Genomic DNA, 72089 nt, shown 5'->3' with positions numbered 1-72089 from the left:
TTGAAGGATGGATATTATCAAAGAAACTTCCGGTATCCGGCAGCGCTAGAGCATGCGGTTCTATGGCCAGACTGCTATTCAGGGGTTCTACAAAGTAATCTGTGAGATAATCATTGGAAGCCCAGGCAGGAGGAAGGATTAATGTTATATCTTTATGTTTGAGACACAGAGTTAAAATGTCAATAATTCTGATGCTGAAAGAACCGCAGAGTATAATAATTTGAGCCGATGACATTAAAACCGTTTCTGACATCATTTTCATATTTTCAGATAGTTCTTGTAATAAACTAATTTTTACAGTAAAGGAAATACAAATTCCATAACTTGTCAGATACGCTCTCAGAGCCTGACTCTCTGTCTCTCCGGTGTCATCATCAACCGCGAGTATTCCCACCCAGGTCCATCCGAAATGGTTTAAAATCTTCAAAATAATTTTATTATAGACAAGATAATTTTGAACAGAGCGGAAGAAATGCGGATAAACACGTCTATCACTCAGCGCATAGTCTGTCGCTCCATAACTGATCTACAAAATGGAAAAGAAAAGTGTAAACATTCTGCTGTAAACGTTTCTAATAACAGCTTGGAGTCAGACATGGTTGTGATCTCACCATGAAACCGAATGCTAATGTCAGACAATACATGGAAGACCATTCAGGTTTCTCACCTGTGCGTATCCATACACCCCTAGTAACTGTGCTATGGGAATGGTAGTAGCAGAATGGTGATCGCCAATAAATCCAGCCACGTTGTTAGAATTCGCACAAGAGTAATTAGGGATGGTCATGCCGCGGCCAGACAAAATCTGAAGAATGCTTTTCACAGCTTTTCTTTCATCTAAACAGGAGTCATATATATGATAACCCAGGGTAATATTTGGTAAAATGTTTGGGTCGTTGTTCAATGTTTCAATGGCGAAAAGAAAGACCAGTAAATTGATGTAATCCAGGGGACTTGGGCTGTAAAGGTAGAAGAATGAGATTAAAGCAGAAGAACATAGTCAGAGGTCTGCCAGATAAAAACACTTATTAAGACTTTGTAGGAATACCATGTTACCATCAACTGGCAAAGGTTCTAGATTTAAACGAATGGCAAAACTGCTCATGGGTCAGTAGAGAGTACTAGCGTGAGTGCCGTAATTACCCTCACATATTTATTTAATGTAGGGCATGTCTTGCGGAAGATAAATCAAGGACCTTTGTGAAATATTTTTGTCTCAAGCCCATTCCTAGTCCTGTCTGAGATGGTTGCAAATGTCTGAATACAGTGGACAGTGGTGGTCATGGCTGAGTCTGGTCCCACCCAGTACAACATGTGGCCCCTCTTCACAGATTGAAAATGTCTATTTTTTTTTTTAAAGACAAATCTACATAAAAAAGACATTGAAAATTCATCTTATACACTTCTTCTGAAGAGAAAAATCTTATGAAATATAGGAATCCTTGGGCGGTACATAGTATAGTCCCTCTATTTCTGTCTGTTCCCTCCTCAAACTCTCAATCTCTTTTTCTTTTGTGCATCCTAATGTGTTTTAATTTTCTTGCCAATTCTACATAGTGTCAGTCCTAATGTTTCAAGAGTTGGTTTAATAAAATAAAAAATAATGAACATTTCGGTTAACCTTTGTAGCCATTATCATGCATTTATCATGTTCTCAAAAGGGGATGTCAGCTCCTTAGTGTAAAACACAATGACCTCTGTTTTACAGATACGTATTTTCTCCAATATCCTCATAATATTTTTTTAAATCTATATGGGTAGATTTACAAAAAGATATTAACTCTCCCAATCAAGTCAATAGCATAAAATTCATAATATTGCAAGAAAAAAAACACATCTTACACTGTGTAACGTTAATTTCACAAAACAGCCTAATAAAAAGTAATAAAAAATGTCATAAATATGTATATATTTACCTCAAAATAGCACTCAAAAATGTAATGTATGAAAACAGCTGGAGAGCAACTGGATTAACTGCTTAACATAGTCACTTCCCTTAGTTGTTTTGGGCTCTCTATAAAATGAATTTGTTCTGCAGATATTATTTTTATGGTTAGTTGTGGGAACTTACGTGACACAGATTATTTGGGGAGAAAAATGATCCTGTCCAGAAAAAAAAAAATTCCTCATTTGATTATTCACCGTGAGAACTCCTCCAATTATAATGTCCCCATCTTTAAAATACTCATAGTCTTCAAATGGTTTGATGACTTGCAGATGACAGGCCGGTGCTGGGCTCTGGATCTCAGATCTGCAGGGCGTCACACACAGGAGCAACAAACAAACGAGACGTTTCAATGGAAGAGACCCAGCGATCAGCATCATGTAGCCCAGTAACCTGCCGAGTGCCAGAGAGTGTCTGCCGGGTTTGGTGGAATCGAGCACCGTGTGGGTCAGTGGCATCTGCTGCATCTGATATCATTGTAATGAACCTGAACATCTCGGCTCTTTTTATACAGTGCGGTCTCATTCATTGCAATGGAGTCTCAATATAGATGCAGGACTTTGTGTTTTGGGATCGCAATTCTATGTTGGTTTTAAATTATAAGAAAACCGCAGAGCGCCGGTAATTGTCTGCATGAACAGAAATATACAAACACAGACTTTAATCAAATGTCTTTAGAGTATTAGTTAGTTTTAGAAGGAAGTTTCACTCATCGGCAGTTTTATGTCCTTTAATAATATTTATCGGTTTCTCAGATGTAAATGTTATTCAGCACTTTTAATTTATCATTGATTTTTCTGCATATGTCATGTTTTTTTAAATTTAATTCACAGAGGTGATTGGATAGGATTTTATTCTATTTGAATTTCAAATTATATGATTTAATACAGAAATGCACAATTTGTGTTAATGTCCCTTTTGTATTCTAGTTGTATTCATATTATCCAGCTCTGACATCCACCATTAGCATAGTTTTTTTTTTTATAAAATGTCCGTCACTTCCTTTAATCCCCAGGAAGTAATAACCCACTTCCTGGACTCTCCCTGCATTATATCAGAAGACTGAGCACAAGCCTATAGCGCTAGAGGTTGTTTCCTTTGTGAAGCTGTTTCTAGAAATATCTTTGGGCAAAACATCAAACAGCCATCACATACAGCACTTCAGACGTCTTTCAATTAAGACTCAAGTTTGCAATGTAAGCAAATTGATAACTTGAGTTGCTATAAGAATTTAGCAGTTAGGATCGTGTTCTGGGTCTTCTGCAGACTGTGCTATGGGAATGGTAGCACCTGATTGGTGATCACTAATAAATCCATCCACCTTATTATCATTCACACAAGAGTAATTAGGGACGTTGCGGCCAGACACAATCAGTTCTTGGAAACACCTCATATTTTCATTTATTTTGGCACTTACAGGGTTAAATATGAATGACTCGCATTGCTGTTTCTGGGGGAGTTGCGCCCCAATAGCGTCCAGAAAAAGAGAAACTGCTCAACAAAAGTATATATTTTTTTGAAAGATGACATCCCAAAGTATTTTACTTGGGGCATTTTAACACTTTTTATTTAACCATTTTAGTGCCAGTCCGTCCTAAACATTGCAGTAACATTTATTTTTTTCATTTTTAACAAACCCATTCTATCCAAACACAGTATTTCAGTATGTTTTACCCTGGTTACATAAAAACTTCTGAAACAACTTTTGATTTGTCTTCAGAAACACCTCTCGTGTACAGGAATACCCCATATACATTATTATTATTATTATACTTTATTTATAAAGCGCCAACAGATTCTGCAGCGCTGTACAAGGTAAAAATTTTACAGATAACGACAAGTACAAAATGACAATCATTTGACATACACATACAAGAGGAATGGAGGGCCCTGTTCCTGTAGGAATTTACGTTCTAGATGGATAAGGGGTGAGAAACAGGAGGTGAGGACTGCGTGGTAGTGAATGATGTTATTGTGGGGCGAGATAAGGTTTGTAAGTGGGTGAGAGAGAGGTTTTGATGTTCATGTCAGTGGTAGGCATCCCTGAAGAGAAAAGTTTTTAGGGAGCGTTTGAAGGAGGGTAGAGTTGGTAGCACGGGGACGAGAGTTCCAGAGGGTTGGTGCTGCGCAAGAGAAGTCCTGTAGGTGGGCATGGGAGGAGGCGATGAGTGAAGATGCAAGGAGCAGGTCATTGTTGGATTTTAGCGGGCGGGCTGGTGTATATTTGCTGATGAGGGAGGATAGGTAGAGGGGAGCGGTGTTAGTGAGAGCTTTGTAGGATTGAGTGAGTATTTTGAATTTAATTCTGCTATAGATGGGGAGCCAGTGGTGGGACTCGCAGAGAGGTGCGGCAGATGCACAGCGTCGGGTGAGTTAGAATAGCCTGGCAGATGAGAGATTACGATGAAGTGGATTAGTTGTTTGTGGTGCTGACAGTCAGGAAATGAGGAATTTTGGAAATGTTACGCAGATGGAAGTGGCAAGATTTAGAGAGTGATTTGATGTGAGGGATGAAAGATAGGTTAGAGTCTAGGGTCCCTCCGAGGCAGCGGACGTGTGGTGATGGCACCGTCAACAGTGATAGAAAGGTCAGATAGGGGAATAGAGTTAGAGGGAGGGATTAGAAGGAGCTCAGTCTTAGACATATTTATTTTGAGGTGGTGAGAGGCCATCTAGGAAGAGATGCCAGATAGGCAGCTGCTGATCTGAGAGAGGACAGATGCAGATAGATTGGGGGTGGAGAGATAGATTTGTGTGTCATCAGCATAGAGGTGGTATTTGAATCCATAGCTGTCGATGAGTTTTCCAAGTGAGGAAGTATAGATGGAGAACAGTAGAGGACCCAGGACAGAGCCCTGAGGTACTCCAACAGACACAGGCATAGAGGAGGAGGAGTCGCCAGCAAAAGACACCGAGGAGGACCTGTTGGAAAGATATGAGTTAATCCAGGAGAGAGCAGTGTCACGGACACCAAGAAAGCTGAGAGTTTGTAGTTGGAGGGGGTGGTCGACTGTGTTAAAAACAGCAGAGAGGTCAAGTAAGATTAAGCTAGAGTAGTAGCCATTGTTTCTAGCAAATAGAAGGTAACTCGTGATTTTGGTGAGAACAGTTTTGATTGAGTGCTGTGGGCAGAAACCGGATTGCAGGGGGTCGAGCAGAGAGTTTGAGGACAGAAAGTGGATAAGATGTCCAAGTCAATGGAGCCCAGCTAAAGTAAAAGCATTTCAGATACCCAAGGGGTAAATTGGAGTGGCCGGGTTCAAAGATAGGGTGTAGGCACAGACTGACCAAAATGGGGGGAAAAGTGCACTTCCCAAATGTGGCCTTTTCGCTCCCAAACATCAGGCAAACCCATACATGGGTGGTATCACTGTTCTCGGGAAATGTTGCTGAACACATATCGAGAGGTGTTGTTTGATAATAACGTATACCTGCAGCTATAAATTTATACCTATAGTGTAATTTGTGTGAAAAAATACAAACAAATTAATACCACAAACTTTGGCAAAGGCTGGTGGTAGAATCTCATGCATGGAGTTACAGTACTGGCATTTGAAATACCTTGAGGTGTCTATTTTTCAAAAATATATGGTGTGATTGGGTAAATTGCATTGGCCGCCTTCAAAGATACCTAAAATAGAACATGAGGGAAGAATTACTAGATTTGGAAACAAACTGGTTTTGAAATAGCAAAATCCTACTTTTACTTTTTGCCCAATAACTTGTCGAAAAAAGCAAAAATAAAAACCATGAAAACATTAGGTATTTCTAAACGCAGGACAAATAGTATAATCTAAACATGAGACATTAGGCCTGTCACTTTAAATCACCCCTGTAACTATGGAAACCGAAAGGAATACTGTTACCCAGCTTTACATCTCTCCACACCAGCAGCAAACGGGTTAAATATTACCCTAATCACAGGGGAGCATAAAGCGAGCTAAGAGAATCTTCCCGTCGGATACAATCTGCCCTGTGCAGGAGCATACTCTTCCAAAATGATTGGAAAGTGGTGAATCTCTTCCTTTCATAACCTTATTTCCTGCTCACAAGCTCCTCCCCTGTCACTAGTTTCCTGTTCATACCCACTGACCAGAACCCCTTGCTCTGCATATGTTAATGATATTCCATGTACAGTCCTAAGTGTTAACTTCTTAAGGACCAGAGCTGATACACTACAGGGCCGGAGAGATTTTTATGTTTTTGCTATTTTTTTCTCAAACCGTTATTTCCCTTTTTCTTATTATTATTTGTATAAGTTAAATACAATGTAAAAACATTGGTACATAAATTCTATATGCAGCTAGTATAAATGGGAAATGGGAAAGTAAACCCTAAAATATAGTTGGTAATTTGCCCTGAGGGTCCTTAGGGTCACAAAGAGGTTAATAAACTTTCCTCCAAACATTCCTTCCAACTCTACCTTTAGTAAATAAACCCAATTGAGCTTTTTATTGTAGTTTTTTTGCATGAACCCATGGGTCGAAAATGTCACCTTCCCCTCCTCTTTCTCTCTCACCATGTCCTTCTCTCTTATCCCCTCCTTCTCTTCCCCTATTTCCATCCATAGTGGAGTTCGCTTGTTCATGTCCCTCTTGCGTCACTTCTTCAGCCTTCACTCCACTTGCACTCCTACTATCGCAGGGTCTTGTCAACAGCCCTTGACCATCTCTGGTCTCTTGAAGCAGTGGGTAACTGTCTACTTGTAAGCCAAGGTAACTAACATCAAAGATATTAAACAATTGTACTAACGGTGCATATTCTGCTCACCTGTGCGTACCCATACATGCTTAGGATTTGTGCCATGGGTATGGTGGTGTCAGAAAGTTCATCCCCAATAAAACCAGCCAGGGTTCCTCGTTTAGTACAGGAGTAATTAGGGACGGTCTTTCCTGGTCCGGATAAAATCTGAAGGACACTTTTTTTCACTGGAACATGAATCAAATAAATGATATCCTAGAATGATATTTGGTAAGATTCCCGGATCACTGTTGACCTCCTCAATGGCAAACATAAAGGTCAAAAGATTTTTATAGAAATGTGGAATAGGCCTGTGGAAATAGTACAATACTGTAGGTGAGTTCTGTCCAGAGATCTGTGGCAGAAGCTCCTTCCCTCTTCCTGCTACCAACGCCTCTGGCTTTACAACCCAGCACCCTTCTTGCATTTTCTGATGCTTTATTGTATTGTCTGCTCTCTTGTGGTGTTTCTGACAGAACAGTGTGCATAATGCTATAATCTACTATATGCTGCTTCCAGATATTTAATAATCCTCTCCTTTAGCACGGTTTCCCTTAACTTGGCATCTACCGATTTAAGACTTACTGGCCTGTAGTTAGCTGAATCTTCGCTGCTATGTTTTTTGTGAAGTGGTATTGCAGTTAGTAACTTCCAGTCTTCTGGAACTACTCATGCCGCTAGTGACTAGTTAAACATGACTGCCGGCATCATGTTAGGGCATCGAGCCATATGGATTTGTCTGTTTTTATACCTTTCTTGGTAAAAATTGAACACAACATAACATGATGTCATTCATTTTAAGCGCGGATAATAACTATATGGAGCAGGTTTATTTTTGAAGAGAGTTGAAAATCTGTAAGCTTCATGCAAGTTGACAAAAATGTTTATCTCATGGTTACCAAGTTACCCCAATAAACCCCAATAAGCAATATTATTAAATACATTTTAATACATGGTAGGGATGCTAAGGACGATGTTAACTAGTGAAGAGTCAGCAAGTGTCTGTTCTTCTTCCCCACACGTAATGGTGAAATGTAAAATAAGGAAGTGTAGGGTCTTCTCCAGCTTCGTTGTACGATGTCCTTGAATCCTCATTTTCAACCCATGGACAGGGTAAATCCCCAACAATTACATTAAAACAAAAGAAAAATGAGCCATTAATAGAAAAAAAATTAAGGGCTAAACCTATACAAATTTAAATGAATTTCTTACATTTTCTTTGCCATAGAATTCTATTTGTTAACATATTTTATTATTATTATTATTAATAATAATGTTGCACCCATTACAATATGATATAGGAGATCCTCTAATAATAATAAAATAAAAAACATACATTTTAGAAATGTGGATTATTATTATTATTTTTATCTATATCCCCATATTAAAGATTCTTCTATAATGGGTTTATACATCCTTTAAAACTGGTAATATTTTATATATTCAAATCTATGTTTATCAATAATATTATAAAGTGATTTGATTTTATTATAATATTAAATTCATTAAACTTAGCCATTTCTTTTGCACAGTAGAAACGACATCGCAGTCACACACTTGTTCCCAGCGGGAGATGATGTCAGTTCTGTAAATGTGTTCTCCGTGGATTTGCTTAGAAATCAGATTGTTTGTCATTGAAAAGTTTCTCGGAGTTTTTTTTGGCTTCACACACAGATCTCTGAATAAACGCGTCTCGGCCAGATATGTAATTACAGGGGCGACCCGGGAATTACAGTCAGAGGAAATCAGATGATGAAATAACCAGGAACTTTCTTACAGCAGAGAAAAGAACAAAGTCTCAGCCGTTCCCTCTGGAAATTGACGCTGAGCTTTGCTGTTAACCATCTGCTCGTCACAAACAAAGTGCAGCTCTTTACATGTAATGAATAAAGCCGTTCACATAACACTATGATACAGGATACCTGCAAATTAATAATAGTAATGATAATAATATTACTATTCTATTTTATTATTGTAAATAAAGCCATTCACATAACACTATGATACAGGACACCTCCAGATGAATAATAGTAATAATAATAATAATAATAATAATAATATATCACTATTATATTTTATTATTATAAATAAAATTGTACATATGATACAGGATACCCTCAGATAAATAATAATGCTATATTACTATTATATTTTATTATTGTAAATAAAGCCGTTCACATAACACTATGATACAGGATACCTCCAGATGAATAATAGTAATAATCATAATAATAATAATAATATATTACTATTATATTTTATTATTATAAATAAAATTGTACATATGAAACACGATACCCTCAGATAAATATTAATACTATATTACTATTATATTTTGTAATTATAAAGTTGTACATATAACACAATGATACAGGATACTGTCAAATTAATAAAAATAGCACTTTTATTATTATGAATATTATGAATTATTCTTCACTATTATAAATTAAATTGTACCTATCAGACTATGATATAGGATACCGTCAATTAAATAATATTTATCATAAAAAATACTGTTGTCCATATTACAGTATTATATATGATAAATTATTATTATTATTATGATTATTATTAAATTTATGACCACCTTTCATTTCAAGTTATTTTTTTATGTTTCCCTATATATCTCAATATCTGCTATAATGGATTCAAGAGGTGTTTGAATATTGGCAATATTTTAAACATTCAGTTCCATGTTATTTCCTTAGTAAGCAAATTAAATTATCAGCAATATTATAAAGTACAATGTCAATAATATTATAAAGTGATTTGATTTCATTATAATATTAAATTCATTAAACTTGGCCATTTCTTTTGCACAGTAGAAACGACATCGCAGTCACACACTTGTTCCCAGCGGGAGATGATGTCAGTTCTGTAAATGTGTTCTCCGTGGATTTGCTTAGAAATCAGATTGTTTGTCATTGAAAAGTTTCTCGGACTTTTTTTTGGCTTCACACACAGATCTCTGAATAAACGCGTCTCGGCCAGATATGTAATTACAGGGGCGACCCGGGAATTACAGTCAGAGGAAATCAGATGATGAAATAACCAGGAACTTTCTTACAGCAGAGAAAAGAACAAAGTCTCAGCCGTTCCCTCTGGAAATTGGTGCTGAGCTTTGCTGTTAACCATCTGCTCGTCACAAACAAAGTGCAGCTCTTTACATGTAATGAATAAAGTTCCTATTCAACTATGATACAGGATACCTCTAAATTAATAATAGTAATGATAATATTACTATTATATTTTATTATTGTAAATAAAGCCATTCACATAACACTATGATACAGGATACCCGCAAATAAATAATAAAAATAACAATAATAATTATTAGACATTTTTCCAGCCTTGGAAACATTTGGACGCCAGCCTCATATATTGTATCTCATGGTCGAGCTCTTGTACCCACACCCCTTATACATACCTGAGTTCCACTATTTGTTACTGCAAAAAACATTTAGATTACAAATTAATATTTGACAAATTAATACCACTCAATCATCCTAACACTCCATCACCCAATGAATATCAGATAAACAAACAAATACTGAGTTGAATACGAGTTGGCCTGTCACTGCGTGTGTAAAAGGTTAACGGGAATGACTATGAAACCAAAGGGGAGTAGCCCCCTGTGTAATGAGATCAGGAGTAGGTTTCAAAGACTCTGAAGAACCAACATTTAAGTTTCCTTTACCTTTACTTTTCATCTCATTGATTTCTGGGCCTAGGATGTTTTTTCCTCTAAAGCTTCAAATAACCAAATAAACACCAGGACAGGCTCTGCCACACCGACACACAAACACACACACAAGCATAGGCTGTACCACACCGACACCCAAACACACACAACAGGACAGGCTCTGCCACACCGACACCCAACCACACACACACCAGGACAGGCTCTGCCACACCGATACCCGCATCAGGACGGGTTAAACTACACAAAGCATAAACACTTTCCACACTGGTTTGTTGTAAGTGTGTTTCCCCCTCGTGTAGTGACCCCCCAGCCAGCCCTCCCTTTAGTTTAAATGTATTCCCCCCACATTGATGACCCTTTGGTACTGGTTTATGTACCCATGTATATTTCCCCCAGCTACACCCCTGTATATATCGATTTATATACAATGCCCCAACCATCCTGTTGTGTACTTATACCCCTCTTTTGTATTTAATTGCTGTTCGAAGGCAGCCCTCCCCTTGAAACACGGGTCCCCTTCCACCTATCACTCCAACTATTTTTTTTTTTCAAATACTTGAATACATTTTGCCAGCTTCCTTCCCCTGCAGGCGTCTCTCCTCCAACATGACGACCTCCCTGTCACGACATGCTGTTCCGCGTGACCCTGCCCCCTTGAGCGTCACAATGCGTCTACAAAGGGGCTGGACAAACAGGATGGCAGGATGCGGGTCTGTGGACCATAACAACCGATGCAGCAGCGAGTTTTAAAGTGGCCGTAAGACTGCCTCCGCCGGCTGCTTAATGATTTTAGCGGCCAGCGGAGGTGGTCTTACATAGTTACATAGTGATATAGGCTGAAAAAAGACCTGCGTCCATCAAGTTCAGCCTTTCCTATATCTGTTAATTTGTTGCTGTTGATCCAAAAGAAGGCAACCCCCCCAGTTTCGCTCTTTCCAATTTTGCACTAACCAGGGAAAAAAATCCTTCTTGACCCCAAAATGGCAGTCAGATTTCTCCTTGGATCAATAAGCTGTTTCCCCATAATTAAAGATTATATCCCTGTTACGACTGTTTCAAAACTCACAGCTGCATTGGCTGCTATAGTATCTCAGTGTGCCGGCCCACTGGGAAATCTCTCAGTTTCCCGGTGGGCCAGTCCGGCCCTGGTTATGTTAGTAAAGCTGACCCTTTTATGTTTTAAACTAAAGAGTCAGCTTACATTAATTTCAATATATATATATTACAAATATATTTTTTTCTATGAATCATGAATTAAATTTATACAGTGAGCTACAGTTTTAATAACCTAAACCCACTACAGCTGCCGAATTTACCGTATTTGCTCGATTATAAGACGATGGAGGATGTTAAATAAAGTTGAAAAAAAAACCCCGATGTTTTAATTTAAACCCTGGGCGGCCGCAGACCCCTAAGGCTGGCCCTGGTGGGGGCTTCCCGGCCCCTTAGAGCAGGGCCGGCCTTTGGGGTGTGCGACCGCACAGGGCGCCACACTGCAGGGGGCGGGAAGCGGTCCGCACCGGGTGCCGCTCATCAGGGGGTGCCAACTTGCGGCACCCGGCACCCCTCCAGAGACGAACAGTAATGTCCGCCGCTGGAGGAGAAGGCTCGCAAGGGAGCGGTATCGGAGGTCTTTAACAGACCTCCGGTTCCCCTTAGTGATTTTAAGCCGGGTTCAACCCGGCTTAAAATCACTCAAGGGAGCCGGAGGTCTGTTAAAGACCTCCGATACCGCTCCCTTGTGATCCGCGCGGCAACAGCTGCTGTGCGCTGGGGTTTGTTGTCAGATCCCGGCGCACAACACTGAAGCCGCGCCCACCGCTGTCCGTGCCCTCTGAACCGGAAGAAGACAGAGAAGACAGAAGAACTGAAGAAGAGGAGGAAAAGGAGCTGTAAGGAGAAAAGAGGAAAGGTAGGAAAACATTCAGTGAGAGTGGATTGGTATATGTGTGGATTGGTGTATTTATATGTGTGGATTGGTGTATATATATGTGTGGATTGGTGTATATATATGTGTGGATTGGTGTATATATATGTGTGGATTGGTGTATTCATATGTGTGGATTGGTGTATATATGTGTGGATTGGTGTGTATATGTGTGGATTGGTATATATATGTGTGGATTGGTATATACGTGTGGATTGGTAAGTGTGTGAGAGTGATGGGTGTTATGCTGTACCATTTCCAATGTCTTTTTCATGATCTAATTATGCTCTAAAAGTACATCATAACTCCCATCACTCTATACTGTTCCATACAGTGGCAGAGCTGGGAGGCAGAGGCCTTGCACCCCCACCGCAGGACTCCTGAAAGGTAAGTGAACTTCAAAGAGGGAGAGGGTAGATAGGGAGAAGGGAGTGAGACAGGGGAAAGGGGGTAGATAGGGGAGAAGGGAGTGAGAAGGGGTAGATGGGGCAGAAGGGAGTGAGAAGGGGTAGATAGGGCAATCATACTCCTATCATGCCAAGTCTGTGAGTACATCCTGGAATCTGGGTATGTCTGGGCATGATAGGAATGTGATTGCTGTTAACAATTATATATATATATATATATATACATATAATATTGTTTTTTAATTGTTTTGTCCTATTTTGGTTTGTTACTTACTTTAAATAAAAGTGTTAGATTTTTTTATGGTGTGGGGAGGTCATATTCGGTTTCGGACAGGTAAATGCTGCATTTTCGGTTTCAGTCCAGAATTCGTTTCGGTGCATCCCTACTACTAAGCCAGACAATGAAGTGGTAGGCCTACACCACATCAATGTTTGGCGTAGTATATAGTGATTGGGGTTATGCTGCACTATTGTCAATGTCTGGCTCAATGTATAGTTATAGGGATTACGCTGTACCACCATCAATGTTTGCCTCAGTATATAGTGATAGCAGTTATGCTGTATCACCGTCAATGTGTGCCTCAGTATATAGTGATAGGTGTTATGCTGTACCACCATCATTGTCTGCCTCAGTATATAGTGGTAGGTGTTATGCTGTACCACCGTCAATTTCTGCCTCAGTATATAGTGATAAGTATTATTCTGTACCACCGTCAATGTCTGCCTCAGTATATAATGATAACAGTGAGAAGAGGGGGGGTCAGTGAGAAGGGGCAGAGGTGGTAGATAGTCATACAGGGGGATAGATAGTGTGAAAGGGGAGTTTTGTTACAAGTTTTTTTCCTTTCTTTTTTGGGATGGGGGGGCACCAGAGGAGTAGTCCGCACAGGGCGCCAGAACACCTAAGGCCGGCTCTGCCTTAGAGTGGCGGACCCGGTTGCAGTTGCGGCGGGCTTAAGGGGCTCTGCGTTAATGCGCCCATATAGGCCCAGTCAGTCCGGTCCTGACTGGGCCTATTTTAAGGTGGGGGCCTGGAGCTGCAGCTCCATCTGCCCCTAAGTCAATCCTGCCCTGCCACAGGCGCGGTCACAGTTGCTGCTTGCTCCGGCAACAAGGTAAGTAGGGTGAGGGAGGGGGATGCAGTGAGAAGGGGGAGAGGGGATAGATAGAGGCGGTACATATTGAGAAGTGGGGAAGGGGGTTACATAGTGAAAAGGGGGAACATAGTGAGAAGGGGCAGATAAGATGAAGAGAGGGGGTAGTGTGAATGTGTATGGGAATGAATGAATAAATGTGTGGATGAATTGTGTGAATGCGTATGACAATTAATGAATTCATGTGAGGATGAATTGCTTGAATGATTTGTGAGACTGCATTAATGAATGTGTTAATGATTTGTGTGAATGATTAAATGCAAAGATGGTACATGAAGGGTGGGCTTTAACAATAAATAAATAAATAAATAAATATGGGCTGCTCAGGCTTAAATGCCTGGGCCTATTTTTCGTCCCAGTCCGGGCCTGGGTGCATCAGATCACATCATATACCGGAAAAGAAAAACATTTCCCAACAATTATTTCCCCAAAATGCCAAATAAAATAATTTTGGGAGTAATAATAAATAAATAATTTTAATTTTAAAAGTCCACACACAACCAAAAACCGGACTCAATGTAATGCATTATAGGTGCACTCGGAAAGAGGGTTAAACGTATTTGTGATGGATAAGGGAGGCATGATGGGAGTGGGAGTGCTGTTTTCCAGGAGTGGAGGAAGTGTCTCAGGATCAGCATTGAGCTTCACCAATTGGTCGTCCTCCTTCCCGTAGAGAGGAGACAACCCTCCTGTGAGTCCCCTTATCCCACCGCAAGGGTTTCTGCATAATCGTATTAATTGCCCCTCTGTTTATTGGTTAATAATTGAAATTGTTGTATTTTTGAGATAAAAGTGAGCAAGTAGCCTATTTGGATGAAGCTGCACACGGCGAAACGCGTAGAGTGACTTTTTTAAGGACTTTTATGATATATTTTTTACTTGTATCAGTATTTTTATTTGTACCAGTACTTTTTATGTTATTTTAAAAAACTTTTTAAAGCTGCAGCTGAGATGGATCCAGCTGGCTGCTAATTAAGAATAAATATTTCTTTTTACATACCTTCTATGTGGATAGTGGCGGTTTCTATACACCACACACACATTGGTATCCAACTATTGGACCCCTCAAACCAGAAGAATACACGGATGTGACCAGATCATCACCAGAAATTACGGGCATCTTGACACTTATTTAAGTGTAAGTATATCTCCACTTGTTGCGTATCTAGCGCTATATACATAATACACTATTGGATTCTTTTCTGGTTTGTTTCCTCGGTATATATCCCTGTATATGGACCCCAAGGCCATCTCTACGACGCACTGAACCCCATCAACACACTGTGAGTGGGAAATCTGCGATACGCAGGGCATTACACACTGTTTTACTCCTACACTATATATTTTTTCTCTGTTTTATTTTTCATTGAATGGAACACACGAGCGCCCCCTAGTGGACTTTTTGCTGTATTACTTCAACACCCGGAGAGTGTTGCTTAAGGGTTGCAGCTGTGGTTCCAGATACACAAGGAAAGTCATTAAGGTTGATTATTCCTATCATTCACTATCCTATTCCCTATACTGGTTTTTCTCACTTTTTTTACACATAAGCCTATTTGGAATGCAAGATAGTGGATCAGAGAGTAACTGGCAACATTGAGGGACATTAACAATATAGAAAGGAGCCTACTCCTTACTGAGGAGCAAGCACTTTAGGGGAGCATGGAACAGAGGAGGCTTCTAAAACATAGAGCTGGATAAGAAGCTGGAGGGGAAGTAGGTGCAAAATGCCCCCTAACTGTCCTGATTTGAGCGGGACACTCCCGATTTTGGGACTCTGCCCCGTTGTCCCGCCTATCACTACCTCTGTCCCGCTTTGCAGGGGCAGAGGAAGGGTGAGGCGAGAGCGATACTCACCTCGGGTGCAGCTACAAGGGGGTGCACAGCCGCCCAATCAGCAGCTGCAGGACTAGTTGGGGGATCACAATGGCCCTCTAGTCGGCTCAACATTAGGGAAAGTGAGGTCTGTCCTGAGCACCGGGATATGACGTTGTACCCCGCACTCTGCATCAATAGCCGGCGCGTAGTGATGAGGGAGAAGTAAAGCGAGGTTTGAAGTGACAGACGTCGCGCTCCCACCACAGGATGGTGGATGGAGGATGAAGGATGAGGTAAAAGATAATAATAATAATAAAGAGATGGGGAGAAAGCAGTGTAAGGGCAGTGTACGTGTATATGTGTGTTTAAGGGCAATGTGTGTGTATACACATTTTAAGTGTGATTAAAAAAAAAAAAGTGTCCCTCTTTCACATTTTGAAATGTTGGGAGGTATGGTGTGTTGGGTTAAGAGATCCTATTCGTGCAAGGATGCCGAGGAGATTAGTTCAGATCTGGCATTAATAGGGCCGGCTGATTCACCAAGCAGCCAGGTGAGTAGCTTCTCTAATGCAGATAAGGGAAGACAATGCTAGGAAGTTTAGACCTTTTCTGGCAGGGGACTCAATCATTAGGAAAGTAGATTGGGTAATCTGCCGCCAAGGCCCAGAATGCTTGGGTACTGCATGTTGTGGAGAAGTTGGACAGATGGTTGGGAGGGGCTGTTATGATGCAGTGGCTATGATGCATACGTTTTCTTTGAATTCTACCCTTAATCTTAGCTTAATAATTTATATTACCTAATAATAATAATTATTGTTTTTGTGTGTGTTTTGTTTGTTTGGTTGTTTGAATCACAAGCAAAAAAAGAAAGAATAGAAAAAAGCAAGATTTGCAAAGAAAAAGTAAATGAAAATGGAACAGGAAAATGAATGGTCAGTTGGCAACCTGCTCAACATTTTGATCCACAGGGCAAACCATTCCTCAATCTGTCAGTTCTTGACATCTGGGAGCAGACTTTCAGGGCTCAAATACCAACGCTATATAGAACTTCTCAATCAATTTACTCCCTCTCAAATCTCAAACATGTTGTGCCTTAACAACAATACCTCTCTACAACTCCACTCTCACATCTGCTCTTGAGGATGTAACACCAGTTACTACTCGTTCCTCACAACATTCACGTTTCCAACTCGACACGACTGTAACTTGACACCTAAAACGATGTTCCCGCACTGCTGAACATAGTTGGCGATGGTCTCATTCCATGTCTGACTTCCTGCACTATAAATTAAAGTTCCTACTACTCTGCTCTCAACCTTGCTAAAGAAACCTACTTCACCTCCCTCATCTCCTACCTGTCTCTGTCACGCACACCGCGGCTCCTACCTCCGCCACTGTCACGCGTGCCGTGACTCCTATCTCTGCCGCTGACGCCGGCTGGCGCGCCGCCGGCAACCCCGCCTCGGATTCCTTCTCCGCATGTCTGTGTCGCTGTCCTACTTCCAACGCGGATGTACGCCGGCATCACGTCCCGGCCTCAATGCCCTCGGCCGCTGCGTCCACCTTGCCGCGGTCTCCATGGCGCACGAACCCCATGACGAGAGTACCTGTTTCATATAAATTCTTCATTCTTGCTGTGTCCTTTGCCTGTTCTAAGCGTTATACTGCTTTTGGGTGTTATTTTCTTATGCTGTACTATATATTTGATCTTGTGTACCGACCTTTCGCCTGTATATTGACTACGAATCTTCTCTGCCTGCCTACTACTGTTGTTGGAGATAAGGTCCCTGTCTGCATAGTCAGATCCACCTTGTCTACCTATACCGTGACAGTCTCACAACCCTAAACGACTCTTTAATACATTCAATTCCCTACTATCAGAGATGAAATATCTGCACAGACACCACCCTGCCCTCACCCTCCCTCTGACTATGCGCCCCCCTACCCACTGACCTCTTCTCCCTTCACTACATTAACTAATTTCTATGCTTTCACTGAAGAGGATGTACATGCTGTTCTTCTTTTATTCTTGTCCAACCACATGCCCCCTTGACACCATCCCTTCCCATCTCACCCAGTCTCTTTCATCTACCCTTGTCCCTACTCTAGCTCATATCTTCAACCTCTCCCTCACTACTGGATCTGTCCCATTCTCTGCTACCATTACTCCTATCTTGAAAAAGTCCTCCCTCGACCCGACTGATCTCTCCAATTACCGTCCCATCTCTCTGCTTCCTATCACCTCCAACCTTCTTGAAAGAATTGTTTATATCCAACTCACTAAGTTTCTAGATTCCAACTTCCTGTTCCAACTTCCTGCTTGACCCTCTTCAATCTGGTTTTCGCCCTTGACGCTCTACTGAGACCACCCTTACTAAAGTTACTAATAACTTACTCACTGCTAAATCCAAGGTCCACTACTCCATGCTAATCCTACCGGACCTTTCTGCTGCTTTTGACACTGTGGACCACCCTCTTCTCCCTTAAATGCTTCATGATCGTGGCCTCCGTGACACTGCTCTCTCCTTGCTCCTACTTCTCTGATTGTACCTTCAGCATCTCTGTCTCCAGTAACACCTCCCTCCTTCTCTCAGTTGGGGTACCCCAAGGCTCAGTTTTAGGACCCCTTCTGTTCTTTCTTTACACTTCCTCCCTTGGCAAACTGATCTCATCCTTTGGCTTTCAATACCACCTGTATGCTGATGGTGCTATCATCTTCCCATCTATTAATGCACGCTGTCTTGGTGTCTCCCTTGACTCCAACCTTTTGTTCACAACCCATGTTCATTCTGTCTTTAAAAACTGTCATCTCCATCTTAAAAACATTGCCCACATTCGTCCCTTCCTAACATAGTATGCCACTAAGTCTCTTGTCCATGCCCTGATTATGTCCTGTCTTGATTATTATCTCCCTCTTAACCATCTCACCCTCTACAATCCCCCATGAATGCTGCTGCCAGGCTTCTCTTCCTCTCACATCGCTTTACTAACGTCTGTCCCCTCTGTCAGTCTCTTCACTGACTGCCTGTGCATTTTAGGATTCATTTCAAAATCTTCACTCTTGCTTTCAAAGCCCTTCACAGCAGTTCCCATCCCTACATCTCCTCACTCATCTCTAAATACACTCCTAACCAGTCTCTCCGCTCATCCAATGATCTCCTTCTATCCTCTCCTCTGATTTCTAGCTCTCATGCACGCTTACAAGATTTCTCATGGGCTGTCCCTATCCTCTGCAATGCTCTCCCCTGGCCTATCCGTCTTTTTCTGTGCCTTTATTCCTTCAAAAAATCCCTCAAGACCCACTTTTTTAAGGATACTTACAACATAGCACACTAATGCCCTCCCATATTCTTTTAGCTCACCTTTCCTAGTCCCTCTCCTGCAATACTTTTACTAGTGTGGCTGCTCCATCCCTTACACCGGCACTTTTACCCTTTACCCATTGTGTAATACACCCTAAATCCCTCTAGATTGTAAGCTCGTTTGAGCAGGGCCCTCCTCACCTGTTGTCAATTTTTTACATACTACTTGTTATGTCCTGTCTACCCATTGTACAACGCTACGGAATTCGATGGCCACACACCCACAACATGCGACCTGTGAAAAAAGAGGCTTTTAATTATTAGATCTCTATCCCTATTTTTGCTGGTGACAAACAAGTGCTCCTGCAACCAGGAGCACTTGTGTATCACCAGCATCATGTAGCCGAGTTAGGTATTTAGCCAACTCACATGAGCTTGACTGGGAGCGAGCTGGAAAGAATCTCAAGCTAACTGGCATTCTAGCTCTGCTGAAAACTAGATATTACACAAATAACTCGCTTTTAATGAAGAACAGGAAACAGGAACTTGTTCTTTAAAAGAAAAAGTAAGATTAAATACTTTTTAAAATTCTAGAACTACTTTGGGTAACTGGGTGAAAAAAATATATAACTGGCTTGGAAGAGGGCTTATTTTAGTTACTGTATGGCATATTAGCAATTTAATTATTAATGATCTTGTGCTTCTTGTGCATCCCAGCAAGAAACTCATTTGTATTCTTAATATTTGAATATTTGTAACATTTTAACTGGTGATTTAGGTGATTGTGCAATATTTTGAAAGCATTGATTTTTGGTTCTATCTACCTTAAATAATGCTATATTGCATGTTAAGGCAAAACCTAGATATGGTTTGTGTCCAACTATTTTAAAATGACATTTACTTTTAAGTTTAATTACATGTGTAATTTATATATTTTAATAACAAGTCACGGCTCTGGCCTCAAACCTCCGAAGCGGCTAATTTCAGACTCCATTGACTTGCATTAGACTGAAGTGTATAAAAGGAGAGATGCTTCACTTGCATTACATTAGTTCACGCATGCAGCCGATGGCATCACCCTGCGTGGGGCTTTATACTGCTGAGTGCTATGGACGAGGAAATGTTGAGATCTCCAGCATGTAAAGTTTCCCTGTTTGTGATATTCCTGTGTGTGACTCCGTGTAGATCTGGCTCCCAGAGCTCACCTCCAGCCTGTCATCTGGAGATCAGAAGATGTATCGAGGACTACGAATATGTTCAAGATGGAGACATTATTATTGGAGGAGTGTTCAGAGTAAATAACTTAATGAATTATTATCTTAAAGATGGAATCATAACTATGATGGCTTGTATGGAGTAAGTAGAAAAACTTTACAATACAGAAGTCAGGAATGGTTTAGATAATTAACATGATGAGGGATGAGAAAGAAACATTGAAATGCATAAAGTGATTTAAGAAAGTACAGGAGAGGAGTTTATTCCAGAAGAGCAGAAATGTTAGAACATTCTCTGTATAACCTGTAAAGTTCTTCTTTGTAGAAGAGTCCACAGATCCAATAAGTTGGCTTTTATTTTTACTTTTCCTGTGATTATTGTTAGCCTAGGTAGTCCTAGCTTGTTTTGAATGCTGTAAGGGTGTGGAGGGGGTAGAAATGTGCATGTATGTTCACTAGACACATGGTCTACTTACACACCAGTAAAGGGATCTGGACTTCTATGACTTTTCCTCTTTATTTTATATGCGTATTACTTACTCCATGGGGCAGTCATGTTTTGTCTCATATAATGGATGAATGAGACACATAACAATGTGGGCTTACAGAAAAATACCCGTGGAGGTCCTTGCTTTACTACAATGTAACTGTAAGATGTGTTTATAAAGCGTCAGGCGAGGAAGATCACCTGGCGGCAGGAATCATGATTAATTGTAAAGGAGCAAAACATGTATTGTGGAGACCAGCTATGACTGCAGTAGGTAAGATGCAGGTGACAAGTATGTGAGCCAAAGCTTTAGTTGACTCAGGGAGCATTAGAAGTAAATGAAAGACTTTGTATGGATAAATCTTGCAGCCATTTGAGTTCACTGAAGCTCAACCTCAGGGGAATAGCGGCTGATACAGGTGAAAACCTACCAGCGGGGCTAGTGATCACCTCACTACAATCAGTTTAGAGTCTAAGCATCACGTTACTTTCCACAAAGTCTCCATATATGTTGAATGGGTTCTTCTTTGCCTTTTGTTTTGAATATCTTTACAGTTTTCTTAACAAAGTATTTACATTCCTACAGCTGCAAATCAAATAATTTAAAATAATCTAAAATAAAGCACATTTGTAATATTTCCACAGTCTTATTCCAAATTTCTACAAAAATCTTTTGACCTTTATGTTTGCCATTGGGGAGATCAACAGTGATCCGGGAATCTTACCAAATATCACTCTAGGATATCATTTATTTGATTCATGTTCTAATGAAAAAAAGACAGTAAAAAGTGTCCTTCAGATTTTATCTGGACCAGGAAAGACCGTCCCTAATTACTCCTGTACTAAACGAGGGACCCTGGCTGGTTTTATTGGGGATGAACTTTCCGACACCACTATACCCATGGCACAAATCCTTGGCATGTATGGGTACGCACAGGTGAGCAGAATATGCACGTTAGTACAATCGTTTAAATCTCTTCAATAGATGTTAGTTATCTCAAACACTAACCCAAAACTCTAACCCATCAGCCCTAGGCTCACTTCTGGTGGGATTTAAGCACCCTTGTGTTCAGCGATCGTCTATATTATGTGGCATGTGATGGATCCTGTCTATACATACCGGGCAATTTCTTGTCTTTTTGTTTTTCCAGTCAGTTTTCAGCAGTGATTGTACAAATTCCAGGCTAGAAGCTTCCAGAAGCTCCCGCGATGTCATGAAACTGCACCTGTGGATGTTGGGGCCTACTTGGTGCATTAAGTCCCTTTCTTGTAGCAGGGGTATTCATAGAAACGCAAGCTGACTCCACTCCTTTAGTACTGTCAGTAATGGCACAGTATGCCTCAACTTCCTGTCATGTGACAGGATCAGTCAGTAAGAATCCCCTTTTGTAGTCATAAGAGCTTCACTTATGAGGTGTGTGGCACAACTTCATTGGACTTCAAGGACTGGATAAGGCAGGCTCATCAAAATTCAGCCTTCTAAAATCTGTATTCTTTAGATTGCAGACTGAGACTGATTACAGCTTTTAGAAGCCTGAATTTTGATGAGCCTGCCTTATCCAGTCCTTTTGTGAGTGGATCTTACACCATATTAAATTCTCTATTCCTTGATATTATTACACTATTGGTTTTGTTTTTGTTTTCTTCCCCCATGTATATGCGCTCCATTATTCCTTGTTTGTTCCTGTATACACTTTGAGGAAGAGTGTTATTTGGTAGCTGCTTTCATTGTGGGGAAGTATTTATTTATATTTATTTTTTATCACACGTGGGATTTTTGGTTTTTTCACTTTTGAAATACGCATTATACAGGGCCAGTCAGGCTCTTGGAGCAGAGGCTCCTTTAGACACCAATAAACCGTGCTATGCACTAATATGGTTTCAAAAGAAAGCTCTGCAACAATAAATAATGTATATTGTTGTTTGCATAAAGTAAACGTGAAAGAGGGAAATTACAATTGAACAAAAGTGCTGTAAAGGATTCACTCATTCACAGTAAAACCATGTAAGACGGTCTTTGTTCATAAGGATATTATAATCTATTTGTTTTCGTGTAGATCAGTTATGGCGCAACGCATTCCGTGCTCAGCGACAGACGAGTTTATCCGACGTTTTTCCGAACAGTTCAAAATGACCATGTCAGTTATTATATTTTATCCAAGCTGCTGAAATACTTTGGCTGGAACTGGGTCGGCATTTTAACCACAGATGATGAAAGTGGAGAAAACGAAAGCCAAGTACTGACAAAGTATATGAAAGACGATGGAATTTGTGCTGAATATGTAATAAAAATACATTATTTTCAAAGCATGTTTGAAAGTTTTGAATACGCTTTCAAAACAATAGAAAGATCAACATCTCAAGTTATCATATTTTGTGGTTCCTTTTCTGAAGCTTTTATGTTTATTATTAGGGAAACAAAACATTTGTTAACCAATAAATCTGTAATTCTTGGCACAAGGTGGTCTTCAAACACATTTCTGTTCAAGTCTGTCTCTGATGTATTTAACGGGAGTCTGACTCTGAAACCGTATTACAAGGACCATGTTCCAAAACTTTCATTCTTCCTTGAGAAATTTCACCCAAAGAACTACCCAGATGACAAGTTACTGGAAGATTTGTGGGTAACAGCTTTTAAATGCTTGTCTCCAGATCCCTATAAAAACCAGTATTATGAAATTAATTTGGGGTACTCGCTTCATAACTGTACTGGGAGAGAACGATTGAAAGACATTGTTAACGTTATCAACAACGGGGATGCTTCTCGAGTGAATAATGCAGTGCTTGTGATGGCTAAAGCCCTACACAATATGTACATATTCCAGGAAAAAAATGGAAATAAAATCAAAATAACTAATTACAAACATCAGGTAAGTCAGGAGTCATGAAAAGAGAGTAATTCAGGGGCATCAGCGGTTGCCGTGTAGTTACCAGTAATAGTAAATCTAGCGGTGGGAACAGTTCTGCTATTTACGTAAAACCAATAACTCTGCAGCAGTACCTAATATATATATAATAGACTTGTTACAGTGGGAACTGTTGGTCAATCTGTGCAGGACTTTAAGGGCCAATCAGATGGCACAATTAACATTTACATTCCCATTAGTATCCTCTTCTGCCCTCTGTTCCCGTCTGCCTCTCCCTGCTGTCTCCAGCTCCCCTCTGACCCTTTCAGCCCTTTCATGTAATTTTTACTTTGATCTGTTCCTTCCAGGGCCTCTCTTTGCTTTGACCTGTCCTCCCATTTGCCTCTGCTCTGACCTGCCGTTCCTGCTCTCTCTGCTGTGACTCTCCAGCTCCCCGCTGATCCTCCCAGCCCCTTCGTGCATTCCCTGCTGATCCACTTCACCTTGAGTCCCTTCTGCTCTGACCTGCCCCTCCAACTTCTCACTGATCCTCCCTGTCCCCTCTGTTCTGAACTATCCCTTCTTGCTTCCATTGCGTTGATGCAGATGGACAGATAGAGAAAGTGAGGGGAGGAAAAGAGAGAAGAGGAAAGTGAGAGAGTGAACTGGGTGTGTGAGAGAGAAAACAGACAACAGAAAGGACTGGGAGATAAAACCTGTGGAATGAGAGAGATTTCTTGTCATGGCGTGTCAATGGCAGACACATATGTTGAATACAATTTGCTTATTCAGAAAATGTAAAACAGCTGATATTTCAGTACTTTTGCATTTTTAATAAAAGTTGCACCATTACATAAGAAATCTGAAAGCCGAGGACCAAACCTCTCATCTAGATTTTGATGAAAATGGAGAGTATGTTACCCCACACGTAATTCGGAACTGGGTTGGAAATAAGGAAGAAGATAAATCCTTTGATGTGGTCGGTATCTTTGATCCGTGGGCTCCGGCTGATCAGCAACTTAACATCAAACCCGGTCTAATAACCTGGAAGAACGAAGCCAACCAGGTGAGAAGACTTTTCATTCTTTGTTATAAGAATATATTTGCTATATTAAATCGTATAGGAACTGAATAAAGTTATATCTGGAAATATTTGGACACTGACACAAGTTTGTTATTTTGGCTGTTTGCCAAAATCACTTCGGGTTACAGTTAAATAATGAATATGGGCTTAAAATGCAGCGTCTCAGCTTTAATGTGACGATATTCACATCCAAATTGGATGAAGGGTTAAGGAATTACAGCTTTACTACGGTGTTCCCCCTTTTTCAAGGGTCCAAAAGTAAATGGACAATTGACTCAAAAGCTGCTTCATGGACAGGTGCGGGCCATTCCTTTGGTATTTTTTTCATCAATTAAGCAGGTAACAGGTCTGGAGTTGACTCGAGGGGTGGCATTCACATTTGGAAGCTGGTCAGACATCAGAGAGCTAGCAGGGACATTAGGAGTGGTGAAATCAACAGTTTGGTACATTCTAAGAAAAAAAGAAAGACCCACAAACAAACAACTGAAGCAAGTTGCGATAAAGGCCTGTCAAGAAATACTAAAACTTAAAAAAAAAAAAAAAAAAATTGTGAGTGCATAGAGAGAACCAATTGGTCAATATTTTATCACTTTTTTTGTTTTTGATTTGTTTCATGGTCTGTTTACACGAGCGCATTAAGTGGAATTTGCTTGAGAAGTTACAACACCTGGAGAGTGTTTTACAGGGTTGCAGCTGTGTTGCCGTTAAGAAGGGTAGTATCCCTCCTTTTGCTTATATTATATTTTACTTCATACACGGGTAGGCACTGGTTTTCACATTTGTTTTATACTATAAACAATAAGAGATTACAGATATGCCGGATAGTGTAACTTGGTAGAATGCCATTTGAAGTCAAGATTGAGTTCTAGGAGCTTTACAAAATAATCAGCCTAAAAAAAAAACTAAAAAATATGTCTCTTATTCAGATTCCAAAATCTCAGTGCTCAGAAAATTGTTTGCCGGGTTGCAGGAAAGCCCCGGGGTCTGAGATCCATTCCTGCTGCTATGACTGCGTCCTGTGCTCAGAGGGAGAAATCTCCAATATGACCGGTATATCCCACCTGATACTCTGATATTCTTACCAAAAAAATAATGTTTACGTCTGACTGATTAATAGAGAGAAAGCCCCGAAATCCACTGCATGTTCTGAACAAATCAGCCAACTCTATATTACTCCCATTCCCATCACAGATTGAAACCACAGGCCGTACACTGACACCCAGACACAAGAGAACGGAGATATCACAAGAGCAGGCGGACAACCATTAGAAATACCTGCAGCATGATCCTGACTATGGGTGGTTATTTTCTTCCCATTAACTGTACTGCGGAATAAATGTCAGTAATCTGTCTGAGGTTATTCCTGGATCCAGCCATTTTTTAATTTTTTGATGATTTTTTATTAATTACATCTGTTTCATGAAATTCAAGATTGTGTATTTTTTATTTTTTACAGACAGCGAGAACTGCATAAAATGCGCACATAATGAATGGCCCAATGAGAAGAAGGATCTGTGTGTTCCCAAAATGGAAGAGTTTTTGTCCTATGATGATGCTGTTGCTATAGCATTTACATCAATCTCAATTTTATTTTGTCTTCTAACTGTTACAGTATCAGGGATTTTTGTTTCATATAAAAATACCCCAATTGTAAAAGCCAATAACTGGAGCCTCAGCCTGATCCTCCTGGTCTCCATCATGATGAGCTTCCTTTGTGTCTTTCTGTTCTTTGGTCGTCCTTTGGATATAACCTGCATACTGCGCCAAACTGTCTTTGGAGTTGCCTTCTCATCAGCCGTGTCTTCTGTGCTGGCCAAGACTATCATGATTTTTGTCGCTTTTAAAGCCACTAAACCTGGCAGTGTCTGGAGAAAATGTCTCGGAATCAAACTGTCTGCTTCTGTTGTCTTGTTTGGCTCATCTGTCCAAGTCATAATTATTATTTTTTGGTTGTCCATTTCCCCCCCATTCCAGGAGCTGGACATGCACTCTTATCAGGGAAAGATCATCATTCAGTGTAATGAGGGCTCGGTTATTGCCTTCTACAGTGTCCTGGGTTATTTGGGGCTTCTGGCAGCTGTTAGTTTTATTATAGCTTTTTTAGCCAGGACATTACCGGACAGTTTTAATGAGGCCAAGTACATCACCTTCAGCATGCTGGTGTTCTGCAGCGTTTGGATTGCGATGATCCCGGCCTACCTGAGCACCAAAGGGAAGAACATGGTGGCCGTGGAGATTTTTGCCATACTGGCTTCAAGTGCTGGACTTTTAGGATGTATATTTATTCCAAAATGTTATATAATTATATTTAGACCCGAAAATAACTCAAAAACACAATTGTTTTGTAGCAGAAATAACAATCTGTAGATATGATAAAGGTTAACACAGTTATGAAATGTAAGTCTTAATCCCTTCAGGTCCGGGACGTACCTGGTACTTCCTGGTTACCAGTCACCGGTAGACCGGGATGTACCAGGTACGTCTCCTCCAAAAACCGCCCCCCACATCACCACCATCGTGGTGATCGTGGGGGCGCTGCTGCCTGCCCAGGAGTCTGGACAGACCAGCACAGCCTGTCTAAGCCCGCCCCCAAGCCTACGATCACTCCCACGGATTGCAGATTTTTTTTTGCCACAGGCAGCTTCAGGGAAGGGGGTGGTGTGTTGAATGGGTCCCCACACAAGTGTGGGGACCTGACCCAACACCCCCCTGCTGCCTGATCGCTCCATAATTCCCATTTGTAGGGGGCTCTGCTGCTGGTGGACCAGCAACAGCAAAAACGACCCCCAGAAGTCCTCTGATCAGTCCTGTAGGACTGATCAAAGAGACTCCTCCCTCTACAAGTCTATTGAAGATTGTGTCCCAGCTGCCAGAGGCAGCTTCTGGGACAGGGAGACAGGGTTCTTTGGTCTCCACATGAGTGTGGAGAACAACCCCCCCACCCCCTCCCTTCCTCAGTTAACCCCTAACCCCCTCTTCCTCAATTAACCCCTTCAATGCTGCGATTGTGTATGACCCCCATCGCAGCATTGCAGGGGTTAATATTAGTCCCCACAAGCTTGTGGGGACTAAATATCAGTCAATGCTGTGCTTCAATGGAGCATCAGCATTGAAAGAGTTAAAAAAAGTAAAAAAATAATAAAAAAATTAAAAAATGAATAAATTAAATTTTTTTTTATAAAATAATAATAATAAAAAAAATAACAGCACTGACCTGAAAGTCCAGGGTGCTTCCAGGTCAAATGCTGGGCTGATCAGATCGCTCCTGGCCAATAGGAGTGATTGGATCATTATGGCAGCCCACGGATGACCCTGCTCTACAAAGAGAGAGGGGTCATCTAGGGTAATTATGAAAAAACACAAATTATTAATAAATGAAAAAATCATAATTATTACCTGATCACTTGTCGGTGACATTTTAAGTCGCTGATTATTGATCGGTCTCCCTGATTGATGTCAGCGGCCTAAACCTGTCACTTACAAGTAATCTGATAAAAAAAATATTTTAAAAAATGTAAATGCACATGTTCCAGTTTTGCCCTCATAGCTTCCTCAAAAAAATGCATGAACCATGCATGTGAGTCCTTGTTGGAACCGGGGGATGTTGGTGAACAAAATGTGGTGTTTTCTTCCAGTGTTACACTTATGCTGTGCAAGAAATAAATTGCAACATTGAAATTTATGCGTTAAAAACGCAATAAAATAATTTCCCTGTGAAGTTTGGCAGACTTCAGTGAAGAAATGGCTGGCTGAAAACTGTCAAAACTACCCTAGTTGAACACCTTGACTCGTCTACTGTTCATAAATATGTACTTTTATGGGGTAATTTACAGTGGGGGGCTTCCAAAATGTCCCAAATGGGATATGGGCCCAGGAAACCAATTTCTGAAAATTCCAAATTTGAAAAGTAAAATGCGCATGTTCCAGTTTTACCCTCATAGCTTCCTCAAAAAATGCATGAACCATGCAAGTGAGGCCTTGTTGGAACCGGGGGATGTTCGTGAACACAATTTGGTGTTTTTTTCTGCAGTTGCACATATTCTATACAAAATATAATATAAAATCTAAAGCAACATTGCAACATATGCAAAAAAAAAAACAAAATATATAAAAATACCTCAAAATTTGGCAGCAATTGGCGATAAAATCCCTGTTTGATAAGTGTCAAAATGACCCTAGTTGTACACCTTGACTTATCTACTGTTCATAAACATATAATTTTGGGGGGATAATCAGTATCTGTGACAACTATTGCAGTTATTAGACTACCATGCCAAATTTGAAAAAAATTACATTTCAATAACGTGATGCATGCCTTGCAATATTTGCCCTATACTGGTCAAAATAGATGAAAATCCTGGCCATGTTGGGTGGTTTCCAAATCAGGACAACTTAATGAATATATTTGGGATATTTTTTTCCCATTGGTTCAATGTGTGTACAATTTGTATGTACACAAAACTGTAAAAAAAATTTGTTTTTTTCATTTTCCCCCCACAATGTACTACCCAGCTTAATATGGTTTCAAATGAAAGCCCTACTTGTGCTGAAAAAAACAATATATGATTTGTGTGGGGGGTGCACCACTTGATAAGAGAGAAATTACAGTTGAAGAAAGACAAGGCAAAAACATAAAAACGGCTCCGGTCCTTTAGCGGCACCCTAGTTTAAAAATCCCGGTCCTGAAGGGGTTAACAGAGATTATAAAAAGGTGGAACAGATAATAAAGAGACACTGGTATTTATTAAAACAGGACAAAGTGGTAGGAGGATCTGTACCATCTCGCCCAAGAATAATTTACACTAAAGCACCAAATCTAGGCATTATGGTGGCTCCATCTATTAAAAGGCCCCCACCGAACGAAGTAAGCCAGTCATGGCTCTCCACAAAGGGTTTTTTCGATGTGGGTCTTGTTCAAATTGCCTGTCTATTCAGGGTGAGAAAAAACAGTTATGGTTAAGACTACAGTCAATCATTTTAAGTGGGAAATTGGAGAATTTATCACTTGTAACACTAAAGGAGTTATATATATATATACTACAATGTAGTTGTCATAAACAATATGTAGGGGGTACAAAGAGATCGTTGAAGACAAGAGTGGCAGAACATGTCTATAATATCAAAAAAGGGAATTTAAAACATCCATTATCTGTTCATTTTGCTCACATCCACAATAAAAATCCGTTAAAACTGAGTTTTATAGGTCTAGAAAAAAAAAAATCGAAAGAAACTGGCAAGGGGGCAGATACCTTATTCAGATGTCGAGGGCAAAAACCAAAAAGATATATGAATTCCAAAGTTTGGAACCATATGGCTTGAATTCAAGTATAGAACTTTTTGGTTTTATGTAGAAAGATGGGCTCCCTACCCGTGACCCACTCTGGAACAATTGGTAGAGTGGCCCCCGGGAGGGATCCTATCATCTACTGATATTTTCATGAAAGGTTTCTTGTATCTTATTTTCATTTTTTATTTTGTATTTTTTATTTTCTATTTTATTTATCGTTTATATTTTTATTATTTATTTATTTATTATTTATTTATTTATTTTACTCTTTAGTTTCATGTAGATAAAGAGAACGAATGACCAAATAGCAATTAAATATGGAATCTCGAGTACTCTTTCCATGTTTTTTCTTTTTGTCTTTTAAGCATTTCCACCTTTTTTATATTGTTGTCATGTGACTTTTATGGTCAGTATAAAAGAGAGGTCAGATACCTCTAAACTTACAGCTACTGAGGAAGGGGACTGCTCTAATAGCTACTATACCCAAAACGCGTTTAGCTTGTGTTTAAACACACTACTACTATATTGGACACTGTTCAGACACTGTTCGCTAAGCCGGCGGCAATTGTGGAAGTTTGGGAGGCACTATTTGCACTTTTTGCCTATATGCTGATTGACTGCGGAATCCATGCGAACACCCAGCGAATACCATTACTAAGTTGGTCTGTGTTTGCGATTTCGGCCGGAACGTCCTGCACACAGTTAACAACTGACTGATTATCTGACTGCTACGTCAGACGCCGGTGATTGCCAGTGCGCTCGCCTGTGTGAGAGGCTACTTTCCATCCAGAGCCATATCTCCCAGTTGGAGCGTTGCACTGGGAAAAGATCTGCTAGCGACAAAAATCCAGTCTAACATCAGATGGTGAGCGGTACAGTGTACCATCTTTTTATGATCTGTTAAGAAAAAGAGCATCTGTTTTACCAAATAAGGCACCGGCCAGTGATTCTATAAAGACATAGTGCTTACTGCCTACCCCAAGGGATCCGCACCGTACTGAATGTTTGAGGACATCTTTCTACAGATATTTTGTTATCATCACGAGTTTTTAAAGCATTCAGTGCTGAAACATTGTTGATACAAATTCATGTTGCAGGACAATTACTACAAATTCTTTTTTGTTAGATACATTTTTTTTATAGGTTTTTCATTAAGCCTGAACCGTGTACCAATATTGATCAGGAGTGTTATATTATTATATGTTTTACTATATATTTTTTTTGGTATTTTTTTCTGTCTATTATTTTTGTGGTAATCAAGCAACTGAGTCTAGCCACAAGGGCCCTGTGGTTTTTCAGACTGACAGTTGTGATTTTATTAAAAGTGGTTTTTATACGGTCACATATATTTTCCATATATTTCCCTAAACTGCTATTTCCAAATGTCATTGTGGTTTACTGAGGACTGATACAATTGTTGTAGTATTTTTCCATATGTTGATTCCACTTGAGGTATAGGTGGCGTTTCAGTTAACCTCGTTATCTTGATGGTGAGCTGCACTGTGTTGTGTGTTTTTATTGGTTAATAAAAGAATACCACAGGACTTGGATGAATGATGAATCATGCTTCACTATCTGGAAGTCTGATGAATGAATCTGGGTTTATCGGATGTCAGGAGAACGTTACCTACTGGAATGCATAGTGCCTACTCGTTTGGTGGAGAAGGCATAATGATCTGAAGATATTTATTTCAGGATTTAGGCCCCTTAATTCCAATAAAGAGTGACAGAAACCAATTTCCACAGACACACTTTAAAATCTTGTGGAAAGGCTTCTTAAAAGAGGATGGACAGGTGCCCACATACCTTTGGTCATATAATGTGTGTGAGTATATAATATATATATCTATATATACACACACAGTATCTCACAAAAGTGAGTACATCCCTAACATTTTTGTAAATATTTTATTATATTTTTTATGTGACAACACTGAGGAAAAGACTCTCTGTTACAATGTAAAGTAGTGAGTGGATTTTAAACTGTCTCTTTAACAGGAGCTTTACAGTATTAATGTCAGATACAGGGGACGGGGCATCAGATACCCACGAGTATTAATATCAGCAGCAGTAATAGGAATATCATATCTGACTACCCGACTATCCCAATACCCCTTCTAAACAACCCCCTCACCACACAGTTCCTGGAGAGCGGAGCTACACGTGGGCCCTTTTAGATAGCGCTGTCCCTTTAAATATCAGTCAAGTAGCACACAGGTACCTCACAGGCCCCTGCCTGTAGCACAAGTGGTGTATGGGTAATGGCCGCCTACTGGACCCTCTCTGTCAGACTCACCGGCAGCTTCATTCTCAGCAGACATGAGGAGCCTTCCCTCCAGCAGAGCTCAGCATGCGCAGGACACAGCACTCACTCTGCAGACACAGGGTACTCTGGGGTTTAAGGGACTGTGAAGCTGCAGTGGCCTCACCAGCTCCTCTGTGCTAAGGAGGACTGTCCAGCTTCCTCAATACAGTCTCTCACAGGGAAAGCACAAAAATCTAATCAGTCACTTTGGGCCTAGTCCTGAGCTCTGTCACCTTGGAGCTTCTTCCTTACTGCTTCCCTCTCATACTCTGCCCTCCAGCCTCCCACATCCATCCATAAACACCCAGCAAATGCCTCACTGTCACCTGATTGGTGCAGCTGATCACAGGACCTGCATGTAGCTCCTCCATTTTGAGTTCTGGCAGTGGCTGAGGGGCCCATCAGCAGAAGCAGCAGTAAAAGTGAGTGAGAAAATGGCGGGAGCTGCATACATTGTACACAGCTGTGAGGGGTCTGAGATTTTACTTCAGGAAAAATAAATGCTGTTTAGGGCCCCAGATGTTTAAAACTCTCCCTAAGTTACCTGTATTCAGGACACCAGCAATTGAAGTGCTGTGAGTACTTTATTAGTATATAACTCTATGTATCAGTATATAATTCTCTAATGTATATAACTCTATGTATCAGTATATAATTCTCTAATCTAGATATCAGTATATAATTATCTAATGTATATAACTCTAAATATTAGGAATATAACGATATAATGTATAGAACTATATATATAGTATAGTATATATATATCAGTAAGCTTTAGCAGTATTTAACTCTATATGTAAGTATATGAATCTCTTATGTATATAACTCTATATAACAGTGATATAATTCTATATCAGTATATAAATCAATATCTGAATATTACTATCTCAGGTATATAAAACTCTGATGTATATAACTCTATACCTGTATATTACTGTGGGAAGCACTATAATGTATATAAATCTATATCTGTATGTGAAGTAAATTTAGTATAGGTGATACCTTTATTGGCTGATAGCTTGTGAGGCTATCAGGGCCTCATATTATAGCTGATAAGATATAAATGCTATAATATTCCTGAATGCATTTATAGGGTAATATGTGAAGTGGGGATGTGACCCGTTTGAACGTATAAATAAATACTGTATTTGTTTGATTATCAGAGCAAATGCTCTGAAAAAAAAGTATCCAGAGGATGCTATTTCACTGGGTTCTGCCGCCGGCGGTGCGGTGCTCCCCACCTACTTCACCTCCAACATTGGTGTCATCCTGCGATGTCAGCGGGACCTCCTGCCCCCATGCCTCAAGAGAGGCACCAGGTAGCCGGAACTAGGAAGTTCCCAGAAATTGACAGGAAGTGGTACACCTTGGGAAAACATTTAAGTTTTTTTGTTATTGTGTCATAGTTATATATATATATATATATATATATATATATATATATATCTATATATATATATATATATATATGTTACATACATGTAGTTAGGCTGAAAAAAGACATGCGTCCATCAAGTTCAGCCTTTCCTATATCTGAAATTTTTTTGCTGTTGATCCAAAAGAACCCAGTTTGGCTCCTTTCGATTTTGCACTAACCAGGGAAAAAATTCCTTCTTGACCCCAAAATGGCAGTCAGATTTCTCCTTGGATCAATACGCGGTTTCCCCATAATTAAAGATTTTATCCTCGAATATTATGTTTTTCCAAGTATTCGTCCAGTTGCTGTTTAAACGTCTGTACAGACTCTGATAAAACTACCTCTGCAGGCAGAGAATTCCACATCCTTACTGTCCTTACTGTAAAAAACCCTTTCCTCTGCTTTAGACTAAATCTCCTTTCTTCCAGTCTAAACACGTGACCCAGTGTCTTAAGCATAGTCCTGTTTATGAACAGATTTCCACACAATGGTTTGTATTGGCCCTGAATATATTATCATATATATTATATATTATCATAATGCTATCATATCCCTTTCTTCATAACTATAGTGCTCCATTCCTTTTATTAATTTTGCAGCCCGCCTCTGAACCCTTTCTAGTGCTATGATATCCTGCTTTAGAAAAGGTGCCCAAAATTGCACAGCATATTTAAGGTGTGGCCTTACCATTGATTTATAAAGGGGCAAAATTATATTTTTATCCCGCAAATTGATGCCCCTTTTTATACACGACAATACCTTACAGGCCTTAGCAGCTGCTGACTGACATCGCACATTGTTGCCTAGTTTGTTGTCTATAACAATTCCCAAATCTTTCTCATTTGTCTTTATCCCTAATTCACTACCGTTTAGGATGTAGGTTGCTTGTGCATTCCCTACCCCGAAGTGCATAACTTTACATTTATCTACATTAAATTTCATCTGCCATTTGTGTGCCCAGTCCCCTAGTCTGTCTAAATCTCTCTGCAGCACAGTAATATTACTTTACCTAGTTCAGTGTCATCTGCAAACACAGAAACATGATTTTCAACGCCTATTGCCAGGTCATTTATCATCACTGTCTGGAATAAGGAAAGTGTTTCTGCAGTGTGAGAGCAGCACTACCTTTACCTTACCGAGGCTTTTTAGTAGCGCACGTTCCATACAACTTGTGACATTTCTACTATTTGTTAGTTTTATCAAGATTCCCATGTTAGACCCACACAAACTATGCATCACTTTTGTTCCGAAAAAATAGGGCTTTTGTTTGAAACCAACGAAACATGCAAAAAATAATAATTTTGAGAACTTCGTCACAGTAGGTGCCTCAATGCCTCAGCTAAACAATGACCGGATTAATGTTCAGGAACATTCCATTATTACACCCCACATAGATATTTTTTCATATTCTAGTGGGCTACATCCACCCTCAAATAGTACCCTATAGGGTAGCATTTTAAAATATCTGAATTGAGGGGTTTGAGAGTAATGAAAACTCAAGTCTTACAGGTATTTCCTAATCTTGCTTCACCTATTGTGTTTGTACCTGTACATCTATAGGGTAACAAAACGGTCAATGTAGGAAAGAATGTGTGTACAAAATGGTTACAGAAAGGAAAAAAGTAACCATACCTACTGCAAGAAGTTACAAAGCAGGGTTTCAAGTCATTCTCAGTAGGATATATAGGTGAGAGCTTCGCCTATCCAGGTAGGACAAGAAATTACAAGCGTCCCAGAACCTCCCATTTATCTTAAGTGTTTTTTTCTGCCCTAACCTGGGTAGGTGAAGCTTCATCCCTTGTTTGTTTGTCTGAGGACTGTGTCTTATCTCAGTAGCTTCATCTCGTTAGCCTGCCATTGTTTGTTTCTTGGGGACCATTCCTTTCTTCCACATCAGAGTAGGATAGGATTCATGGGCAGATCCGTATTTACCTAACTCTAGCAGTCAGAGGAAGGATCCATTACTTTGTTTCCGTGTAGCTCACTCGGCTGCCCTTAGACTGTGTTTTCCGTATATTGGAGATTCTGTAACACTATATGGCCATATTTTTCTTAGCGGAGCTTCACCCGGCAAACTTCCGGGCATGCCGGGCAGGTATGATTATACAGTAGGGTTGCCAATGTGGAAAAAATACACTTTCCCCAGCAAGCTTTTCTTCTAATTGAGGTAGAAGCTAAGTATCAAATGATGTGAATCTAAAAAAAAAAAGTGTGTTTTTAATATTCTGGGTAAAAAATATGTTATACACTTAAATGCATTGTTTCTTTGGTATTAGTTTGGGCTTTGGGAACAGGAGTAAAAAATCTCACACTCAATGAAATACCTTGCCACTTGTTAATGTAAATGATGGTATAATAAAATATGTGATGTCATATAACTTTGAGGACAAGTTAGTGTCTTCCCCTGTAGCTTTTCTTCTGAGATTTACTAGTCCGCAGAAGTTAATGTGTAATTTTTGTCCAGTAGTAATGAGTGGATGAACCTTAGTGAGAACTTGTTCAATATGTCTGGCTGGTGAGGGTACACATAGGATAGGGATGGGCCATTGGGATGTAGGAAAGTGATTAAAACCTTCTGTGACCCTACATTCATGACACAACCTACCCACCGGTAATTTTCACAGATGCAAGTCACACAACCTTTTATTTCTTCCAAAGACAATGTGTCAGGATCTGGGTCCATAAAGACGACTGTAATGACCCAGAGCGCCCAAAGATGGTTTTCAGGAGTTATTGCGCAGCAGCTGAGATGCAGCGCTTTAGGCTCGTCAGCCGTTTCTGTCTGGACTTTGTTTTTCCGTTATTCTGGTTACGGTGTTTTGTCAGCTCTTCCTGCCTGTTATGGAGCATGCCTGTTTCTGGACCTGAGTCTGTAAACTGAGGCAAACATAATGGTGTCCCACACCTTATAAAGGAAGCAGAGCTGAAGCGAAGAGCAGAAATGGAATCAAGGAATTAGAAGCACAGCGAGACTGGGGGAACTCTAGTGAGACTTGAGGAACTCTAGCGAGACTGGGGGAACTCTAGCGAGACAGGGGGAACTAAAAGGAAGCAGCTCCACAGCCTGGTTGGAGCCTGACACAATGAATTAGTGTCAGGCTCCATCATAGAAGCCCCGGCGGAAGTGGAGTGCAGTAGCGGAGGTTGTCTGTGTGCATTGAACAGCCGTTCACCGGCTGCCAGAGAGGAGGATTCAGGTCCCCTGCAGTGAAGGGTTTTTCATTGCAGGTGGGGTACTTCACTACTGGTAGGTAGTTGGGAAAAAGTTAAAATGTATATGCCAAGTGCATTATTCTTCTAATGTACTTTACTACCAGTGGTAGAGGCCGATACAGTAAACGAAGCATGCATACAAGGGACACAAAGCTATTGTTAAGCTAAGACAAGATCAAGAACTGATCAAGACCTAAATGATGCATCAGGAAAAAACAGGCCAAATAGGTTTTATCTGCTGTCAGATTCTATGTTTCTATGAATAGACCCAAGAGTGGCAGAGTTAAGACGTACAGTAAGCACCTCCCAACATTTCAAAATGTGAAAGAGGGACACTTTTTATGTTTTTAAATCTCGCGGAACTCACTGATGCAAGCAATTACACTTTACAATGTTGCGCTTGCATCGCCACATACACTTCCTTTACACACACATACTCGTACACTGCCCTTACACACACACACACACACACACACACACACACACACACACATACATACATGTACACTGCCCTTACACACACACATATACATGTACACTGCCTTTACACACATACACTCCCCTTACACACACATAGGCACTGCCCTTACACACACATATATACACATACACTGGCTTTACACACCAGCTAACAAATACCAACACTGCTCTTACACACACTGGCCCATACACACACAAACACATACACATACATACACATACACTGCCATTACACCCCTTTCTCCCCATCTCTTACCTTTTCTTCCATCCGTCTTCCTTCATCCTTCTGCCTCCATCCTGTATCCTGCGGTGGGAGCGCGAGGTCTGCTCCCTCATCACTACGTGCCGGCTATTGCTGCCGAGTGTAGGGATGACGTCATATCCCCGCGCTCGGCATTATTTGCCGGCACGTAGTGATTAGGGAGCAGTAAAGCGAGGTCTGAAGTGTCCCTAATGTTGAACCGACTAGAGGGAGATTGCGATCTCCCAGCTAGTCTGCAGGCTGCAGTCGCTGATCGGGCGGCTGTGTGCCCCCCGCAGCTGCACCTGAGATGAGTAGCGATCTTGCCTCACCCTTCTTCTGCTCCTGCAAAGCGGGACAGAGGAAGGGATAGGCGGTACAGCGGGACAGGGACCCAAAATCGGGACTGTCCCGCGTAAATTGGGAGAGTTGGGGGCATGTTGTAAGTAATTTTGCCTATCCTAGTGCTTTATCAGTGAAGTTACCATAAGAATCTGGTGGTTGACTTAGCATTAATTTGAATGGAGTTCTAGGTCATCAATGTGAGTAGGCACGAATGTCATCCCAAGTTGGCTTGAGCTCTGGTCATACTAGCAAATAACTTCATATTAGTATAGATGAGTTTATCAGGCGACTATGTTTGGAAGGGTTACAACCTTTAATGTCACAGTATTTATTCCATGAAATAAAGTGTAGTATCAGACGGGATTCACTGCCCAACCAAGCAATAATTAGATATTATTGTCCTTTAAAATATTTTCAACTATTGGTGTCACGGAGCTGTGTGGTCCGATCAACTACCTCCCCTGAATTGTGCTTCCTTAGCCTGCGACAACACAATTTCCCCGGGTTCCCAGTCACTAGCCAAGAATCAGTGTAGGGTATAAGCAAAATGAAGACTGCATATTAACATAAATCAAGATATTGGGATACAAACCGCCCCTTAATCTGCCTCCCAGAGACAACAGGGGCAGTAACGGGATTAACAATACAATAGGGTCCCAACCTCCACTATCTATTATTGGCCGAAATCAGTTTCAAGGTTTGGCTGGGGCTACGACATAGTAGTGCACCATGGGGGTGGGGGGTCTGAGATTAAACTAAAACAATGGTGGTCAATCCCTGGCTGCAGATCCTGGCTGTCTGCCAGAGATAATCCCCTCTGCAAGTGATGAGGTGATATACTTCTGGGGGTGACACAGAAGTCTTTACAAAGCCAGTCAGGCCTCTCCAGTGGCCCCAGTGATGGAGGGTTCCATCACAATCAGTATGCAAATGATCAAGTGCAGAAGGAAACACAAAATAATTTAGGGATTTGTTTTCAGTTTACTTTAATGTCTGACATGAAGTCTGCATCATCTGAATTCCAATAACTCCAATAATCTTTTAATTGTTCTGAATGCAGTCATTAACTCATTTATACTGATACGATGGGCATAAACATTATATTTACACTATGTCTACAGAGGTTTATTTGGTTCCTGTCGTGTGTGTCTTGCTTTGTGTGCTGTTGAGTTTATCTCTGTGCTTTGCAACATGTGGACGCCTCACCTTTCTTGCAGGATAAAATAGTTGCCTGTTATAAATAAGATAAATGCTTCTTAAAAGTACATTGGGGTATTGTGTGCAAAAATGTATTTTGATGTCCAGAAAACTAATTCAAGTTTCTAAAATTGACCATTGACAGTTATAAGATAATAATACATATAATTCAGAATATGGTTCTTATAACTATTTGGTTAAACCTTTAATTCTACTTCCAAGTAAATATGTTTTTGTATTCAATTCCTGTCTAAAAAGAATTACATAGCATTTTGGAATAAATATACATCCTACAAGTCCTGCACTTGAAGCCACTATGGCAAAAATCTCTACGGCCACCATGTTCTTCCCTTTGGTGCTCAGATAGGCCGGGATCATCGCAATCCAAACGCTGCAGAACACCAGCATGCTGAAGGTGATGTACTTGGCCTCATTAAAACTGTCTGGTAATGTCCTGGCTAAAAAAGCTATAATAAAACTAACGGCTGCCAGAAGCCCCATATAACCCAGGACACAGTAGAAGGCGATAACCGAGCCCTCATTACACTGAACGATGATCTTTCCCTGATAAGAGTGCATGTCCAGCTCCTGAAATGGGGGGGAAATGGCCAACCAGGAAATATTAATGATAACTTGAATGGATGAGCAGAGCAGTACTATAGAATTGGAGACTTTCACATTGACCCAGTTTGCCCAGGAGCTGCCGGGTTTTGCGGCTCTGAAAACAATATAGATCATGATTGTTTTGCTTAAAATACAAGACACGGCTAATGAGAAGAGGACTCCAAAAGCTGTTTGTCGCAGCATGCAGGTTACATCCTCAGGACGACCGAGGAACAGAAACACACAGAGAAAGCTCAGCATGATGGAGACCAAGAGGAGGAAGCTGAGGTTCTTGTTATTGGCTTTCACAATTGGGGTATCTCTGAAGACAATGAAGATCAGTAAAATTACAACAGTTACAAGACAAAACAGAATTGATAGAAAGGATAAAACAGCAGCAACTGCATCCAAATATGATAGAAACTCCACCGATTTTGGAATACACCGATCCCTTTTCTCATTAGACCATTTATCACTTGGGCAAACAATGCAGTTCTCACTGTCTGAAAAATAACGCAAAGTAACATTATGCCTCAATATGTAAATTAAAAATAAAATATAATATAGTATATAGTTCCCTCCCACTGAGTGTATCCATATTAACTAATGTTAAATTACTTCTTTTTGTTTTCATTTCTTAGATTTGAACTGAAGATAACAAACAAAAATAGCCGCAAATCTAATCGCCCCAATTTTCCTTCGCCTTGTTTTAGTTTCAGGAATCATATGCCTATCCCATGCGTGTTTCAAGTCACTTGCTGCACTAACCTCTACCACTTTTGCCAAGAATCTGGTCCACTCATCTCACATGGAAGTAAATATAACGGAGGAGCTCAAAGACCAAACAAGGAACAAAAACAAAACCCCACTATAAGTAGATTTCTTGAGTAAATGTACAGTTCTTAAACATATTGAAAACAATGCATTTTGTCATTAAGGGGTTAAACCTTTACTACTTTTTATGTTTTTAATGGGGGGCGTTTAGTGCACTGAGGCGCATTTGTGAAAGTGAACCAGCTGTGTGCAGAAGCATGGAGGTTGCAGCTTGTGTAAAAAGGTCTTTCTCAGAATATCTGTAAGGTGCTTGGTATCACAGCTGGTTGTCGGCTGACAGGTAGTTTTTCTGCTCCCCCCGGGTGGGGGAGGTTATGCCCAGGTCTAGTCAACCCATGCCTGTCTTGTTTGTCTATTATTGTGATCACTTATAGCTACACCTGCCTCTCCTTGTGGCTCTCAATACCCCCCAACTCCACCCATGGGCATAAGAACCCCCAGTAACTCATGCTGCCCCCCAGATTTTTAGGGGTTCCTAGGCCCATGACTCCACCCTCTACCTTACCAGGAGCAGGCTTTCATTCCTACACACATACTATGAGTAAATTATGTGTATGATTCTATATAATCTATTATACCAGATCTATTGGATATCTCTCCCTCTGAGCACCGGACACAGTCGTAGCAGCAGATTTGTGTTCCAGGTCTCAGAACTTTTCGATATCCAGGCAAACAGTTCTCTGAACACTGAGATCTTGGAATCTACAAACAGAAAAAAAAAATAGTTCTTGTTTGAGCCACTCTTATAAATTAATATTAATTAAAGAATGAGCAAATGGTTGGAGCGCAGGTACATGTTGCTTTTTTTAGGACTAACAGCTTGGATCCATGCAAGCTTTTCGAACAGACTAGAGCTTTTGCAGGATCCAGTCTATGATTCCTATGTGGTCTGCATCAGGCATAGGTGCTGGGCATTAAAACCTGGAGCCTGGCGATCAGAGACTGTTGTGAAAAGAAGAATTTCCTCTATGCTCCCAGGGCAAGGAGATCCCCTAAAAAAGACCTGAGGTATCACTGAGGTTAGGGAGGAAATACTTGCCTGGACATTTGCGTGTTGTCTGGGGAGGTTTTCCAGAGCCTGGCTTAGCGAGGTCTGGCTGGGAGGTCTGGTTAGTGGGTGTTTAGGATGCTCAGTCTTAAGTGTGACGTTTATGGCTCTCGTGCTACAGGGTTTTTCACAAGTTAGAACCATTACACCGTCAAACTGGTTTTGTTTTACCATCTTTAGGATGTATGGTGCTGGTGAGTTTATATTATTTCTGTTAAATTATTTTTAATATACTCTTTGCCTGTAAAGTTTATAGAAATGTAGCTTAATTTTAATGTAGGAAAACAAAAACAATAATCCCCCCTTACCTGGTTGTCTTTGTTCCCCCATATTGCTAAATGCGAGTCAATGATTAGCTGCTGACCATCTGGAGCCCACTCAGTGAAGTTACCCACAATGTTTCTAAATGCAGACTTATTTGATAAAAACACCCAGTTTGTAATTGTGTAATAGTATGCAAATTCTCCATGTTCATCGTAAAATGTGCGGCCCAACTGAGATGCAATTATCCTTTTTATATAGCGATGCAACTGTGAAAAATGATTTAGAACAAAACAAGAGGACATTCACAGTCACAATGTAGGAGAGTTTTCTTCTACGTCATTAATCAAGAAAATAAAAATACCTCCCATTTTACAACAGAACCAACCCAAACACTCAACTAAAATAGACCAATACCTGATCTCTATTATTCATCTACTAGAACTTCATATCATTAACTAGCATCAACCTTTCATCAGTCTACAGCACATCGTTGGAACCAACAGCACCAGGGTCACCATGAAGGCACAATTTAGAAGAAAATATTGTTCTTTGGTAAATAACAACGTTGGATTTTGCATGTGAGCTGCAATTAGTGTTAGAATGGCAACATAACTTAAGAGGTAGCAAGTAACAATTAGAAAGCACAGTTATAAAATATACAACAATATACAACATAAAGGCTTCTAATACGTTGCAATCAGAGCCGGCCTTAGGCGTTGTGGCGCCCTGTGCGGACTACTACTCTGGCGCCCCCCCCCTTCGCTACCCCCACTGCCCCTTCAAACTACACCCCCCTCTGCCCCTTCGAACTACAGGAACTCATAGACATTAAATGCTATTTCACTTCTCTTTAATGCTGCATGTGTAATACCCTAAGCCTTTTCATGCCCTTTTTCAATTTGAAGATTGCCCCTCTTCCTGTACCATGTGTGTAATAATATTAAATACTAATAAATGTTAAAATAGGTACCAAACAAGGAACTTTCGCTAGGGATACAATTTTAAAAAACCCTCTCTGTCCCAAGACAAAGTTCAATCTCTGTATATTCTCAAGGGATGCTGCTGATCCTAAAGCAAGATTTTCCCTTCAGTGACACCTAACTTGTGGAAGGAATATGTAAAACTACAAAACAGTGGGTTTTGCTTTTAACTTTTTGATGTTCATCATTTAGTATGGATAATACTATACATGTAAAAGTCATATCAAAGCAAAGACCTCTGTCCATATACACCAATCAGCCATAACATTATGACCACTGACAGGTGAAGTGAATAACACTGATAATCTTGTTATCATGGCGCTTGTAAGTGGGTGGGATGTATTAGACAGCAAGTGAACCTTTCTTCATCACAGTGATGTGTTGAAAGAAGGAAAAAGTGTAAGGCTATGAGCAACTTTGACAAGGGCTTAATTGTGATGGCTTGACAATTGAGTCAGGGCATCTCCACTGCAGCTCTTGTGGGGTGTTCCCGGTCTGCAGTGGTCAGCACCTATCAAAAGTGGTCCAATGAAGCAAAAACAGCGAACAGACTACAGGGTCGTGGGCAGCTAAGGCTCGTTGATGCACGTGTGGGGCGAAGGCTGCTCCGTGTGGTCAAATCCCTACTGTAGCTCAAATTGCTGAAAAAGTTATTGCTGGTTCTAATAGAAAAGTGTCAGAAGACACAGAGCACTAAAGTTTGTTGAATATGGGGCTGTGTAGCTACAGACCAGTCAGGCTGCCCATGATGAGGGGTCAGCATGGGCACCCTGACTAGTCTGCAGCCATAAGCACCTAAAATGGACACATCAGCATAAGAACTGGAAGAAATGGAAGACGGTGGCCTGGTCTGATGAATCACGTTTTCTTTTACATCAGGTGGATGGCCGGATGCGTCATTTACCTGGAGAAAACATAGCACCAGGATGCATCCATTGAGGCCCCACCTTACAGACCTAAAGGATCTGTTGCTAACGTCTTGATGCCAGATACAACAGCAGACCTTCAGTGTACTGGAGTCCTCGCCTCGACCCGTCAGGACCTACACAATATTAGGCCATAATGTTATGGCTGATCTGTATATACACTAGCCACTTCACTGGCCACTTAATTAGCTACACTCTTTGCTGGTACTGGGTTGGGACCACCTTTTGCATTAAGAACTGCCTTAATTCTTCATGTCATACTTTGCACAAGGTGCTGGAAACATTTCTCAGAGGTTTTGGTCCATATGCACATGAAGGCATGATGCAAACCTCCTGTTCCACCACATCCCAAAGGTGCTCTATTAGATTGAGATCTGGTGACTGGGGAGGCCATTGGAGTTCAGTAAACTCATGGCCATGTTTAAGAAACCAGTTTGAGAGGATTATTATTATTATTATTATTATTTTTATTATCTTTTATTTCCAACAATTTATGCAGCGCTTAATGGGTAGTAGAAGTATTATTAAATACTCATCTATACACACCAGACAAGCCAGAGGGCTTGCTTTTCCCACAGAAATCTCATGGTGCTTTCACAACCACAAGGGATTCTGGGTAGGCGCATGCAAACAAGGTTAACAATTATCACCTTTGCCTCTATATCCACTTTATACATGGATTCCTAGAAAGTAATTGCCCGCTGTACAAGACAGCAAGATAAAGTGGATATAGAGGCAAAGGTGATTAATTGTTAACCTTGTTTGCATGTGCCTACCCAGAATCCCTTGTGGTTGTGAAAGCCAGGCTTGTCTGGTGTGTGTAGATGAGTATTTAATAATACTTCTACTACCCCTTAAATTTAAGTGGAAGGGTTTCCATCACCTTTTACCCACCATAACTTATGTAATGCAGCGCTTAATAAAATACATATATTCAACGGGTATGACAAGATGAGAATTGCCAGACTAACTGATACATAAAGGGGAGAGGGCCCTGCTCGCAAGCTTACAATCTTGATGGAATGGGGTGAGGACAAGCATAAGACATAGACAAAGAGTGAAAGGTAGTGTGGAGTTGTATCAGTGACAGGGAAGTGGGTTTTGAGAAGTTTCTTGAATGTTGGGAGGGTGAATGCCGAAGGTTTGGTGAAAGTAGATTCCAGAGATATGGGGCAGCCCTATTTTTATGAAGATAGCTTTGCTACTTGCATTATCCTGCTGGAAATAGCCATCAGAAGATGGGTACACTGTGGTCACAAAGGGATGACATGGTCAGCAACAATATTGGGGTAGGCTGTCACATTTAAACAATGCCAAGTGTGCCAAGAAAATGTCCCCCACACCATTACACCACCCCCAGCCTGAATCGTTGATACAAGGCAGGATGAATCCATGCTTTCTTGTTGTTTACACCAAAGTCTGACCCTGCCACCTGAATGTCGCACCTGGTGTCAAGACTCATCAGAGTGGCATATAGGGGTATAAGGCATTTCTGGAGGCAGAGTGGCATATAGGGGCTATAAGGCAGATAGGGGGTTAAAAGGCATATCATGGGCCAGAGCAGCATATAGAAGGGTATAAGGCATATCAGGGAGGCAGAGTGTCATATGGGGGGTATAAGGCATTTCTGGGGGTAGAGTGCCAAGCCTGGGGGCAGATGTGCATAACTGGGGGGGTTAGGTTGGCAAAAAAAGAAATAAAAAACTAAAATTTCTCAATCATAGCTTTTATTAAATATGAAAAATAGTTTACATGAATTAATAAAGAAATAAAAGTTTTTTGAAAAAGAATATCATTAAGAATAATGTGATCTCTGTTTTGTTCCACTGAACAAAATGGAACTTTTTTGCTAGAAAAATGCTTATGTTATCATAAATATTATTGCTGAGAAAGACAGTAGAAAATGTCTAGTCTATGATATATCACGAGTTGCGCCAACATATCTACTAAGAGGTGTAACCTGCTTAAAAAGTAACCAATCAGAATGATGCATGCTATTAGAAGCAGATAAGAAATATAAGAAGTTATATAAACCATGTAATCCAAATACGTAATTAGACAACGCTTCAACTTTTGTGTGTTGTGTGCCTTGTCTCGATTATGCGCATGATCTAAATAAAGGAAATAACTTTTTCTGAGGAGAATTCGACCATTAATTCAACCAACATTTTGCATCTATAAATTTTTGCAGTAGCAAATGTTTTGATTCCAAAATTGGAACATTAGCCTTTTTTAATTAAAAAAAATCTCTGCTGCTGTGGATTACTCTTCCAATGATGCTCAGCCGGCATTATGGTGGACACCGGGCTGGCTGAGAATCATAGGAATTTTAGTTCACAGCTAGCATCTGCAGCTTTACTGTTGCTGCACTTCCCATGATGCTCAGCATCATGGAAGTAGTATGTCTGGCTGAGCCTTATAGGAAGTCAATTCAAAGTTCCCCTCTTTCACATTTTGAAATGTTGGGAGGTATGAGGTGTAAAGGCTGACCAGAATTCATATTCTTAAATAAAGCCTTAGAAATTCTTCCTGTATGTCCGTCAGCGTCTGACACGTGAAGCAGTCTGTATTTCATACATACCTGGTGTTTATAGATGTTTTGGATTTCATTTTCTTTTGCGTTCTCGTTATAAAATAAGTGCATGTCATGCAAAGCTTTAGCTAAAGCACTCACTGAAATAAACACCCGGGGAGAAACACCAGCCGTCAGATGAGTTTTAGCAATTAATTTAGGTGTCCCGCTGCAGTTATACAGAGATATTTTATAGATCTCTTCATAAAGCCTATTTTTTTCAGAATTTTCTGATAAACATCTATAATACAATATCCATATATCTTCGAGAAGCTTGTCTGCTGGACGGTTTGAAGGATGGATATTATCAAAGAAACTTCCGGTATCCGGTAGCGCTAGAGCATGCAGTTCTATGGCCAGACTGCTATTCAGGGGTTCTACAAAGTAATCTGTGAGATGTTCATTGGAAGCCCAGGCAGGAGGAAGGATTAATGTTATATCTTTATGTTTGAGACACCGAGTTAAAATGTCAATAATTCTGATGCTGAAAGAGCCGCAGAGTATAATAATTCGAGCCGATGACATTAAAACCGTTTCTGACATTATTTTCATATTTTCAGATAGTTCTTTTGATAAAAAAATTTTTACAGTAAAGGAAATACAAATTCCATAACTTGTCAGATACGCTCTCAGAGCCTGACTCTCTGTCTCTCCGGTGTCATCATCAACCGCGAGTATTCCCACCCAGGTCCATCCGAAATGTTTTAGAATCTTCAATATAATTTTATTATAGACAAGATAATTTTGAACAGAGCGGAAGAAATGCGGATAAACACGTCTATCACTCAGCGCATAGTCTGTCGCTCCATAACTGATCTACAAAATGGAAGAGAAAAGTGTAAACATTCTGCGGTAAAGGTTTCTAATAACCGCTTGGAGTCAGACATGGTTGTGATCTCACCATGAAACTGAATGCTAATGTCAGACAATACATGGAAGACCATTCAGGTTACTCACCTGTGCGTATCCATACACCCCTAGTAACTGTGCTATGGGAATGGTAGTACTAGAATGGTGATCGCCAATAAATCCAGCCACGTTGTTAGAATTCGCACAAGAGTAATTAGGGACGGTCATGCGGGGGCCAGACAAAATCTGAAGAATGCTTTTCACAGCTTTTCCTTCATCTAAACAGGAGTCATATATATGATAACCCAGGGTAATATTTGGTAAAATGTTTGGGTCGTTGTTCAATGTTTCAATGGCGAAAAGAAAGACCAGTAAATTGATGTAATCCATGAGGCCTGGGCTGTAAAGGTAGAAGAATTAGATTAAAGCAGAAGAACATAGTCAGAGGTCTGCCAGATAAAAACACTTATTAAGACTTTGTAGGAATACCATGTTACCATCAACTGGCAAAGGTTCTAGATTTAAACGAATGGCAAAACAGGTCATAGGTCAGTAGAGAGTACTAGCGTGAGTGCCGTAATTACCCTCACATATTTATTTAATGTAGGGCATGTCTTGCGGAAGACAAATCAAGGACCTTTGTGAAATATTTTTGAGTCAAGCCCATTCCTAGCCCTGCCTGAGATGGTTGCAAATGTCTGAATACAGTGGACAGTGGTGGTCATGGCTGAGTCTGGTCCCACGCAGTACAACATGTGGCCCCTCTTCACAGATTGAAAATGTCTATTTTTTTTTTTAAAGACAAATCTACATAAAAAAGACATAAAAAAATTCACCTTATACACTTCTTTTGAAAAGAAAAATCGTATGAAATATAGGAATCCTTGGGAGGTACATAGCATAGTCCCTCTATTTCTGTCTGTTCCCTCCTCAAACTCCCAATCTCTTTTTCTTTTCCTAATGTGTTTTAATTTTCTTGCCAATCCTACATAGTGTCAGTCCTAATGTTTCAAGAGTTGGTTTAATAAAATAAAAAATAGTCAACATTTCGGTTAACCTTTGTAGCCATTATCATGCATTTATCATGTTCTCAAAAGGGGATGTCAGCTCCTTAGTGTAAAACACAATGACCTCTGTTTTACAGATACGTATTTTCTCCAATATCCTCATAATAGTTTTTAAAATCTATATGGGTAGATTTACAAAAAGATATTAACTCTCCCAATCAAGTCAATAGCATAAAATTCATAATATTGCAAGAAAAAAACAACACATCTTACGTTAATCTCACAAATAATAAAAAGTAATAATAAAAAGTCATAAATATGTATATATTTACCTCAAAATAGCACTAGAGCATGTGTGCAAGTTATACCACGCAGGGGGAAATAAAAAATGTAATGTATGAAAACAGCTGGACAGCAACTGGATTTACTGCTTAACATAGTCACTTCCCTTAGTAGTTTTGGGCTCTCTATAAAATGAATTTGTTCTGCAGATATTATTTTTATGGTTAGTTGTGGGAACTTACATGACACAGACTATTTGGGGGGGAAAATGATCCTGTCCAGAAAAAAAAAAATTCCTCATTTGATTATTCACCGTGAGAACTCCTCCAATTATAATGTCCCCATCTTTAAAATACTCAAAGTCTTCAAATGGTTTGATGACTTGCAGATGACAGGCCGTTGCTGGGCTCTGGATCTCAGATCTGCAGGGCGTCACACACAGGAGCAACAAACAAACGAGACGTTTCAATGGCAGAGCCTCAGAGATCAGCATCATGTAGCCCAGTAACCTGCCGAGTGCCAGAGAGTGTCTGCCGGGTTCGGTGGAATCGAGCACCGTGTGGGTCAGTGGCATCTGCTGCATCTGATATCATTGTAATGAACCTGAACATCTCGGCTCTTTTTATACAGTGCGGTCTCATTCATTGCAATGGAGTCTCAATATAGATGCAGGACTTTGTGTTTTGGGATCGCAATTCTATGTTGGTTTTAAATTATAAGAAAACCGCAGAGCGCCGGTAATTGTCTGCATGGACAGAAATATACAAACGCAGACTTTAATCAAATGCCTTTAGAGTATTAGTTAGTTTTAGAAGGAAGTTTCATTCATCGGCAGTTTTATTCCCTTTAATAATATTTATCGTTTTCTCAGATGTAAATGTTATTCAGCACTTTTAATTTATCATTGATTTTTCTGCACGTTATGTTTTTTTAAAATTTAATTGACGGAGGTTTTCTAATTGGATTTGATTTTATTCTATTTGAATTTCAAATAATATGATTTAATACAGAAATGCACAATTTGTGTTAATGTACCTTTTGTATTCTAGTTATATTCATATTATCCAGCTCTGACATCCACCATTAGCATAGTCAGGAAATTTTTTTTTATAAAATGTCCGTCACTTCCTTTAATCCCCAGGAAGTAATAACCCACTTCCTGGACTCTCCCTGCATTATATCAGAAGACTGAGCACAAGCCTATAGCGCTAGAGGTTGTTTACTTTGTGAAGCTGTTTCCAGAAATATATTTGGGCAAAACATCAAACGGCCATCACTTACAGCACTTCAGACGTCTTTCAATTAAGACTCAAGTTTGCAATGTAAGCAAATTGATAACTTGGGTTGCTATAAGAATTTAGTAGTTAGGATCGTGTTCTGGGTCTTCTCCAGATGAGTGAAGCTGGAGCCTTTGTACAACTTCTCTGGAAAAAAGACTCACTTGAGATGGCAGTGAGTCATAACTGTGCTATGGGAATGGTAGCACCTGATTGGTGATCACTAATAAATCCATCCACCTTATTATCATTCATCATTAGTAATTAGGGACGTTGCGGCCAGTCACAATCAGTTTTTGGAAACTCCTCATATGCCTGGTATTTTCATTTATTTTGGCACTTACAGGGTTAAATATGAATGACTTGCATTGCTGTTTCTGAGGGAGTTGCACTCCAATAGTGGCCAGAAAAAAGAGAAACTGCTCAACAAAAGTATAGATTTTTTGAAAGATGACATCCCAAAGTATTTTACTTGAGGCATTTTAACACTTTTTATTTAACCATTTTAGTGCCAGTCTGTCTTCAACATTGCAGTAAATTTCATTTTTTTACATAAAATTACTGAAACAACTTGTGATTTGTCTTCAGAAACACCCCTCGAGTACAGGAATACCCCATATACATTATTATTATTATACTTAATTTATAAAGCGCCAACAGATTCTGCAGCGCTGTACAAGGTAACAATTTTACAGATAACGAGAAGTACAAAATGACAAGCAATTGACATACACAAACAGGAGGAATGGAGGGCCCTGTTCCTGTAGGAATTTAAATTCTAGGTGGATAAGGGGTGAGGACTGCGTGGCAGTGAATGATGTTATTGTGGGGCGAGATAAGGGTTGTAAGTGGGTGAGAGAGAGGTTTTGATGTTTATGTCAGTGGTAGGCTTCACTGAAGAGAAAAGTTTTTAGGTAGCGTTTGAAGGAGGGTAGAGTTGGTGAGAGTCGGACAGCATGGGGAAGAGAGTTCCAGAGGGTTGGTGCTGCGCGAGAGAAGTCCTGTAGGGCATGGGAGGAGGTGATGAGTGAAGATGCAAGGAGCAGGTCATTGTTGGATTTTAGCGGGCGGGCTGGTGTATATTTGCTGATGAGGGAGGATAGGTAGAGGCGAGCGGTGTTAGTGAGAGCTTTGTAGGATAGAGTGAGTATTTTGAATTTAATTCTGCTATAGATGTGGAGCCAGTGGTGGGACTCGCAGAGAGGTGCGGCAGATGCACAGCGTCGGGTGAGTTAGAATAGCCTGGCAGATGAGAGATTACGATGGAGTGGAGTAGTTGTTTGTGGTGCTGACAGTCAGGAAATGACGAATTTTGGAAATGTTACGCAGTTGGAAGTGGCAAGATTTAGAGAGTGATTTGATGTGAGGGATGAAAGATAGGTTAGAGTCTAGGGTCACTCCGAGGCACCGTCAACAGTGATAGAAAGGTCAGATAGGGGAATAGAGTTAGAGGGAGGGCTTAGAAGGAGCTCAGTTTTAGACATTTATTTTGAGGTGGTGAGAGGCAATCCAGGAAGAGATGCCAGAGTTTTCCAAGTGAGAAAGTATAGATGGAGAATAGCCTTGAGGTACTCCAACAGACAGAGGCGTAGAGGAGGAGGAGGAGGAGTCACCAGCAAAAGACACAGAGGAGGACCTGTTGGAAAGATATGAGTTAATCCAGGAGAGAGCAGTGTCACGGACACCAAGAGAGCTGAGAGTCTGTATGAGGAGGGGGTGGTTGACTGTGTTGAAAGCAGCAGAGAGGTCAAGTAAAATTAAGATAGAGTAGTGGCCATTGTTTCTAGCAAATAGAAGGTCATTTGTGACTTTTGTGAGAGCAGTTTCGATCGAGTACTGTGGGCAGAAACCGGATTACAGGGGGTCGAGCAGAGTTTGAGGACAGAAAGAGGGTTAGATGGTCGTAGATTAGTTTTTCTAAGCGTTTGGATGGTATTGGAAGTAGTGATATGGGGCGGTAGTTAGCAGGGGAATTTGGATCAAGGCAGGGTTTCTTGAGGATGGGAGAGAGCTGTGCATGTTTGAATGGGGATGGGAATATACATGGGTAGGGCAAGTTTTTTTGGCACTGTGGGTTCAAAATCGGAACATGCTCATTATAGTTTTTAAGGTGGTAAATCAATATTTATTGAAGGTTTTCAAAATTTTCCAGTAAATCGTAACAAGGGAAGGAGGGTACAGAAAAAAGAAAGGGGGGGGGTGGGAAAAACGGGAATAGGTACATGCCGCCGGATGCAATAAAACAGGTAGTACTGTAGTGATACAGAGCCCCAGAGCCGTGCGAACACGAAACAAGGAAGGTACAAGAGGTGGCACATCAAGTACAGAGAGCAATATGGTGATGTGACATGCGAAAATAAACAATCCCTGCCTTCTTGGGCATGGCAAGGACTAAGTAGGGAAAATCAGGCACATCAGCAGGAGTAACCAGCAATGAGTGCCGGCCAGAGCAGTGGACACCAAGCACCAACAGAGAGAAGGGGAAACCAGAAAGAAGAGGGGGGGGGTAAAAAAAAAAAGGGGGGAGGGGGTTATCACAGAGGGGAGGGGGGAAGGGGGGGCACTGAACCCAGCACCCGAGAAGACACTAAGTGGCCGCATCGGACAAAAGGGAGCGAACCTGTGGACCAGACACGTATGCAAGCCAATGGAACCATGTCTGTTGGTACCTGGCCGCGGTATGATTCCTCAAACACACGGATGCGTTCGACACGAAGGAACCACTCCCGGAACGTAGGAGGGGAGGGATCACCCCAATGAAGGGGTATCAGAGCCTTGGCCGCCGTCATTAAACGGAGGAGGACCGATTTCTTGAACCAGGAGATAGAGAACGAACCATGATGGAGGAGGAAAAAGTCAGGAGTAAAAGGGATAGGGACGTCAGAGAGCGATTGCATGCACTTATGGATTGCGGACCAGTAAGGAACTATGCGAGGGCAGAGCCACCACAGGTGTAGAAGGGAGCCAGGAGAGTCTCTACACCTCCAGCATTCATTAGGCAGGTCAGGCCTATAACGGGCTAGCACTGCAGGGGGCCTGTACCATTGAGCTAAGAGCTTGTAAGCCATTTCCCGATCCCGGTTGCTCAGAGAACAACGATGGGTCAGGATGCAAACCTTTTCCCACTGTTCTTCCGTGAGAACGACCTGCAGCGAAGCCTCCCATCTCCCCATAAACACAGGGGGCACAGGGGTCAAGGCAGTCAGCAGCAGACTATAGAGGTGGGACACCCCGTGAGTCAGCCGACTAGAGGACACACAGAGAGTCTCAAAAGCGGTGAGGGCGCGAAACGTGTTGTGCCGCTGAACCAGAGAACGATAAAAGTTGGTTAACTGCGCATAGCGAAACCGATCGAGGAAGGTAGGCGAAGCCGGCGCAATCAGTTGTTCCAGTGGCCTAAGCCCAGCAGAAGTGACAAAGGAGCGAAGTCTAGAATCAGTGCCAGAGGCGACAGTGGGGAACAAATCGACCCCCATGCCCGGAGGGAAGTCGGGGTTGTCCCTAAGGGGGGTAAGCGGGGAGGGAAAAGTGGTTAGCTGTGCGCTTCCAGTTAGAGAGTGCCAGACGCGCAGGGTGGCTCGGATAAAAGGGTGAGGAGCAGCCAAGCGTCTCGCAGAACACATCGACAACCAGGGGAGGAAGCTAACAGGGACACCAAGAAGGGCGTCCTCCAGATCGACCCACTGCTTAATGCGGGAGGCCTGGGACCACTCCACAACCCGGAGCAAATGACATGCCCTATAGTAAGTGCGCGGGCAAGGCAAGGCCAGGCCACCCCTCGATTTGGGGCGAATCAGTGTGCTAAATTTAATGTGTGGAGCGCGAGAGCCCCAGACAAAGCGGAGAAAAGACGAGCGATGGCATTTATCCTACCCGACCACGAGACCATAAGTCTCGACCATTTACCGAAATCAGAGCGGATAGTCGCTAATAAAGGTAAGAAATTACAGCTAAAGAGCTGAGAGAGATCCCTCGTTAGCCATATCCCGAGGTATGGCAGCTTAGAGTCGCACCAAGCGAAAGGAAAGGAGGTCGCCAGCGCCCTGCGGTCAGGTGGAGGAAGATTAACATCAAGAATCTCGGACTTGGACATATTGACCTTGAAGTTGGAAAGCTCTCCAAAAGCAGATATCTCCGTCATGATAATCGGCAACGACAGCCGCGGGCGAGAGATAGCAAAGAGGCATTATAGTTTTTAAACATAGAATTTTGACAGATCAGTTTGCTGGGTCCAGGTACGTAGACGTCCCATGTTTTATTTTAACCCCTAAAACTATACATTACCTAAAACTAGACGACTCAGGGAATCTAGTTAGGGGCATATTGGACTGTCCCATGTAGCCGATTCCATTTAGTCTAACAAAAATGTATTTTTCTGAACAGATGTGTGAAAGAGCAAAATAGGTCTCAGTAACATCCCCTGAGTACAGCGCTACCCCACATGCATACATAAGTCATGATTCTCAGATATTGTGGAGTCAAAACTGGAATGAGCGCGGTTCAATTTTAACTTCTAAAAAAAATCAGATTACTTGAAAGTGACGAGTTTAGGCCACTGACATCAATCGGGAAGACCGTTCAATAATCAGCGACTTAAATGTCACTGACAAGTGATCAGTTAATAATTGTGTATTTTTTTATTAATTTGTGTTTTTTAGATGACCCCTCTCTCTTTCTAAGGCAGGATCATCCAGGGGCTGTCATAATGATAAGATTACTCCTATTGGCCAGGAGTGATCTGATCATCATCTGCCCACTTTTGACAGTTTTTAACTGCTGCAGTTACTTAACTCACTTAACTTAACTTAACTTAACTTGGAGTCACCCTGGACATTCAGGTCAGTGCTGTTATTTTGTTAACTCAAGCTTGTGGGGGACAAATATTAACCCCTGCAATGCTGAGATGGCATTCAGCAACACAAAACACTCACCCCAAGGCACATTGTGACCACTCGGGAGAGCACAACCACCACTGCGGGTGATTTTGCCACTCGCAATATGGCAGCGTGTCCTTTAATAAAAATAACAAAGTTGGAAAAGTTCGCTAGAGGCTCTTGAAAACTCTGGCTCCACGTGCAGGTTCAATACAGGTACTGTATTCAACCATGCAAGTCAATAGAGCCCAGCTTTCTAATCATAATGTGATTAGTAAAATATTGAAATAATAATAAAAAAAACATAAAAAATAATTTTGCATCAGAGGAACCATCCAGTTCCAGCAAAATGTAACAAAAAAAAAGTCCCCAAAAAAATACAATAAAAAAATAAAGTTGGGGAGTACTTCAGGAGTTATGATGGGGCTATGTTATACATGTTCCCTATATTTTTGATTGTCTTGTTTACCTGCCACGCCTTCTGTACGGACATCGTTCATAATCTGCTAATGACTGCTGTCTATATTCTGTATCCTTCCTGCTTGCTCATTCTTTATATGTATTCTCTTCCGCATGGGTCTGCCGAGCATTCCGTCCTGCTGTTTTGACCCTTTTGGGCCTCCTATGACACTGATACATACTCATTGTATTTGTACACTGTATTTCAGTTTGCCCTTTATTTCTTTTTATGTGCTTCATCTGTGCATTATCCTCTTTGAATAAATTGTTTTGGAAAAAATAAAAAATAAATAAAGTTTTGGGTTAGTTAGCACTATATCATCCCCAAAATCTGGAAAGAGTTAAAGTAAAAGCAATTCAGAAGCCCAAGGGGTAAATTGGAGTGGCCGGGTTCAAAGATAGGGCGTAGGCACAGACTGACCAAAATGGGGGGAAAAGTGCACTTCCCAAATGTGGCCTTTTCGCTCCCAAACACCAGGCAAACCCATGCATGGGTGGCATCACTGTTCTCGGGAAATGTTGCTGAACGCATAACGAGGTGTTGTTTGATAATAGCGTATACCTGGAGCTATAAATTTATACCTATAGTGTAATTTGTGTGAAAAAATACAAAAAAAATTAATACCACAAACTATGGCAAAGGCTGGTGGTAGAATCTCATGCATGGAGTTACAGTACTGGGTGTCTATTTTTCAAAAATATATGGTTTGATGGGGTAAATTGCATTGGCCGGCTTCAAAGATACCTAAAATAGAACATGAGGGAAGAATTACTAGATTTGGAAACAAACTGGTTTTGAAATAGCAAAATCCTACTTTTACTTTTTGCCCAATAACAAAAAAACAAAAACATGAAAACATTAGGTATTTCTAAACGCAGGACAAATAGTATAATCTAAACATGAGACATTAGGCCTGTCACTTTAAATCACCCCTGTAACTATGGAAACCGAAAGGAATACTGTTACCCAGCTTTACATCTCTCCACACCAGCAGCAAACGGGTTAAATATTACCCTAATCACAGGGGAGCATATAGCGCGCTAAGAGAATCTTCCCGTCGGATACAATCTGCCCTGTGCAGGAGCATACTCTTCCAAAATGATTGGAAAGTGGTGAATCTCTTCCTTTCATAACTTTATTTCCTGCTCACAAGCTCCTCCCCTGTCACTAGTTTCCTGTTCATACCCACTGACCAGAACCCCTTGCTCTGCATATGTTAATGATATTCCATGTACAGTCCTAAGTGTTAACTTCTTAAGGACCAGAGCTGATACACTACAGGGCCGGAGAGATTTTGATGTTTTTGCTATGTTTTTCTCCAACCGTTATTTCCCTTTTTCTTATTATTATTTATATAAGTTTAATACAATTTAAAAACATTGGTACATAAATTCTATATGCAGCTAGTATAAATGGGAAATGGGAAAGTAAACACTAAAATATACCGTATATTCCGGCGTATAAGATGACTTTTTAACCCCAAAAAATCTTCTTAAAAGTGGGGGGTCGTCTTATACGCCGGGTACTTACCAAGCCGGAGCTTCCCACGAAGCCACCAATCTCTCTAAACACTACGCGCCGGCTATTGATGCCGAGCGCAGGGATGCCGTCATGTCCCGGCGCCCGGCATCAATTGCCGGCGCGTAGTGATGAGGGAGCAGGGAAGCCGAGGTCTGAAGTGCCAGACCTCGGGCTTCCCGAGGTCTGGCACTTCAGACCTCGGCTTCAATGCTCTCTAATCACTAGGCGCCGGCTATTGATGCCGAGCGCAGGGATGCCGTCATGTCCCGGCGCCCGGCATCAATTGCTGGCGCGTAGTGATGAGGGAGCAGGGAAGCCCGAGGTCTGGCACTTCAGACCTCGGCTTCCCTGCTTTCTAATCACTAGGCGCCGGCTATTGATGCCGAGCGCAGGGATGATGTCATGTCCCGGCGCTCGGCATCAATAGCCGGCGCCTAGTGATTAGAGAGCAGGGAAGCCGAGGTCTGAAGTGCCAGACCTCGGGCTTCCACAACTGGATGGAAGAAAGAAGACAGAAGATAAGATAAGAGATGGGGAGAAAGGGAGAAAGGGGGGAGAAATATATATATATATACACACACACACACACACACACACACACACACACACACACACACACACACACACTGGTGTGTGTATATATATATATATATATATATATATATATATATATATATATATATATATATATACATACATGTGTGTGTAAAGGCAGGGGTGTGTGGTGAGGGCAGTGTATAAATGTGTATGTATGGACAGGCATATGTGTAGATATATATATAAATATATATAGATATATATATTATATATGTGTGTGTGTGTGTGTGTGTGTGTGTGTGTGTGTGTGTGTGTGTAAGGGCAGTGCACGTATGTATATGTCAGCAAATCAACCAGCAAATCACCGGTAAGGTACATCGCTTGCCGTGATTGGCTGGTTGTTGTACGCTGGGTAGAGGGGTAGTCTTATACGGCGAGTATAGTCCAAACTCTATATTTGGACTGTAAAAGTTGGGGGTCGTCTTATACGCCCAGTCGTCTTATACGCCGGAATATACGGTAGTTGGTAATTTGCCCTGAGGGTCCTTAGGGTCACAAAGAGGTTAATAAACTTTCCTCCAAACATTCCTTCCAACTCTACCTTTAGTAAATAAACCCAATTGAGCTTTTTATTGTAGTTTTTTTGCATGACCCCTTGGGTCGAAAATGTCACCTTCCCCTCCTCTTTCTCTCTCACCATGTCCTTCTCTCTTATCCCCTCCTTCTCTTCCCCTATTTCCATCCATAGTGGAGTTCGCTTGTTCATGTCCCTCTTGCGTCACTTCTTCAGCCTTCACTCCACTTGCACTCCTACTATCGCAGGGTCTTGTCAACAGCCCTTGACCATCTCTCGTCTCTTGAAGCAGTGGGTAACTGTCTACTTGTAAGTCAAGGTAACTAACATCAAAGATATTAAACAATTGTACTAACGGTGCGTATTCTGCTCACCTGTGCGTACCCATACATGCTTAGGATTTGTGCCATGGGTATGGTGGTGTCTGAAAGTTCATCCCCAATAAACCCAGCCAGGGTCCCTCGTTTAGTGCAGGAGTAATTAGGGACGATCTTTCCTGGTCCAGATAAAATCTGAAGGACACTTTTTACTGTCTTTTTTTCATTAGAACATGAATCAAATAAATGATATCCTAGAGTGATATTTGGTAAGATTCCCGGATCACTGTTGACCTCCTCAATGGCAAACATAAAGGTCAAAAGATTTGTATAGAAATGTGAAATAGGCCTGTGGAAATAGTACAATACTGTAGGTGAGTTCTGTCCAGAGATCTGTGGCAGAAGCTCCTTCCCTCTTCCTGCTACTAACGCCTCTGGCTTTACAACCCAGCACCCTTCTTGCATTTTCTGATGCTTTATTGTATTGTCTGCTCTCTTGTGGTGTTTCTGACAGAACAGTGTGCATAATGCTATAATCTACTATATGCTGCTTCCAGATATTTCATAATCCTCTCCTTTAGCACGGTTTCCCTTAACTCGGCATCTGCCGATTTAAGACTTACTGGCCTGTAGTTAGCTGAATCTTCGCTGCTATGTTTTTTGTGAAGTGGTATTGCAGTTAGTAACTTCCAGTCTTCTGGAACTACTCATGCCACTAGTGACTAGTTAAACATGACTGCCAGCATCATGTTAGGGCATCGAGCCACATGGATTTGTCTGTTTTTATACCTTTCTTGGTAAAAATTGAACACAACATAACATGATGTCATTCATTTTAAGCGCGGATAATAACTATATGGAGCAGGTTTATTTTTGAAGAGAGTTGAAAATCTGTAAGCTTCATGCAAGTTGACAAAAATGTTTATCTCATGGTTACCAAGTTACCCCAATAAACCCCAATAAGCAATATTATTAAATACATTTTAATACATGGTAGGGATGCTAAGGACGATGTTAACTAGTGAAGAGTCAGCAAGTGTCTGTTCTTCTTCCCCACACGTAATGGTGAAATGTAAAATAAGTAAGTGTAGGGTCTTCTCCAGCTTCGTTATACGATGTCCTTGAATCCTCATTTTCAACCCATGGACAGGGTAAATCCCCAACAATTACATTAAAACAAAAGAAAAATGAGCCATTAATAGAAAAAAAAAAAATTAAGGGCTAAACCTATACAAATTTAAATGAATTTCTTACATTTTCTTTGCCATAGAATTCTATTTGTTAACATATTTTTTATTATTATTATTATTATTAATAATAATGTTGCACCCGTTACAATATGATATAGGAGATCCTCTAATAATAATAAAATAAAAAACATACATTTTAGAAATGTGGATTATTATTATTATTATTATTATTATCTATATCCCCATATTAAAGATTCTTCTATAATGGGTTTATACATCCTTTAAAGCTGGTAATATTTTATATATTCAAATCAATGTTTATCAGTAATATTATAAAGTGATTTTATTATAATATTAAATTCATTAAACTTGGCCATTTCTTTTGCACAGTAGAAACGACATCGCAGTCACACACTTGTTCCCAGCGGGAGATGATGTCAGTTCTGTAAATGTGTTCTCCGTGGATTTGCTTAGAAATCAGATTGTTTGTCATTGAAAAGTTCCTCGGACTTTTTTCTAGCTTCACACACAGATCTCTGAATAAACGCGTCTCGGCCAGATATGTAATTACAGGGGCGACCCGGGAATTACAGTCAGAGGAAATCAGATGATGAAATAACCAGGAACTTTCTTACAGCAGAGAAAAGAACAAAGTCTCAGCCGTTCCCTCTGGAAATTGACGCTGAGCTTTGCTGTTAACCATCTGCTCGTCACAAACAAAGTGCAGCTCTTTACATGTAATGAATAAAGCTGTTCACATAACACTATGATACAGGATACCCGCAAATTAATAATAGTAATGATAATAATATATTACTATTAAATTTTATTTATTATTATAAATAAAGCCGTTCACATAACACTATGATACAGGATACCTCCAGATGAATAATAGTAATAATCATAATAATAATAATAATAATATATTACTATTATATTTTATTATTATAAATAAAATTGTACATATGATACAGGATACCCTCAGATAAATAATAATACTATATTACTATTATATTTTGTAATTATAAAGTTGTACATATAACACTATGATACAGGATACTGTCAAATTAATAACAAATAGCACTTTTATTATTATGAATATTATGAATTATTCTTCACTATTATAAATTAAATTGTACCTATCACACTATGATATAGGATACCGTCAATTAAATAATATTTATCATAAAAAATACTGTTGTCCATATTACAGTATTATGTATGATAAATTACTATTATTATTATTATTATGATTATTATTAAATTTATGACCACCTTTCATTTCAAGTTATTTTTTTATATTTCCCTATAGATATCAATATCTGCTATAATGGATTCAAGAGGTGTTTGAATATTGGCAATATTTAAAACATTCAGTTCCATGTTATTTCCTTAGTAAGCAAATTAAATTATCAGCAATATTATAAAGTACAATGTCAATAATATTATAAAGTGATTTGATTTTATTATAATATTAAATTCATTAAACTTGGCCATTTCTTTTGCACAGTAGAAACGACATCGCAGTCACACACTTGTTCCCAGCGGGAGATGATGTCAGTTCTGTAAATGCGTTCTCCGTGGATTTGCTTAGAAATCAGATTGTTTGTCATTGAAAAGTTTCTCGGACTTTTTTTTGGCTTCACACACAGATCTCTGAATAAACGCGTCTCGGGCAGATATGTAATTACAGGGGCGACCCGGGAATTACAGTCAGAGGAAAATCAGATGATGAAATAACCAGGAACTTTCTTACAGCAGAGAAAAGATCAAAGTCTCAGCCGTTCCCTCTGGAAATTGACGCTGAGCTTTGCTGTTAACCATCTGCTCGTCACAAACAAAGTGCAGCTCTTTACATGTAATGAATAAAGCCGTTTATATAACACTATGATACAGGATACCCGCAAATAAATAATAGTAATAATAATAAAAATAACAATAATAATTATTATTAGACATTTTGGGGTTATGTCCAGGGCTGAAAACCAGCCCTGGAAACATTTGGACGCCAGCCTCGTATATTGTATCTCATGGTCGAGCTCTTGTACCCACACCCCTTATACATACCTGAGTTCCACTATTTGCTACTGAAAAAAACATTTAGATTACAAATTAATATTTGACCATTAATACCACTCAATCATCCTAACACTCCATCACCCAATGAATATCAGATAAACACATACTGAGTTGAATGCGAGTTGGCCTGTCACTGCGTGTGTGTAAAAGGTTAACGGGAATGACTATGAAACCAAAGGGAGTAGCCCCCTGTATAATGAGATCAGGAGTAGGTTTCACAGACTCTGAAGAACCAACATTTAAGTTTCCTTTGCCTTTACTTTTCATCTCACTGATTTATGAGCCTAGGATGTTTTTTCCTCTAAAGCTTCAAATAACCAAATAAACACCAGGACAGGCTCTGCCACACCGACACACAAACACACACACAAGCATAGGCTGTACCACACCGACACCCAAACACACACAACAGGACAGGCTCTGCCACAACGACACCCAAACACACACACACCAGGACAGGCTCTGCCACACCGACACCCAAACACACACATCAGGACAGGCTCTGCCAAACCGACACACAAACACACACACATACACCAGGACTGGCTCTGCCACACCGATACCCGCATCAGGACGGGTTAAACTACACAAGGCATAAACACTTTCCACACTGGTTTGTTGTAAGTGTGTTTCCCCCTTGTGTATTGACCCCCCCCCAGCCAGCCCTCCCTTTAGTTTTAATGTATTCCCCCCACACTCTTGTATATTGCCTCGTGTGCTTTTGTGCCCCCAGCCAGCCCCCTCCCTTGTGTATTGATGGCCCCTTTGGTACTGGTTTATGTACCCATGCGTATTGCCCCCAGCTACCCCCCTTTAGCTAATCGATTTATATACAATGCCCCAACCACCCTGTTGTGTACTTATACCCCTTTTGTATTTAATTGCTGCTCCAAGGCAGCCCTCCCCTTGAAACATGGGTCCCCTTCCACCTATCACTCTAACTATTTTTTTTTTCAAATACTTACATTTTTCCAGCTTCCTTCCCCTGCAGGCGTCTCTCCTCCAACATGACGACCTCCCTGTCATGACATGCTGTTCCGCGTGACCCTGCCCCCTTGAGCGTCACAATGCGTCTACAAAGGGGCTGGACAAACAGGATGGCAGGATGCGGGTCTGTGGACCGGCACGCTGAGATACCATAGCAACCGATGCAGCAGCAAGTTTTAAAGTGGCCATAAGACTGCTTCCGCCGCCTGCTTAATGATTTTAGCGGCCAGCGGAGGTGGTCTTACATAGTTACACAGTTATATAGGCTGAAAAAAGACCTGCGTCCATCAAGTTCAGCCTTTCTTATATCTGTTAATTTGTTGCTGTTGATCTAAAAGAAGGCAACCCCCCCCCCCAGTTTCGCTCTTTCCAATTTTGCACTAACTAGGGAAAAAAATCCTTCTTGACCCTAAAATGGCAGTCAGATTTCTCCTTGGATCAATAAGCTGTTTCCCCATAATTAAAGATTATATCCCTGTTACGACTGTTTCAAAACTCACAGCTGTTTCAAAACCAGTGCCGGCCCACTGGGAAATCTCTCAGTTTCCCGGTGGGCCAGTCCGGCCCTGGTTATGTTAGTAAAGCTGACCCTTTTATGTTTTAAACTAAAGAGTCAGCTTACATTAATTTCAATATATGTATATTACAAATATATTTTTTTCCATGAATCATGAATTAAATTTATACAGTGAGCTACAGTTTCAATAACCTAAACCCACTACAGCTGCCGAATTTACCGTATTTGCTCGATTATAAGACAAGGTTTTTTTCAGACCAAATGCTCTGAAAAATACCCCTCTTCTTTTAATCGGGGTCGTCTTCTAATCAGAACTCAAATAGAGGTCTGATTAGAAGACTAAGATCCAGATCCCCCGCCCGGGCAGCGGGTTGACGTCTACGCGATGCGCGTAGACAACGTCCGCTGCAGCCGGAAGGAGGTGTGGCTAGCAGCGGGGGTTGTCTGCGTCCGTCGCGCAGACCTTCCCCGACTGTCAGAGATCTGACTCTGATCTCTGACAGCCGGGGAAAGTATGCGCGACGGACACATACAAACCCCCGCTGCCAACTCCACCATCTTCCGGCTGCAGCGGAAGGAGACGTCAACCCGCTGCCCCGGCAATACAGCAGGAAATTGGAAGCACCGGTAAGTAAGTGTGTGTGTTAGTTAAATGGGGGCAAAGGGTGTGTGTGTGTTAGTTAAATGGGGGCATAGGACATGTGTGTGTGTGTTAGTTAAATGGGGGCATAGGGTGTGTGTGTGTTAAATGGGGGCATAGGGCATGTGTGTTAGTTAAATGGGGGCACAGGGCATTTCTGGAATGCCTTTTACCCCTATATGCCACTCTGGCATTTAGGGGTTAAAAGGCTTATTATGAGGCAGAGTGGCATATAGGGAGGTATAAGGCATTTCAGGAGGCAGAGTGGTGTTAAGGGGGCATTTAATAGAGCACTCTGCCTCCTGGAATGCCTTATACATTTTTACTTTTTTAACTTAATGTTTTGTATTCTTTTTTTACAATGGTATATGTTAGGGGTCTGTATACAGGCATCTAAGCAGCATGCCCCCATACCGCTTTAACTGACAATTGTCAGTTGTTAATAAAGTTGTCAGATGACGTCATCACTGGAGGTCCACAGACCATTACATCCTGAGCAGTGAAAGGGTTAATATATTTAAATATGTTTATCATTTACATTTTGTAGTTTTGAAATAGTTATACTGTCAGGAGACAATCTTATAAAGTATTTTGGCTTTAGTGAAACCTATTTTTTGATAGAGAGTTGATTCCTAGTTTGGGTGAAACAGTGCATCAGATCACATTATATACCGGAAAAGAAAAAACATTTCCCAACAATTATTTCCCCAAAATGCCAAATAAATAATTTTGGGAGTAATAATAAATAAATAATTTTAATTTTAAAAGTCCACACACAACCAAAAACCGGACTCAATGTAATGCATTATAGGTGCACTCGGAAAGGGGGTTAAACGTATTTGTGATAGATAAGGGAGGCATGATGGGAGTGGGAGTGCTGTTTTCCAGGAGTGGAGGAAGCGTCTCAGGGTCAGCATTGAGCTTCACCAATTGGTTGTCCTCCTTCCCGTAGAGAGGAGACAACCCTCCTGTGAGTCCCCTTATCCCACCGCAAGGGTTTCTGCATAATCGTATTAATTGCCCCTCTGTTTATTGGTTAATAATTGAAATTGCTATATTATTGAGATAAAAGTGAGCAAGTAGCCTATTTGGAATGCAAGATAGTGGATGAGAGGGTAACTGGCAACATTGAGGGACATTAGCAATATAGAGCGCTCAGGATGGCGGATGGAGGATGAAGGATGAGGTAAAAGATAATAATAATGATAAAGAGATGGGGAGAAAGGAGTGTAAGGGCAGTGTACGTGTATATGTGTGTTTAAGGGCAGTGTACGTGTATACACATTTTAAGTGTGATTAAAAAAGAAAGTGTCCCTCTTTCACATTTTGAAATGTTGGGAGGTATGGTGTGTTGGGTTAAGAGATCCTATTTGTGCAAGGATGCCGAGGAGATTAGTTCAGATCTGGCATTAATAGGGCCGGCTGATTCACCAAGCAGCCAGGTGAGTAGCTTCTCTAATGCAGATTAGGGAAGACAATGCTAGGAAGTTTAGACCTTTTCTGGCAGGGGACTCAATCATTAGGAAAGTAGATTGGGTAATCTGCCGCCAAGGCCCAGAATGCTTGGGTACTGCATGTTGTGGAGAAGTTGGACAGATGGTTGGGAGGGGCTGTTATGATGCAGTGGCTATGATGCATTTGTTTTCTTTGAATTCTACCCTTAAGCTTAGCTTATAAGTTTATATTACCTAATAATAATAATTATTGTTTGTGTGTGTGTTTTGTTTGTTTGATTGTTTGAATCATAAGCAAAAAAAAGAAAGAATAGGAAAAAGCAAGATTTGCAAAGAAATAGTAAAGGAAAACTTAAATGAAAATGGAACAGGAAAGTGAATGGACAGTTGGCAACCTGCTCAACATTTTGATCCACAGGGCAAACCATTCCTCAATCTGTCAGTTCTTGACATCTGGGAGCAGACTTTCAGGGCTCAAATACCAACGCTTAGCTTTAGCTGGCTGCCCTGGTCCAGGTAGCAGACGTTGCCACACCACAAACAGCTGTAGTCAGGGGAGAGAAACTACCGTTACCATTGGGTGTGACATTTTAGAAATCCAAACACTCAGTCAGATGTTTGGGAGTGGATTTCCAGAGCTCAAACACTAGGCCCTAGCTCTAGCAGGCTAATCATCTAGAGGAGATACCAGGGGTTGCCGCATCGCAAACAGACGCACCCAGAGGGGGCTACCGTTACCATTTTTTTGGTTTACTTTTGGGAAAATTAACACTCCAAGTTAAGAGATGGGTACCTCAACTTGGGCAGATAGATATTCACCCCTTAAGGACAATGGGCGGTCCCTAAACCCATTGAAAACAATGCATTTTGAGCCCATACATGTACGGGCTTTGTCATTAAGGGGTTAAGAAAGACAATCTGCTGCATCAGATAAGGTAACATATGTGGGGCATATAGAAAACACGCATTCACTTTGAACAGTGGTTGGTAGACATGATAGCAGCTGCTGCGCAATCCATGAGTCAACATTAGGTGTCAAAGGAACTTCACAGAGGTAAAATCTGACCATTTCACCAACACTACTTTCCTCTCTGCTGCTAGCTCTGTCCCGCTATACTCCCAAGTGCCTCTTCACAAAATAAAGCTGCTCCACTCAGCTGTGTTCCGCTGCTTGTGGCAATGCTGCTGATTCTGCTGCTAGGAGTAGCAGACAACATCATCTCATCCTCCCACTGCACTTCTTTCTCCTCAGACAAGCCAAAAGTCAGAATAACTAGCACACAAAGAATAAACAATCTAGAAGCCACAACGCACCAGACACTAGCACAGGCAATGTACTGCTGTGTGCTGAGAGTAGATAGCCCTTCAATCACAATCCTCGCCTATGGAGTGAAAACAAAGCTTAAAGTGCAAGGCGGCAAATATCCCTTTAAGAAATGTAGCAGTCATAGGAGACGTGTGTGTGTGAGGCGTCATGGGATTATCTGTAGTTCAGCAGTATAGCCGAGGATCCAGAGGGCGGTGCTGACATTAGGGGAACCTGAGGGTGCATCCCAAACCCGCAGTGAGCCGCGAGGCACCAACTAAACCAATACAAGATTGACTGCAACAAGAAATGTTCAGAAACTATATGCATGCTCCATGGTTGCTTTACACAAAATGTTTCCATTAAATAATGGATACAAATACCTTCATAATTTTGGCCAGTAAAATTGATATAGCTATTCCCAAGAATGACTGTCCCAAGAGAAAATTACATCAACAAATAAATAAACAAAGGTCTCTCAGGACAAGGTTTTCATGCTCAGGAGAGCAATAGTACAATGGATTCCTTCCTAGCACCTAGCAACCCAGATGGTGATAAAACAGTCTGGTCAAATTTTACAGGAACTTATTAGTTTCTTACACAATTATAGGAAATACCAATAACAGCTGATGCCAGGAGACCTGTACAATAAAATAAAATTCCACATTCGGGAAAAAAGGGCTTTTTAAAACGAGGGTATCCCAACTTTGTATCTGAGCTCCACAGTCTTTAGATTCTCTACTAATTGAGGAAATGTGGTACTCTGTACCAGGGGAAGAAATCCTTGGGGATTTCAACATCCCAGTTGATACACTATTGAGTCCCATGGCTTCAAAATTTCTTTCTATTACCTTCTTTTTTTGATCGCCAACAACATTAACTCCCCTACTCATAATGATGGTAACAACCTGGACCATATTTTTTCTAGCATGTGCTCTCTCACTAACCTTTCTAATTCCCCTTCGCAGCCTGGACTACTCAAGCCTCTGTGCTGCTCTTTTCCTTCAGCAACCATTAGTAGCCGCCCTTCCCACTCTGAAGCTCCCAGACCTGATCACCATGTTCATCTGAACCCTGTTACCTGGATCAAGCCTGCCTATTTAAACCTGCCCAGCCCTTCAGTGAGGGCCTTGGCATTGAAGTTGGTGTTTTGCTCTGGCCCTGTGTACCTGATTCCTGACTTGCTATTTGGCTTCCTGAGTACCTGATCCTGACTTGTTCCTCCCTTGAGCTTTGCCTAGTGCGCCCCACCAGGGGCTACCTACCCGGAGGGCTACCTGTTGTGCGCCCCACCCAGAGGGCTACCTGGCATGCGCCCGACAGCGGGCTTCCAGCCTAGAGACTTAACAGTTGTATTTGTTGTTTATATCACCATCTGCAATACAGATCATATCACCGTATTCTGCCAGTGGTTTGTTTCTTGCACCTGTCTGGAGCAACCCCCAAGTCATCATGCATCGTGGGGTACAGACAGAACCCCTGGTATCCCCTGCACCTGGGCCCCTACCATATCTGTTTACCCCGTTCGTGACAACCACTTCCTTTCCTGCTCTCTAACCTTGCCTCATACTCGCTCCCTTGCACCCCAACCCCACCTAATCAGAGACCTGAGCTCTATTCATTTTCAGAACTTCTCAATCAATTTACTCCCTCTCCAATTTCAAACATGTTGTGCCTTAAAAACCCTACCTCTCTCTACAACTCCACTCTCACATCTGCTCTTCAGCATGTAGCACCAGTTACTACTCGCTCCTCACAACATTCACGTTTCCAACCCTGGCACACGACTGTAACCCGACACCTACAATGATGTTCCCGCGCTGCTGAACATAGTTGGCGAAAGTCTCATTCCATGTCTGACTTCCTGCACTATAAATTAATGCTAAGTTCCTACTACTCTGCTCTCAACCTTGCTAAAGAAACCTACTTCACCTCCCTCATCTCCTCCCTGTCTCACAACCCTAAACGACTCTTTAATACATTCAATTCCCAACTATCAGAGATGACATATCTGCACAGTCACCACCCTGCCCTCACCCTCCCTCTGACTATGCGCCCCGCTACCCTCTGACCTCTTCTCCCTTCACTACATTAATTAATTTCTCTGCTTTCACTGAAGAAGATGTACATGCTCTTCTTCTTTCCTCTTGTCCAACCACATGCCTCCTTGACCCCACCCCTTCCCATCTCACCCAGTCTCTTTTATCTACCCTTGCCCCTACTCTAACTCATATCTTCAACCTCTCCCTCACTACTGGATCTTCCCATCCTCCTTCAAGCATGCTACCATTACTCCTATCTTGAAAAAGTCCTCCCTCAACTCGACTGATCTCTCCAATTACCGTCCCATCTCTCTGCTTCCTTCCACCTCCAAGCTTCTTGAAAGAATTGTTTATATCCAGCTCACTAAGTTTCTAGATCCCAACTTCCTTCTTGACCCTCTTCAATCTGGTTTTCGCCCCCTAGACGCTCTACTGAGACCGCCCTTACTAAAGTTACTAATGACTTACTCACTGCTAAATCCAAGGGCCACTACTCAATGCTAATTCTACCGGACCTTTCTGCTGCTTTTGACCACCCTCTTCTCCCTTAAATGCTTCATGATCTTGGCCTCCGTGACACTGCTCTCTCCTGACTCACTTCCTACCTCTCTGATAATACCTTCAGCGTCTCTCTCTCCAATAACACCTCTCTCAGTTGGGGTACCCCAAGGCTCAGTTTTAGGACCCCTTCTGTTCTCTCTTTACACTTCCTCCCTTGGCAAACTGATCTCATCCTTTGGCTTTTAATACAACCTGTACGCTGATGGTGCTATCATCTCCCCATCTATTTATGCACGCTGTCTTGGTGACACCCTTGACTCCAACCTTTCGTTCACACCCCATATTCATTCTGTCTTTAAAAACTGTCATCTCCATCTTAAAAACATTGCCCACATTCGTCCCTTCCTAACATAGTATGCCACTAAGTCTCTTGTCCATGCCCTGATTTTGTCCCGTCTTTATTATTGTAACGCTGTCGTAGCTGGTCTCCCTCTTAACCATCTCAGCCCTCTACAATCCACCATGAATGCTGCTGCCAGACTTCTCTTCCTCTCACATCGCTGTACTAACGTCTCTCCCCTCTGTCAGTCTCTTCACTGACTGCCTGTGCATTTCAGGATTCAGGGCCAGCCTTTGGGGTGTGCGACCTGTGCGACCGCACAGGGCGCCACACTACAGGGGGCGCCGCCGCGGGGTCCGCCGCCGCCGCAGCGCGGTCCGACGCCACTGCCGCCGCGGGGTCCGCCGCAGCGCGGTCCAACGCCCCTGCCGCCGCGGGGTCCGCTGCCGCCAGTATGGGGGCACCCGGCACCCCTCCAGAGACGGACAGTAATGTCCGCCGCTGGAGGAGCAGGCTCGCAAGGGAGCGGTATCGGAGGTCTTTAACAGACCTCCGATACCGCTCCCTTGTGATCCCCGCGGCAACAGCTGCTGTGCGCCGGGGTTTGCTGTCAGATCCCGGCGCACAGCACTGAAGCCGCGCCCACCGGTCTCCGTGCCCTCTGACCCGGAAGAAGAGAAGACAGAAGAACTAAGAAGAAGAGCGAAGAGGAGGCAAAGAAACTTAAAGAGGAAAGGTAGGAAAGCATAGAGTGACAGTGAGAGTGGATTGGTGTATATGTGTGTGGATTAGTATATATGTGTGGTTTGGTATATATGTGTGGTTTGGTATATGTGTGGATTAGTATATATGTGTGGTTTGGTGTATATGTGTGGATTGGTGTATATGTGTGGTTTGGTGTATATGTGTGGATTGGTGTATATGTGTGGATTGGTGTATATGTGTGGATTATTGTATATGTGTGGATTGGTATATGTGTGGATTGGTATGCGTGTGGATTGGTATATATGTGTGGATTGGTGTATATGTGTGGATTGGTGTATATGTGTGTGGATTGGGGTATGCGTGTGGATTGGGGTATATGTGTGGATTGGTGTATACGTGTGTGGATTGGTATGTGTGTGTGGATTGGTGTATATGTGTGGAGTGGATTGGTGTATATGTGTGGAGTGGATTGGTGTATATGTGTGGAGTGGATTGGTGTATATGTGTGGATTGGTGTATGTGTGTGGATTGGTGTATATATATGTGTGGATTGGTGTATGTGTGTGGATTGGTGTATATATGTGTGGATTGGTGTATATGTGTGGATTGGTGTATATGTGTGGATTGGTGTATATGTGTGGATTGGTAAGTGTGAGAGTGATGGGTGTTATGCTGTACCATTTCCAATGTATTTTTCATTATATAATTATGCTCTAAAGTACATCATAACTCCCATCACTCTATACTGTTCCATACAGTGGCAGAGCTGGGAGGCAGAGGCCTTGCACCCTCACCGCAGGACTTCTGAAAGGTAAGTGAACTTCAAAGAGGGAGAGGGTAGATAGTTAGGAGGGGGTAGATAGGGAGAATGGAGTGAGACGGGGTACATAGGGCAATCATACTCCTATCATGCCAAGTAGTCTACGAGTACATCCTGGAATCTGCGGGCATGATAAGAATGTGATTGCTCTGTCAGGATTCATTTCAAAATCTTCACTCTTGCTTTCAAAGCCCTTCACAGCAGTTCCCATCCCTACATCTCCTCACTCATCTCTAAATACACTCCTAACCGGTCTCTCCGCTCATCCAATGATCTCCTTCTATCCTCTCCTCTGATTTCTAGCTCTCATGCACGCTTACAAGATTTCTCAAGGGCTGCCCCTGTAACGTTCACTCTTCGCTGTCTGGACTTGTTTAAAGTTTGTGCTACTAGTTTGCCGTTTCCAACCTCTAGTGGCCGCTCTTGTCACTCTGAACCACTCAGAGTGATTATCAGGTCCAGCTGCAGTTTATTACCTGATCAAGCCAGCCTTTATAAACCCGCCCAGCTCTTCAGTTTGGGCCTTGACATTAATGTTAGAGGACTACCTGTTTTGGTTCCTGATCTGCTCCTGTTTTGGTTCCTGATCTGCTCCTGTTTTGGTTCCTGATCTGCTCCTGTTTTGGTTCCTGATCTGCTGCTGTTTTGGTTCCTGATCTGCTGCTGTTTTGGTTCCTGATCTGCTGCTGTTTTGGTTCCTGATCTGCTGCGGTTTTGGTTCCTGATCTGCTCCTGTTTTGGTTCCTGATCTGCTCCTGTTTTGGTTCCTGATCTGCTCCTGTTTTGGTTCCTGATCTGCTGCTGTTTTGGTTCCTGTGTTGTTCCTGAGTTGTGGCCAGCGCCCCACTAGTGGACTCCCAGGTCGAGTGCCCTGCAAGTGGGCAACCTGCCGTGTGTGCCCTGCAAGTGGGCAACCTGCCGTGTGTGCCCTGCAAGTGGGCTTCCTGCCATGTGTGCCCCTAACCAGAGGGCTTCCTGCTCTGTGTGCCCTAACCAGAGGACTTCCTGCTGTGTGTGCCCCAACCAGAGGGCTTCCTGCCAAGTGACTTTCCTTGTTTATATATTGTTGTACCATCATATGCAATACAACTCTTAATCCGCATCTTCTGTCTGTGATTTATTTCCTGCGCCTGTCTGTACCAACCCCAAGCCATCATGCATTGTGGGGTACAGACAGAGCCCCTCGTATCCCCTGCACCTGGGCTCCTATTAGACCTGCTCACCTGGTCCGTGACAGCCCCTATCCTCTGGAATGCTCTCCCGTGGCCTATCCGTCTTTCTCTGTGCCTTTAGTCCTTCAAAAAATCCCTCAAAACCTACTTCTTTAAGAACGCTTACAACATAGCATATTAATGCCCTCCCATATTTCTTTAGCTCACCTTTCCTAGTCCCTCTCCTGCAATACTAGTGTGGCTGGTTCATCCCTTACACCGGCACTTTTATCCTTTACCCATTGTGTAATACACCCTAA

The 72089-nt window shown here is 41.4% G+C and overlaps 2 protein-coding genes across 2 annotated transcripts; one reads left to right on the top strand and one right to left on the bottom strand.

Moving 5' to 3' along the window:
• Window positions 1-17173: 17173 nt before the first annotated feature.
• LOC128467774 (vomeronasal type-2 receptor 116-like) lies at window positions 17174-26994 on the top strand. Its single transcript, XM_053449490.1, has 7 exons — window positions 17174-17297; window positions 21513-21634; window positions 22755-23567; window positions 24385-24609; window positions 24877-25070; window positions 25598-25677; window positions 26084-26994. The coding sequence occupies exons 1-7, from the start codon at window positions 17174-17176 to the stop codon at window positions 26992-26994; spliced, it is 2469 nt and encodes an 822-aa protein (XP_053305465.1).
• Window positions 26995-39236: 12242 nt separating this feature from the next.
• Window positions 39237-53895, bottom strand: LOC128467765 (uncharacterized). The gene is made up of 7 exons (XM_053449478.1): window positions 53768-53895; window positions 52797-53555; window positions 47297-47588; window positions 46925-47155; window positions 41906-42127; window positions 41128-41251; window positions 39237-40218 (listed from the first exon to the last, which is right to left on the bottom strand). Exons 1-7 carry the CDS (start codon window positions 53893-53895, stop codon window positions 39302-39304), a joined length of 2673 nt encoding a protein of 890 aa, XP_053305453.1. The 3' UTR covers window positions 39237-39301.
• Between the last annotated feature and the right edge of the window lie 18194 nt (window positions 53896-72089).

This window comes from Spea bombifrons, chromosome 1, assembly GCF_027358695.1.
Source record: "Spea bombifrons isolate aSpeBom1 chromosome 1, aSpeBom1.2.pri, whole genome shotgun sequence".
Taxonomy (NCBI): domain Eukaryota; kingdom Metazoa; phylum Chordata; class Amphibia; order Anura; family Pelobatidae; genus Spea; species Spea bombifrons.
Note: the sequence above shows the minus strand (reverse complement) of the source record. Positions and strands in the feature narration are given on the sequence as shown.

Bases quoted from the DNA above. Each gene is read 5' to 3' on its own strand.
- LOC128467774 (XM_053449490.1), top strand. From the start codon at position 17,174: ATGTCTGTGTCGCTGTCCTACTTCCAACGCGGATGTACGCCGGCATCA. The intron at 17,298-21,512 runs GTACCTGTTTCA...TATCTGGACCAG, and splicing joins GCACGAACCCCATGACGAGA to GAAAGACCGTCCCTAATTAC. The intron at 21,635-22,754 runs GTGAGCAGAATA...GTTTTCGTGTAG, and splicing joins GCATGTATGGGTACGCACAG to ATCAGTTATGGCGCAACGCA.
- LOC128467765 (XM_053449478.1), bottom strand. From the start codon at position 53,895: ATGACGGAGATATCTGCTTTTGGAGAGCTTTCCAACTTCAAGGTCAAT. The intron at 42,128-46,924 runs AAAATTTTTTTA...CATTTTTCACAG, and splicing joins TTTGTATTTCCTTTACTGTA to TTGCATCGCTATATAAAAAG. The intron at 40,219-41,127 runs GTATAATAGATT...GTTATTTTTCAG, and splicing joins AGAGATATCCAATAGATCTG to ACAGTGAGAACTGCATTGTT.